Here is a 72,089-nt window from a genome sequence, read left to right as displayed (position 1 = left end):
CAATAAGTTATCATACTCAAAATACAATTGAAAGAGTATCAATGATTTGTTAACTAAGGATAATTTTGGGAAATGGCAATCCAAAAAATGGGAGTGGATTTAGTTCTGTAAGAAAAGCACAGCTAAGAGAGATAATGAGTACATTTGCCCCCAGGAAAAATATGAAGCAAAACACTATGACTGGCAACTATAATTTAACTTTATTTTCTAATACTTCAGAAAATTAAGACTTACCTAAGTTGAACCATGAAGGTGTAAAATTTAATGATGTCAACTGCAAGAATTTGGCATTTGAAATTCATTGAATATTCACTCTTTGAATAAAAAGTCTTACTTTGGTCACCCATGGACAGTGTTCCATGAGTTCTGAAGCTATTTGTTGTTCCTACTGCATGGCCCTTGGCTCAGCATTTTTCTTTTTCTTTCTTTTCTTTTCTTTTTTTTGCTTCCTGTGTGTAGTAATTTACAAATAGACACACACACACATAATGAGTGGATGAAACAGAAGTCAGAGTACAATAACTTTATACACACAAACATACATGCATGCATACATATACACATATATCCAGTATGGACAGTGATAATATCCTTGCTATTTTATTTTACTCTTTGGAAGGGACTCTTGGTTCCAGTGTTTGTCACATGGTTAAAAATGGCTGCTGAACACTGTTCAAATGTATTCTCCATAGTATCTGTCAATGCATGTAAGTATATCTGAGTGATATGATCTGTATATTCATACTCCTGATTGACTTGACTTGATCTCTTTCTATTTCTCAGTCAAGTTGTAAAGAATATCTTCCTCTTCTGTTTTTCAGAAATTGTTTTTTTATTTTTTATTGGATATGTTATTTACATTTCAGATGCCATCCCCTTTCCCCATTTCCCCTCCCTAGAAAACCTCTATCCCATACTCTCTTCTCCTTTTTGCTTTTATACAATTTTTTTTTTTTTTTAGTGTTAATCAATGGCTTTATTTGGTTTGCTCAATATTTGGCAATTTGCTCCATGTCTCCATGTCCCCTCTCTTTCTCTCTCATCACCTAGCCCCTCCTCTCCTTCTCCTCCTCTTCTTACTCCTCCTCTCCTTACTCCTCCCACCTTAGCTCCTCCTACATATCACCCTTCCTGTTAAAATAAAACTTTTCTCTCAAAATACAGTTAAAGCATAACTATACCAATTTATGTCAGTAAGGGGAGAGATAGACCCAGTCCATCATTTTGTTGACTAAGCAGAACCTCTGTCATCTCTCCTAAATAAAAGACTTAGTTCTGAACCTGGCTTTTTTTTTTTCTTAGCTTTAGAATGAATGTCAGCTGAAAACCATCCTCTCAAATCTTTTCTCTCAAAGTAAATAGCAAGGATTGGCTATGAGACTATAAGTTTTCAACCCCATCAGAAATCCAGAATGACTGAGTTAACTGAAATTATGGGGAGCACAAAGCATAGCTTCTAAAACATAGTCAATTTATAGAGACCGCTGAACACCTGGACAGTCCCTATACTACTGAATGCTGGAGCATCCAATCTTCAGCCTTCTGGCCCAGGATCATCTGACAGACCTAGTGACGTAAAATTATTAAGGGCTGATTACTCTGTCTTGGCAGATATAATCAGTCAACTATTCTGCATGTGTGTCCTTTTCTTTCAGAAATATTTTAAAGATTAATTTATTTTACTAAAAAATAAAAATAAATAATAAAAAGATTTACACTGTCACCCTGAGACAGCCATGACTGAAGCATGAAGCATTGATGTTGGTCCTGAACATCTAAAACTACAAAAACAAACAAACAAACAAACAAACAGTGGTTGGTATGTATCCATGCATAGATGCCAGTTATTGACCAACTTTATGTAAACCTATACATTTATGTTCTATTATCTTTCAGAAGACACAAGTTATGGTAAAGTGAGATGTCTAGTAAAATTCGGCAGCACTAGGGATGTCCTCTAGAAATCCCTGCAATATATTCATGTTCAGTAGAGTGTTTAAAGGAACCAAGGGTTATTTGAAGTAGACTTTTAAGACTCATTAGTTACTGTCTTGTCTAAATTGTGGAACCCTTAGTAACAACTATTATTTATATGAGTATTTGTCAAAATCTCAGTCCTTAAGGAAGTTAACACAATCATTATTATTCAAGTAAATTTATTGACTGTCAAATAACAACTGATTAAGTTAATATGATGCTTAAAAGAGCAGTCAGAAATATTTCTCTTGAATTCCTTCATAGCTGATATGCTATGTGTAAAACCAAAGTGCCTCATTAGTCATTAGAAAAAAAAATAGAGTTTCAAAGTTATAAAGCCCTTCAACTGGTCAAACTCATTTCTTATTGTCTGAAGTTTGTGCTCAAAGATACCAGCCTTCATAAGTCTCCCAGTCACAGTAATTACATTAATGAAACTCCTAAGAAGTTGAAGTGGTTTATCAAAGAGGAGACAATTAGCCAACATACTATGGCAAACTGAAAAAGAATGCATGAAGCAAAATACTATTTCTTTACTGTTCTTACCTTGAAGACATTTCTGAACTTCTCTACAGCATTTAAATAGTCAAATTGAATATACATCAAATCATTATTTTAAGTTAAATATGTGTATAAAAATTAGGCTGAGATTTGTTTCATACAGTTTTTGTCATAAATTAGCCAGATCAATAGCTTTTAATAGAATATAATTTTTGAGATGTTTTTAATCTATGATTATTTACCATATTCTTGAATATGCAATGGAATGTACAAATATGTGTCATGCACATATATATGTGTATGCTTGAAGAATGTACATAAGATATCACATATTTGGTCTTTGAAAGATGTCAACTTTATACCTTTAAGCAGAAAAAAATGTTTAAGAATATGACAGACTTGGGGGGCAGAGGTAGGTGGATTTCTGAGTTCGAGGCCAGCCTGGTCTACAGAGTGAGTTCCAGGACAGCCAGGGCTACACAGAGAAACCCTGTCTCGAAAAAAACTTTAAAAAAAAAAAAAAGAATATGAGGGGTATTTTGAGGGTTTTGTACTAAACCTTCTCTTCTTTCTTCAATGTTGCTTTCTCTTTCCACTCCTCACAAAAATATATTATTCTTTTGCATTTCAGTTTGAAAGTATTACTCCATAAAAGAACTTTGAGGCAGCATAGTAGTATAATAATTTATGATAATTTATTTTTCCATTCCTTTTATTTTAAAATAGTACCCAGAAAAATGAGTTTAAACATTTAAAGAAAAATGTTTTGCATAACTTTTGCCTTTTTAGCTACTTCTGCTTTCCCAAACATGAATTAACTAAAATAAATAATAATGATTCTTAGTTACTAAAATTAGAGTTACTAAAATTAGAGAAAGGGAAGTTATGATTTTGGAAAAATAAAGTAGCTTTGAAACATTACAAAAAAAATCCGTTTGACTGTATGGCTAGTGTGATTGGGAATAACTTTGCAGGATCTAGAGACCATGGCAGAGAAACCTCTGTGCATATCTGGAAAAGAGATTGTAGATTACGTTAAGTACAGTGGAACGGTCCATCCAAATTACAGACAGTAGCATTCTGTAGGTTGGTGTATCAGAGATGAACACAAGGAAGAAAGCAAGCCACATATCATTCATATCTCTTCATCCTTACTAGGGACAAAATGTGGTGATCTGCCTCCTGTTCCTGCTGCCATGCTTTCCCTACTAAGATGGTCTGATGCTGGGAAAAAAAAAAAAACATTCTGCATTGAGTTGTCATTATCAGGTATTGTGTCATAACTTCAGACAAGTAAGAAATAAAAAATTATACTTACTCAATGAAAGAATTAGAAAAGAGAATGACAAACAATTGTGGCATACATGTACACAGATATTAAAGTTTGGAAACCACAGTAGAATCATTCCATAAAGATATCAGAATAAAAATGATAGTAAATAAAAATAAACTTAAAAAATGATATGATGAACTTGTGATTAGAAGTCAATTATTATTATTCCAGAGGAAAGTGGAGATGTATTTCTGAATTTCTCTACTCTTTTAGATTTTAGAAGGTGGAGATGATACATATATATTTTCTGTCAGTGACTGCTTATATAGTTCTGTTTGTGGTCCAGTTAATATAACATGAAAATTAACAATTTGATACCAATTATAAATACATTTCAAGAGCATTTTTGAATTGTCATTGGTAGAAAGTCAATTTGTATATTATATATATACACATAATATATATAATATATAATATAATATATAATATATATTATATTAATATATATTGGGAATTAAAAAAATGATTAAAAAAGAGACCTAGAATCTGTGATTAAACAGTTGTCAATTTGATAGCCATATTTTAAGTCATATTAAAAATAGCAAGGTACAATATGCCAGGGCATCCACATTTTAAAATTTTAATCAGAGAGGGTCAACTGTTAAGATATTCTTTCTCTTGCATTGTTTGATAGTCATTAGGTAGCACTTCAACAAATATATATATTCTTGCAAACAGCCTGGGGTTGTTTGGGAAAGTCCAGTGGGATCCCTTGGCCAACAACTTAATTAAATATAAAGCAAATCTAGTACTGGAAGATTCATTTGGTTCTAAGAGATAGCAAGTTTGGACTCTGTGGAACCCAAACTTTAAGAACTCATGAGTGTAGTATGTTCATGATCAGAACTAATCTGGAGGATGTGTGTGTCTTTAGTGTCTAGAGAAATGCATGCAAAAACATTAAGGTATATTTTTAATTTTCTCTAAAAATGTAAACATGTATGTAATGTAAACTTATTTAAATGCTTATTAATATGGTTCATAATTTGGTTCTTTTTAAAATTGTTATAGGAGTAGTCAAACAAAACAGTAAGGTACAGTATTCAATTACCAATTACTTGGATAGGGTTCTGTAATATAATTTTTTAGAAAATTGTATAATATATGTATTATATTGTATACATACATACATATATGTTTATACATAGATTATAATATTATAATCTATTTTTTAAAGCCAACTTTAAATATGGAACTAGAACATGTAAATAATGCTTGTATATGCCATAAATAGGGCTAGGTTTCAGAGTAGCAATAAAGCATCATCGGGAAAATGCCTTCTGGTTCAGTTACTTATACTCTCTGGTGTTTACAGATACCTAACTTTCCAGCTGAGAAAGTCAATGGCCTTACTAAGAGAGCATCTCAGGGAGGTAAGGCCCCTTCAATGGACAAAGATGGTTTCACTTTAAACTGTGCTAAATGACTAGATTAATAAATAAACCTTCAATGAGATAGTGAGAGTAATATATCGTCCCAGAATTCTACATCCAGCATAGTCCCTACAAGTCAAGCCATCATGAGGGACTTAGAAAGGCATAACTATTCATTGTTCTTTTATTCTATTTGTATTTTGAATGTTGGTTAGAATCTAAAATATTACATAATACATTGGGTTTCTTTACTCTTCAGGAAAGCATACTTACCAATCTGGGAGCTACATGCTATCATGCATATGACCTCCATGGTGGCATAACTGAAAGGGCTTGGCTTTTCTTTTCTTCCCTTTACAATTTTCTGTCTCTGAGTGGCTTATGAGACAACTTATCCATGCAAGGCTTTTCCTTTTAAATTCTAGTAGAAGTATCCTTATGTTTTTATTTAAAGCCATTTTTTAATTCTTTTGTTAATTTAACTTATACTCCAGGTAGCAGACTACAATTCCTCTGGTATCATCTGGTAATTCATCTGGATACCTAAAATTTCCAGTAACAAAAACATATGAGATACTAGGAGATTGGTTTGCAAGAAGAAGGAAGATCTACTGGTGTCCTGAGAGGTTCTACATGTGAAGTAGGCTATATTAGAAAGTCATATGCTTATGTGCTTAAAGAAATGCCAACAATATGGTTATAGACAATTTGAACCCATAGTTCGCTTCAAAGGCCATAATGTACATTGGATCATGAAAAGCCTTTTATTTGAATCAGAAGTTCTTGCTAGTTATACATGATAAAGTACCAAATGATTTTTTTTTTCAATTAAATACCCTACCTTGCATTCTTGTCCAAAATATAGGAAACATAAGTAAAAATTAGTAAACCTGCCACAATTGGGAAAAATAGATGGGTACATATAAACAATAAACTAATATATCCTATGAAAAAAGTTAGAAAATGGCCCTTAGACATTGTAGTTTGTCCTCAAAATTACACAGAAATAGTTTGAGGTGGCATATAGCTAGAGGGCTTCTGGATTCACAGAACAGTCTAAACTGCCTTTAATTCAATAAGTACCTAGTTTTATGCATCTCTGTCCTTGTGGGTTTATTTCTGTTACAACACATTCTTCAGTACAGTGTCTATATTCATTCAGTCTTTTATTTGGACTGCTATTCTGAGAAAACAAACATGTGCACACTGTACAAATAGATAATGAGACTTGATGTGGCAACAGCACTGAAATTGTGAAAGTGGTCAGTCGGAGGAGAATATTCAGTGAGAAACATAACACTTAAATATCAGTATCAAGGTTATTAAAACCTTGAATGTCAAATCTTCATTTCAGAAAAAACTTACATATTAATTATAGAGGATGTCCCTTCAAAATTCACATTCCTTGCTTCCTTATCCACTATTGTATCTTTAGGCAGTATCTGTCAATTATCATTATGAAAAAAATCAATCATGGTTCTCTGTGTATTCTAAAGTATAAAAATTTCCATACTGGGAACCGCAATTCAAGGATATGAGTTCCTTAAACTCAAGTTAAAAAAAAAAAAAGACTTAAATTAAAAAAAAATAAAAAAAACTCAGAATTCCTGTTAACAACACACATCTGTATGGAAAAATTGACAATATTATTCTTAGAATTATCAACCTATTTATAAATGTTATTTTCTCACCAAACTCAGCCTATGATACCTCTAAAGAGTCTGATTATGTCTATGCAAGGTACTGTAATGTATCAAATTAGAGTGAGAAGAAGAAACAATTCTTTTCTTGAAAATAGAAATATATGTGGGCACACAGAAATTTATCACAAACTAAAAATTATGTACTACTCTCAAATATGGACACATCAAATGTTAACAGGCATAGGCTGAGTGTCATTCTTATCTATGTTGCTCATCTCTCAAGAAAATATTATTTTCTAATTAATCTATTTGCTCGTATCTACCTGTGATTTTTTTTTCATAATTTTGGGGAACACAGTAAATACCCAACTACCTACCCACTGGGTTTTAAGTGATGGGGAAACACACTTAAATACTTAGATATTTAGTTAAATAGAAATATTTTGTATATAATTAAGAAGGTTAAGTTCATGTTTAATATATACTACAAATAACTCTAGGAAGATAATTAGATATACATATTCATATTTCATTATTGCCACATATTCTATCATGACAAAGTAAGAGATGATAGAATAGGAAGGAAATGGAAGTGAAATGAGCAGTCAGAGAAAATAAAGGTAGAGACGAGAGACAACAGAGAGAGAGACACACAGAGAAAGAGAGAGAGAGAGAGAGAGAGAGAGAGAGAGAGAGAGAGAGAGAGGTTAATGATCACAACTCTGTTAAAAACAAGAAAACACTAGTAATATATAAATCATATATTATAGACATCTGAAAGAAGAAAGGTGGGTTAAATATTTTATAAAGTTTCATAGAGATTTATTTAAAATAATTTCTATGTACTATATTATTAGAAATTATTTTAAATAAGTCTTTTAAAAATTGTTTATGAATATTCAATATGAGATATTGTATGTGACATTAAGTACAAATAGGTGGATAATGGCTGATGACATATGTGAACTTCATTGGCCTCATTTAACATTTTTGTTGTTTTTCTCTCTAATTTTGCTCAAACTAGCTTGTCTTGGTACATCTGTATCCTAACATAATTTAAACAGCTATCCCCCCAATTCCTCTAATTACACTGTCATTTAAAGGAGTAGTAGCTGATTTTTTAGGTCTAGCTCTTAATTAATTTTTAATTCCTGTACCACAGATAGTTTAGACTAAGTTACAGTAATTCTATAAACCCAATAAAACAACTTTCATATATGCTAAGGCTTAGAGAATATAGACTTTACTAACTCTGATAACTATCTGTGAGTCATACACAGAACAAGAAATCTTAATATCATAAAAGAAAAGTTATATTTTTAAAAAGACTCTATGTATATTTGAAATACTTCATATCATTGGAAGGCCAAATTCACAAGATCACAAATTCACTGATTTACACCCACAATTACAAAGATTAACATTTATAAAAAATATAGAAACTGTTTTACATTTTTAAATTATACTGAAGATGTTCATGATTGAAGACTAAGCTCATATGTTCAAAGTATTTGAATAAGACTAAGATAAAAAAACATTAGTAATTTTGTAAAATATATCTTTTATCTTTTTATGAATGTGTCAATAAATTTTATTTCCATAAATTTAGCAGAGAAAGTGATACAATTGTATGACTAAAACCTATGGTTTTGTTTTTATTGTAACTTTAGTTCTGCTTCTCAGATAAGGAACACGTTCATTAAAAAAGTGGGGCTTGTCCATCATTTTTCCAGCCAGCCATATGATTACCTATCATCTGATTGAATGTGTTTCTATCTATATGCTTACATTCTACCATATCTTTGTCTTTTTATAAATATATTTAAAAACACATCATAAAAATTTATTAATATATAAATCTGACTTGACATATACTTACCTATAGTAATAATATTTTCAGTTTACAGAGACAATGTTTTATGAAAAAAAGTAGAGTTATTAAGATAAATTTGGCAATAAATAAGAAATATTCTTTGATTACAGTTTAAAAGAAGCAGTATTTAGCTTAAAACCATGACAGTTCCATGCTAGGTTATTACAGAGAGGTTTTTGCTTTTTTTTTTTTTTTTTTTTTTTTTTTGCAGCACATACACTGTACATAGTGTATTAGTCTCCAGTATTCTAAACAGAATATTCATTAACTTTCCTAATTGATATTGCATGTAGGACAAGGCTTTTCAACTCCCCATGAGTTTGTTTAACAATATAATTCACTCAGAGAGTCATCCATGTGACTGCCTTCACAGCAATGTAAAATTCTCCGGAGTGTATAGCAGGTAATTATTTTTCTAAAGTTGAGTTGGACAATAATCTGTGTGTAAACAAGTAATTCTTATGCAGTCTATTGATGATTGTTAATTAATTTTTTCCCATTGATGTAATGTACAAATTCATTTAGATGCTGTGAGTTGTATGAAATATTAATTACATTCAGGTTTCAAAGAACCAGAGAATGATTTTTAAAAAGTGGCCATTGATAAGCTTTTAATTGCCATCCTTTCAATTGAGCTATTATGTTTTCATGATACTTTATTTTTCATTAGTTATCTGCCAGTTTATAATATAGTTGTTAATTGAAGTAGAAATGGAAAGTGTGAACTTTGTTTTCCCAACTGTGTACTTTGTATGCTTGAGTTATCCAGAAAGATGAATATACACATAGCTGTAGACACATTTCATTTTCAAAGCTAACAAGACAGACAAGATGAAATAAAACCCAAGGCAACAGGATAAAGAATATAACCTAGTCTCAGGTAACTGCTTCTTTGTAACCTTCTATTAATGATAAGAAGTCAGCTCCACTACCAAGTGTGGAGAAAGGCCAAGTGAATACAATCACTTCGCAGTCATAAAGCATAAAGGCATTGAAATAAAAATGATTATCTGTTTTTATTCATAGATAAAATAACCCACACTGAAGAACAAATACTGTTCCATCTGCTTTCAAAGGTGTAACCTTGAGAAACTTCACTATTGAAATCACTTAATCATGTACAAAATGGTCATTCATTTAAGCATTGTAGAACTAATATTATGTTTTAAATCTAACTTCAAACTGGAGTTACAAGACGTCTATAGATTATTGATGGCATATTTCTATACAAGCTAATACATGACTATTATGTCATTGTGTTTAACATATATATGTTTAATTACTTTTTAAACCTAATAAAATGCTGTCTAGGACTGAAGTTATATACTACCCCTGTTTTCACTTAGGACCAACCTCTTATGCTTTTTGGAATAAGACTTTAAAATTATCTTCAAGTAAAATAAATGCAGTAGTTATCACATTCTTTGCAATGTTGATCCTAAAACCTCACTATTACTCTAAGATATGTTACTCTGCCAAGTCCACCATTGGGGAAACGTTAGTAAAACTATGACTGATTATTTGCAGTGAATGAAAATCCATTTCCAATTCAGGATATGAATATATTTCAACTTTAAAATTAAAGACTATTACACAGTAACACAATTATTATTTCATAAGTATGAATGTATCTTTCTAAATTACCTCAAAACCCTTTGTCCTCTAGTATAAAACCAGAAATTGTTTATCATGGTAAATTAAAGGAAGCTCCTGTTTTTTTTTAAATATTCACATAAAGACTGCACTGTATCACAAATATATTCTCACTTTTGTTCTTTGTCTCCTACATTCACTCATTCACATGCATTTTTCCCTTTATATCTCCATGTACACACATTTTGGATTTTCAGTCTATGTCTTGTCAAATTTATTGTCTCGGATGTATTTGTTCATGTTCTCTGAGATGAGCACTTTATTTATACATATGAAGAATATACAGTGTCTTATTTAAACAGATTATGATAAGAGGACATTCAGGGTATCTTTCAGTTCTTAAAGCTGGTCATTATGGCTAACAAGAATGTTCTTCACATGTGTCAATGTCCATATGTCACCTATATTCTTGATGAATGCTATCACACGTCTTCTACTGTTTTTCAAAGATGGTGTTCATCATTTACATCAATATATGCCTATTCTTGTCTGAGAAAACACATATTCGTAATGCTGCTGCTGTTGAAGAACAGAAATAGCCAATAGGAAAGAATTATGTTGCTGATGCTTGAAGAAACCTTACAGGTTTTAAGAAAAGAGATATTTTCTCTCAATCTGAGAGATAGTCTCAGGGACAAAACTTGTTGAAGAGATTTTAGCTGTTTTAACATGAATTTAAATCCGGAGTAACTGAGAGCTTTATCAATATCATTGTTAATGGTTTCTCCTTAGTTCTTGTATTTTCAAAAGAAAAAATTCAACTAACGGACTCAGATTGCTTGAGTAGATGTTTATTTAGCAAAGCAAAGGATAGTGAACCAGAGATAGATACTGAAACAGGCTAGTGCAAGCGAAGAATAGCAACTCAATTGGTTCTGCATTGTAGAATTTGAGATGTTTTATATTTATGAGGAGGAGAGCACATTCATGAGAGTCACATGGCCCCTTTTCCTTCCAAATTTGACTGTACCAAATCACCTTTTGGGAGTGTTTTCCCAAATCTTTTGAAAATCCCCCCTCAATCCCACTTGGGAGGGAGAAGAAAACAATCATAGGAGTAGGGAAGGAGAGAGGGAGCTGTGTGGGAAAGGGGACAGGGAGAGGACAAGGAAAACATGATCAGGTATTCAGTGGGGTAACAGGACTGAAGCCCTGAGGGCCAGCAGGAAGAATGGAAACAGGCAACCTCTTGAGGTAGGAGGTGGGGCTCCCTCTAAAATGTTCCAGAGACCTGGGAGGTGAGAGACTCTCAGGACTCAAAGGGAGGACCTTAGATGAAATGCTCTCCAGTGGCAAGAGGGAACTTAAAGAGCCCACTTCTAGTAGAAAGTCAGGGCATCAAGTGGAGAGATGGCATTGCTATCCCATAGTCAGAAACTCTGACCCAGAATTGTTCCTGTCTGAAAGAACTACAGGGAAAACATGAAGAAAAGGCTGAGGAAAAGGAGGTCCAGTGACAGGACCAAATTGGGATTCAGCTCAAGGGGAGGCCAAAGGCCTGACCCTATTACTGAGGCTGTGGAGTGCTCACAAAAAGGAACATGTGATTGCCCTCCCAAAGACCCAACAAACAGCTGAAAGAGTCAAATACAGATATTTACACCTAACCCATGTACAAAAGCTGCTGACCCCTGTGGTTAAATTAGGGGAAAGCTGGAAGAAGCTGAGGAGGAGGGCACCCATATAAGAAGTGCAACAATTTCAACTATTCTGGACCCCAAGGTCTCTCAGGCACCAACCAGGCAGTAAACAACAGCTGATATAAGGCCCCTCAAACATATATAATAGAGGACTGCCAGGTTTGGGTTCAGTCAGAGAAAATGCACCTAACCCTCAAGAGACTTGAGGTCCCAGGGAGTCTGGTGGGTGGGGGTAGGGAGTTGGAAACATACTCATGGATAAGGGTGGAGGGGAAAAATTATGGGATGTGGAAAGTCAGAGGGTAGACCAGAAGAGGGAAAAAGTCTGACTGTATAAAAAGATCAAACAAAAACAAATATAGAAAAAATGAAAAAAAAAAAAAAGCCTCCAAGAAAGTATCAAAAGCACAATTTAAATGATATTAGAAAGAGGCTGTGCTCTTAACGGACACAAGCTCTTCATTTGTATGTGCAGTGGCCCTTAAGTAAGTTCCTGAAAATGACTACATTAAATAAAATAAAAATTCTTAATTTTTCTCCTACAAAGCAAGTGACAAGGTTGCAACTCATTGTAAGAAAAGACGAGACTGAAATCCTATCATGTAATCAGAAGAACAGATCTGGTCATTTCTACTCTATTCTTGCCCCAAAACTGTGAGAATCAGCTACCAGAAAGAGAAAGCATGAAAGCCAGACATACTTAGGAAGAACTGACAATTGTGTGTGACAAGAAGGTGTCCCAGCACCAAGATTCCTGGTATAGCAGGAAGAACTTTAATGCAGTTTCAAACTCATTAACCATAAAAGGCTACATTCTGACCATAAAAGGCATACTTACAAAGATACAGTTGTAGTTTTCCTTGGTCACCCCATATTTAACTTCTTGCCCACCCCACCTTGTTAATATTTCTGTGAGGAGACAGGGTTCACTTATTATCAGTAGAGTTCAGAGACATTGGTATGTGTGACTGAGCTCAGAGATACTACTAAGATGAGGACAGTCATTCACAATAAATAAAACATGGCTCAGCACATTAAAATTTAAAAAGTATAAAAAGTTTGCTTATTACAATTTTTAATATTTTTTAAATTTTATTTTATACTTATTGTTTTACATTCTGCTCACTGCCCTCTTCCCAGGCACCCCTTCCACAAATCTTCCCCAGACCCCTCCCCTTCTCCTCTGAGTGGGTGGGGGGCCCTATTTGGAATCTCCTCATGCTGGCAGAGTCTGTATCACTAACCAAAAAACATATACAGGATGGACCCAGGCTTCACTGCACGTATTTAACAGATGTGCAGCTTTGGTCTTCATGTGGGTCCCAAACAGCTGGAGTGAGGAATATCCCAGAAGCTTATTACAATTTTCTGTACACATTTTCTCTAGAATTAATAGCCCTAGTTACATATCTAACAAAAGTAAAGTATATAAGCCAATTTTTTCCTCAAACTCAGGTCTATTCAGGTACTCTTGTGTAGCAAGGCCTGGCAATCTCTCAGGAAACACACTAAGGTTGACATTCATTATCCTTGTGTGTTGGAAAGCTATTATTTCCCAATAGCTCCAAGGTATATTATTATTGCGCCAATGAAAGAACAAATCTATTCCAGTTGGCTGCCTTTGCATATATTTCGAGTATATCTAATACCCAATAGAATTAACATGCTTCATAAAATATTGAATTTGGTAACTTACCATAAACCCCCTTCCTGATATACAATACTACCAATCTTTCAAACATAGCTTACAGAAAAAAAAAAAAATTAGGACCCAATGTGCAAAATATGTGTTTAATTTCTACCCACTGTGGGTCTACTACATAGAGAAACTCTTGTTTCTCAATATTTCCATTTCACCCTCTACATGAAAACAATGAAATTAGAATTATTGCCAGAAATACAATAATAAAATATATAGAAATTGGTAGTAGCTAGTGAATAGTCAACATGATAACCACCAAAGTGAAACACAAATACCTAAAAGATTTACATATATCTAGGCTCACAAGTACGAAAAACTAACCTACATCTGCCTTATACAATCTTGGTTTCTTGTAGGAAGAAAATCCTTTCCAATAGCTTCAAAACTTACCATCAACAAGGGAGCAAATACATGTACTGGAACAAGCCTGGAGTCAATTCTTATTTCTTTGCATGGAAGAGGATGTTATTAAATATATCTAGCCCAAATCCCTAAACACACTACATCTTAATGCTGATATTCCTCCATCTTTTCTATATATCTATCATCAGAGAATGGTTTGGTCAGTTCTTCCTAAGTATGTCTGGCTTTCTTGCTTTCTCTTTCTGGTAGCTAACTCTCACAGTTATGAGGCTAGAATAGAGTAGAAATTATCAGATCTGTTTTTCTGATTACATGAAAGAATTTCAGTTCCATCATTTCTTTTAATGAGATGCAACCTTGTCACTTGCTTTTTTGGAGGAAATTAAGAATCTCTGTTTTATTTAATTTGATCACTTTCAGGGAATTACTTAAGGGCCACTGCAGTTATACTTTTTGCTCAGCCCTTGTGATCGTAAGCTTTATGTAAATGAAATCATTGACAACTGGGTCACCAAATGACTCATTGTATAAAATCCCCTTGCCAATCAGAAAGAAACTTGTAACCTGAATAAAAAAAAAATTAAGCATCACTTTAACCCAATGGAACAGTGGAACTTTTGTTGAAGTTTGCTAAACAAAAGCATCCAGATAATTTGATCTTAACCATTCTGACTGGTGTGATGTGGAATCTCAGAGTTGTTTTGATTTGTATTTCCCTGATGACTAAGGATGTTGAACATTCCTTTAAGTGCTTCTCTACCATTCTAGTTTCCTCAGTTGAGAATTCTTTATTTAGCTCTGTATCCTATTTTTTAATAGGGTTATTTGGTTATCTAGAGTCTAATTTCTTGAGTTTCTTTTATATATTGGATATTAGCCCTCTATTGGATGTAGGATTGGTAACAATCTTTTCCCGATCTGTTGGTTGCCATTTTGTCCTATTGACAGTATCCTTTGCTTTACAGAAGCATTGCAATGTTATGAGGTCCCATTTGTCAATTCTTGATCTTAGAGCATAAGCCATTGGTGTTCTTTTCAGAAACTTTTCCCTGTGCCCAAATATTTGAGGTTCTTCCCAACCTTCTCTTCTGTTACATTCAGTGTATCTGGTTTTATGTGAAGGTCCTTTATTCACTTGGACTCGAACTTTGTACAAGGAGATCAAAATGGATCAATTTTACATTCTTCTACATGCTGACCTTCAGTTGAACCAGTACCATTTGTTGAAAATGCTGTCCTTTTTCTACTGGATGGTTTTAGCTCCTTTGTCAAAGATCAAGTGACAATAGGTGTGTGGGTTCATTTCTGGGTCTTTAATTCTATTCCATTGATCTTCCTGCCTGTCTCTGTACCAATACCATGCAGTTTTTATCACCATTGCTCTGTAGTACAGTTTGAGGTCAGGGATGGTGATTCCCCAAGAAGTTCTTTTATTGTTGAGAATAGTTCTCAATATCCTGGGTTTTTTGTTATTCCAAATGCATTTGAGAATTTCTCTTTCTAACTCTGTGAAAAATTGAGTTGGAATTTTAATGGGGATTACATTGAATCTGTAGATTGCTATCAGCAAGATGGCGATTTTTACTATATTAATCTTGTCAATCCATGAGCTTGGGAGATCCGTCTTCTGAGATCTCTGATTTCTTTCTTCAAAGTCTTGAAGTTCTTGTCATGCAGATCTTTCACTTGCTTGGTTAGATTCACACCAAGGTACTTTAAATTATTGGTGACTATTGTAAAGGGTGTCATTTCACTAATTTCTTTCTCAGCCTGTTTATCCTTTGAGTAGAGAAAGGCTACTAATTTTTTTGATTTGATTTTATATCCAGCAACTTTGCTGAAGTTATTTATCAGCTGTAGGAGTTCTTTGGTAGAAGTTTTAGGGTCACTTAAGTATACTATCATATCATTTGCAAAATAATGATATTTTGACTTCTTCCTTTCTTATTTGTATTCCTTTTACCTTCTTCTGTTGTCTAATTGCTCTGGCTAGGACTTCTAGTACTATATTAAATAGATAGGGAGAGTGGGCAGCCTTTTCTGTACCCTGATTTTAGTGGGATAGCTTCAAGTTTCTCTCTATTTAGTTTGATGTTGGCTACTAGCTTGCTTTTTATTGCTTTTACTATGTTTAGGCATGGGCCTTGAATTCCTGATATTTCCAAGACTTTTACCATGAAGTGGTGTTGAATTTTGTCAAATGCTTTCTCAGCATCTAGTGAGATGATCATGTGTTTTTTTTTTTCTTTGAGTTTGTTTATATAGTGGATTATGTTGATAGATTTCTGAATATTGAACCATCCCTGCATTCCTGGAATAAAGCCTACTTGGTCACGATGGATCATTGTTTTGATGTGTTGTTGGATTCGGTTTGCGAGATTTTTTTTATTTTTCTGTTGATATCCACAAGAAAGATTGGTGGGAAGTTCTCTTTCTTTGTTGTATCTTTGTGTGGTTTAGGTATTAGTATAACTGTGGCTTCATAGAACAAATTGGGTAGTGTTCCTTCTGTTTCTATTTTGTAGAATAGTTGAAAGAGAGTTGGTATTAGTTCTTCCTTGAAGGTCTGACAGAATTCTGCACTAAAACCATCTGGTCCTGGGCTTTTCTTGGTGGGAAGACTTTTAATGACTGCTCCTGTTTCTTTGGAGGTTATGGGACTGGTGAGATGGTTTATCTGACCCTGATTTAACTTTGGTACCTGCTATCTGTCTAGAAAATTGTCCATTTCATCCAGATTTTCCAGTTTTGTTGAATATAGGCTTTTGTAGTAGGATCTGATGATTCTTTGAATTTTCTCAGTTTTTGTTGTTAGGTCTCCCATTTTGGTTTTTATTTTATTAATTTGGGAACTGTCTCTGTGCCCTCTGGTTAGTCTGGCTAAGGGTTTATCTATCTTGTTTATTTTTTCAAAGAACAAGCTCCTGGTTTCATTGATACTTTGTATAGACTTTTTATTTGTTTGTTTGTTTGTTTGTTTCTACTTGGTTGATTTGAGCCCTGAGTTTCATCATTACTTGCCATCTACTATCTACTCCTCTTGGGTATATTTGTGTTTTTTTTCTTTCTTTCTTTCTTTTTTTTTTTTTTTTTTTTTCCTAAGGCTTTCAGGTGTGCTGTCTAGTTGTTAGTGTATGCTCACTCCAGTTTCTTTTTGAAGGCACTTAGAGCTATGAGTTTTCCTTTTAGCATTGCTTTCCTTGTGTCCCATAAGTTTTGGTATGAAGAGCCTTCATTTTCATTAAATTCTAAAAAAAAAATCTTTAATTTTTTTCTTTATTTCTTCCTTGACCAAGACATCACTGAGTAGAGCATTGTTCAGTTTCCACGTGTTATGTGGGTTTTCCATTATTTATGTTATTATTGAAGACCAGCCTTAGTCTATGGTGATCTGATCAGAAGCAAAGGATTATTTCAATCTTTTTGTATCTGCTGAGGCCTGTTTTGTGACCAATTGTATGGTCTATTTTGGAGAAGGTACTATGATGTGCTGATAAAAGGTATATTCTTTCATTTTAGGATGAAATGTTCTATAGATATCTGTTAAATCCATTTGGGTCATAACTTCTGTTCATTTCACTGTAGTTCTGTTTAGTTTCTGTTTTCATGATCTGTCCCTTCCTGAGAGTGGGGAGTTGAAGTCTCCCACTATTATTGTATGGAGTGCAATGTATGCTTTGAGCTTTAATAGAGTTTTGTTTATGAACGTGGGTGCCCTTGCATTTGGAGCATAGACGTTTAGAATAGAGAGTTCATCTTGGTAGATTTTTTTCTTTGATGAGTATGAAGTGTTCTTTCTGATCTTTTTGGATATCTTTTGGTTGAAAGTTGATTTTATTCAATATTAGAATGGCTACTCCAGCTTGTTTCTTGTGACCATTTGCTGGGAAAATTGTTTTCCATCCTTTTACTCTGAGGTAGTATCTGTCTTTGTCATTGAGGTGTGTTTCCTGTATGCAGCAAAATTCTGGGTCCTGTTTCCATATCCACTCTGTTAGTGTATGTCTTTTTATTGGGGAATTGAGTCCATTGATGTTAAGAGATGTTAAGGAAAAATGATTGTTGCTCCCTGTTATTTTTGTTATTAGAGGTGGAATTATATTTCTGTAGCTATCTTCTTTTGGGGTTGTTGGGAGATTACTTTCTTGCTTTTTCTATGTTGTAGTTTTTCTCCTTGTGTTGGAGTTTTCCATCTATTATCCTTTGTAAGGTTGGATTTGTGGGAAGATACTGTTTAAATTTGGTTTTGTCATGGAATATCTCGGTTTCTCCATCTATAGTGATTGAGAGTTTTGCTGGGTATAGTAGTCTGGGCTGGCATTTGTGTTCTCTTATGGTCTGTATGATATCAGTCCAGGATCTTCTGGCATTTATCTTTTCTGGTGAGAAGTTTGTTGTAATTTTTATAGGTCTGCCTTTATGTTACTTGACCTTTTTCCCTTACAGCTTTTAGTTTTTTACAGCTTTTTTGTTTTGTGCATTTTATGTTTTGATTATCATGTGACAGGAGGAATTTCTTTTCTGGTCTAGTCTATTTGGAGTTTTGTAGGCTTCTTGTACATTCATGGGCATCTCTTTCTTTGGGATAGGAAAGTTCTCCTCTATAATTTTGTCAAATATATTTTCTGGCCCTTTAAGTTGAGAATCTTTACTCTCATCTATACGTATTATCCTTAGGTTTGGTCTTCTCATTGTGTTCTGAATTTCCTGGATATTTTGGATTAGGAGCTTTCTGCATTTTCTTTGACAGTTGTGTCAATGTTTTCCATGGTATCTTCTGCACATGAGATTCTCTCTTCTGTCTTTTGCATCTGTGACTCCTGATTTTTTTTATTAGGTTTTCGATCTCCAGAGTAGTCTCCCTTTGAAATTTCTTTATTGTTTCTACTTCTGTTTTTAGATTCTGGATGGTTTTGTTTAATTCCTTCACCTGTTTGGTTGTGTTTTCTTGCAATTCTTTAAGGGTTTTTTGTGTTACCTCTCTAAGGACTTCTACCTGTTTACTTGTGTTCTTCTGTATTTCTTTAAGGGAGTTATTTATGTCTTTCTTAAAGTCCTTTATCATCATCATGATAAGTGATTTTAAATCTGAATTCTTCTTTTCCAGTGTGACAGGGTGTCCAGGACTTGCTATGGTGGGAGAACTGGGTTCCAATGAGTTATCCGTGGAAAACATACAACATCAGCTTTAGTTTTCCAAACACATACACAAATGTGCACCTGTATTCACATACATGTATCTAAAGAAATACAAATACACACAAAAAATAAAGATGTAAATAAGTAAACAAATTCTAAAATACACATCAGTATGCTTTTTCCCCTCAAAAGGTTTATTTTCAAATGTTAAATATAATTTCAGAACAATCACTATTACATTTTACTTCAGAGTTTACTTTTCTTAATATGTTTGTTTGCTAAAGAGAATTGCTGAATTTTAAACATTTCCCTGGAACTCATTCTCTATGTACTATTTTACTTTCTTTTTTAAATTCGAATTTAGTATTTTTCTCTCATATATTACATGCCAATCTTAGCTTTGTCTCTATTCCTCTTTTGAAGTGCTTTCTTTCTCTCTCCTTTAGATCCACTGCTCATGTTTTTTTTTTCAAAAAAGAACAGGCCTCTCAGTGATATCAACTGAGCACAGCGTAACAACATACAATAAGAGTAAACACAAACCCTCATATCAAAGATGGTTTAGGCAACCTAGTTAGAAGAAAAGCTCACAGAAGCAGACAAAAGAGAGAGATACACTCTCATTTCCATGTTTGGAGTCCAAAAGTTATCTCAAGCTAAGCAACCACTGCAAGCATATAGAAGGCCAAAAGTAGACCAATGCAGCCTCCATTGTTACCACTTCAGTCTATGTAAACCCGTATGAGCCCTGCTTAGTTGATTCTATGGGCTGTGTTCTCCTTTTATCCTCAACCCCTCTGACTTCTACAGTCCCTTTTCCCCTCTTCTGTGGGCTATTCCAAGAGTTCTGCCTAATGTTTTGGTGTGGGTCTCAATATCTGCTCTCATCAGCTGCTGGAGGAAACCTCTGTCTACTGGGCTAGGCATTTATCTCATGAGTATAGGAAATATCATTAGGAGTCATTTTATTGATGTTTTTGTCAGTTGTGTTTCATTCTACCCTATGTCCCAGAGCCATCTATTACCCAGATCCTGGCCATCTAAGCCAGGTTCTGCATTGTCTTCCTCTTGTATACTAGGCCTTAAGTTAGACAAGTCATTAGTTGGGTACTCCCACAAGCTCCAAGCCACGAATGCCACCAGAACATCTTGTAGGCAGGACAGATTGTAGGGTGTAGGTTTTATAACTGAATTGATCCCAGTCCAAACACTTGGTGTTTAGCCTGGTTACAGAACATGGCCAATTCAGGATCTATTACTAGGATTCATCACTAGGATCATTGTCTTTGTTAGGGTTTCCATTTCTGTGAAGAAACACCATGACCAAGGCAAGTCTTACAAAGAACATTTAATTGGGACCAGATTACAGCTTCTGAGGTTCAGTCTATTATCATAATGGCAGGAAGTATGGCAACATGTAGGTAGGCATGTTGTGGAGAAACTGCAAGTTCTACATCTTGTTCTGAAGGCAAACAGGAGAAGAATGGCTTCCAGGCAGCCAGACTTTAAACACTTCCTTAAACACACTTTCTCCAACAAGGTCACATGTAATCTCAGTAGGCCATACCTCCTAATAGTGGCATTCTCTGAACCAAGCATATTCAAACCACTACAATCACCCTCTTAGGTTCTATGAAGTTTCCACTGCACTGGGTTTCTATAACACCCTGTCAATGGCCATCTATTTCAGTCATCACTCTTGATATTCTCTTCCTCTGTCCCTCTCTAATTAACTGGATCTTCTTGTTACCCTCCTACACCTGTCCCCAGTCCACACACAAAATTATTCTATTTTCCCTACCTAATGCATCCCCCCAGTAGACTTCACTTCCTTATCTAATTTATCAGGTCGTGTGGATTGTAGCCTGTTTATTCTTTACTTAATGGCTAATATCTACTCATAAGTGAATACATATCATATTTGTCTATCTTGGTTTGTATTTCCTCACTCAAGATGATTATTTTTTTATTGTTCCATATATTTGCCTGCAATTTTCATGATGATATATTTTCCCAAACAGCTGAATAAGAATCTCTTGTATAAATATACCACATTTTCTTTAGCTATTCTTCAGTTGAGGGACATCTAGGTTGTTTCTAATTTCTGGCAATTATGAAAAACATTTTTATGAACAGAGTTAAGCAAGAATCCTTGTGATTGAATGAGGTATCTTTTGGGTATATGCCTAAGAGTGGTATAGGTGAATCTAGAGGTAGATCAACTCCTAATTTTCTGAGAAACAGTTGCCATACTGATTTCTGTAGTGGATGCATGAGTTTGCACTTTCACCAGCAATGCAGGAGTTTGTCTTTCCCTTTTTCTATATCTTTTCAAGCATGAGCTTGAGTTATTTGTGTTATTGATCTTAGCAACTTGACAAGTGTAAGATTGAATTTCAACATAATTTTGATTTGCATTTTCGTGATGGCTAAAAATGTTGAAGATTTCTTTGGTTGTTTTTCAGTCATTCGAGATTCTTCTAATGAGAATTACTGTTTAGGTCTGTATTACATTTTTAAATTTGGATTTTTTGGCTTGTTGATGTCTAGCTTCTTGAGTTCTTTTATGTGTTTTAGATTTTAGCCCTCTATTGGATATGGTGTTGGTTACAGTCTTTTCCCATTCTGTAGTCACTGATTGCAGTTAAAGTCATAGTTTCTGAAATGAATAGTGACATTTATGTTTCTTCAAATCAAGTATAAATAAGTATATAGTAAATAAATACATAATCTATCTAAACACTCAATCTTGCATGTAAGTTCAAACCCGCAGGGCTTCTGCCCTTGTCTCCTTTCACATCTAATATTTTCTCTTATTTACTCATCATTGGTGATTGTAATTGTCTTGGAAATTCCCCAGTAGAATAATCAATATTATGTCATTGATTTCTGTCAATCATCTGAATAATGGAGCTTATATTGGCAAATTCTTATAGTCTCAAGGCTTAATATACTTGAGGCAGGGGGAGGATAAGCTCAGGAATAAGCTTGGTTGTACAACAAAACCCCTCCCCCAAACCATAAGAATATATTCTCTCAATGTTCTTTTCCTAATATTAACTTAGAAGTTTAATATATAAATGTTTTCATAACTCATCTTTCTCATTATTCCATGAAGATTAATTTGCTGTTTCCTTTGGAGAATATTCTTTAATAATTTTGAAGACTGTCTTTGTGTACAAATTTTACTGAGATACATGGCCAAAGATGTCTTCATTACATTTTAACACTTAACTAGTAGAACATCTCACCATCATAATTTTTGATTGATTTATTAGGTGATTATGTTGTTTGTTTTTTTTTAAATTAGGGCCTCACTCTGTAATGCAAAATGGCTTTAAAATGATTGTTGCTGATTCATGTTAATCAGCCTGCCTCAGCTGCTTGAGAGTCTAGAGGTGATCAGTCAACAATCAGATAGTTTTACAGTGCTTTATAGCCAAATCATGTTCCATGATGAAATATGAGCATACTGTTTTAATGACTTCTTGCAATGGCATTAACTGCAAGTCACTTATTAAATGTTTATTTAATAAATAAAGTTTATTAAAACCAACATATTTTTATACAATTTAGCCTCTATCATTTTGTCTTTAACATTTTATTCATGGGGAAGAATGCCCTGTGCCTGGACCAGAAACACACATAGCAGACACACATCAAGAACCAACTTAGCAAGACCACTAAAGCCTACCTACACTCCTCCCTATAATAATTTACTATAGTGAAATTAACTTTCTGACATTTAAAACTACAGATTAATTTTTAGCATTGTTGTAATTTATAACATTGCAATATTTAGATGTCTAATATTGTGTATTCTAGTTGCCTTTTATCATTGTAGGAGAAATTGTCACTGTTCAGAAATCAATGTATGATCTCCAATATTATATTTAAAATCAGTGTAACTTAGTACTTTATTTAAAAATATTCCATGTACAAATCTCCATATACTTCCATCACTGCTTTATAATTGAAGTGGCTAATTCAACAGTTTTTTATCTTCTAGTTCAGTAACTATGTATAAAGCAAAAGTAATAAGAGTGTATGTTGTGTTGTTTCTCAAGTATAAAAGAATACATTTACATACAACCCTTAGAATGAACTGCCATATAGCTTTAGTGTCAAAATACTATCATGATCCAGAGTCTAAATTATACACCAAGGTTATGATTGTTATTTTAATTAAAAGTGAATTTTGAACCACATCAAAATGTCCATGCTGCTATTTTATTTATTTTTATATTTGTTGTTACTTAGGTAGTCCACCTTTTCTTTAAGTTAATGGTGAGTTAAACTCAGTTTTTTTCTTGATTGGTTATTTTTAATACTTGTATCCACTTTATACATTTTGTATTTGTATTTTTCTATACTTTATCTTGGATCTAAAGCAAGTCAGCAGTTTTCCCTTACTAATGCACTGCCTGCCTTTTGAAATCAACTGTTACAGAATAAACTGGGTGAACTTATCCTCAAAGGAAGAGTGTTCTATCCAGAAAGGAGTGTCCTCCTATGACATGTGAGGTCCATCTCAAAGTTCTTTACTTTGTCCTCATTCTAAGAGAAGATTTTAGCATTCTGTAAATATATTTCAGGCTTTCTCACAGCTCTTTGAAATATCTTATTTTACTTTATTTTTTCTCTACCTACAGACATCTATCTACATTTATTTTCCATAGAGTTTATTCTTTCTATTTTTCTCTTAATAATTCTCAATAGAACTTTCCTCATATATTAGATTTTCCATAGACCTGACAAACATTAGCATGCCAACTCACTCTGAGGCAATTTTAAGTGCTTATTTACAAACATTTGGACACTGCATTTGGTTTATTTTTTGTTGCTGTTTGGGAGATTTGGAATTCTCTTTAACTTTATTTTGTGTGCACATACATATGGTCACACATGTGCCATGGCATGCATGTGCAGGTCTGATGACAGCTTCCAGGAATATGGTGTTTTACCATAATGAGGTATGAGCATGTGGAGGTGAGTGTACTCTCCCAGATGCAGGATGTTGATCATTTGCCCTCCCCTGTAGGCTGACAGCAACTGATCTGCTGGGGTCACAGTCAAATCATCAGAACACAATCTTAACACATCCTCAATTAATCAAAAGGAAGACCTCTGACAAAATATTTCAAAGAAAAAATAATCTTTACTAGGCTGGTTAAATTCTATAGAAACATAGAATGGTCCCCCCAGATCCTGTAACTGAAAGTATCTACATACATGCTGCACCTCACTCACATCTTTAATTTTCATGTGACAATGTGAAAGCTAGTACTGGGCAATGCCACCTCAAAGTGAGACAGTACCTGACTCCTGGACTTTGTGAAATTATAGTAGGTCAAGGTTAGTGTGAAAAATCTAAATTGTAAGATACAGAATGTGATGAGACAGCAGACTGTCCTCAAAAGATGCTACTCATATTATGTCCCTGGGCTACAAAAGACTTCATTACATCAGCAATACCATTCAAATGAGAAAACCTTTGAATTCTTCACTTTGGAAGTCTCCACCTGGCAAGGTTATCTTCAGCATTTAATTTCTGAGAAATTTATTATTTGGGTAGGTGTCTGTGTGTGTGTGTGTGTAAATGCACATATATGCAGGTGTGTGTATATAGCTGACCTGTTCATAGAGAAACAAGTGGTCAATGTTGGATGTGTTTTTATATATTGTCTACTTAATTTTTATTTGTGTTTTGTTTGTTTCTGTTTTCTTGAGAAAAAGTATCTCATTTGCTGAAACTTTCCAAGAAAGTTTTGCTGGTTAACCAACAAGCCTTAGTTAGGCTCTACCTGTCACCACTTACCTAGTATTTAGATTATGAGAGGACAATACTGTGTCTAGATTTTTAAGTGTGGGTTCTTGTAATGAATTTCAAGTCCTCACAGATGTATGGCAAACACTGTACATTGATCTTTGTCTCTAGCTGACAATCAGGATTTGTTGCAGGCAAGTATCCCATGTATGTGTGAACTGCAATACTTCCTAGCTTCTGTTCTTATTCTTGATTGTGCTTGTAAAGACACTGATGTCCTAAATAAATAACAGAGATCTGTAATTTAACCTAGTTGTTCTTAGAGATAAGAATTAAGAATGCCCACTGCACCTGTGCTAACTCTGTGCTAATTTACATCTCAGCATGCCGTATCTTACAGTCCTGTATCTATGGAAACATTTATCATTTTTCCTTGCTTTTTTATACAATAGTTGGACATAATGGTCCTTTTTATTCAGTGACATTTCATGATATTAGATGGTGAAATGAACTCCAATTCTGGATAAAGTCTCAGACAAGTGTTGCCATTTCTGAAAGTACCTGAAACTGCTAATCATCATGATAAATGTCCCACTGCAGGTTGGCAAAGGAAAATGTGTTGTCACTAGCTGAGTTCTGAATCTCAATTGCTTTTTATCATAGGAACCATTTGCCTGACCAAATGTGAAAATGGAGAAAATGAGACTGAAGAATTTGTTGTTCTGAGATCTTACTTTAATCATGATTTGATATAGAATACCAGAAATGTGCCAAAATAAATTTTGAGTCCATCTAGCATTTGAATTCTTCTCTGTATTTTTAAAATAAGTTTCTTTTTCATGCAGTATATCATTGGATTATGGTTTTCCATTCCCAAAATGGTCCCGGATATTTCCAAGATCCCCAGTAAGCATCTTCAAGCTTTAGGTCAGTGTGCCATGAATATCAAGATTTCCTGAAAAAAAAAATATGAACAAGAGACATAATCTGCATGCATCTAGTTTTCTATTCTTAAATATCTTATTTAGAGCCTAATAACACTTTGGATTAAATGAAGTTTTGCCTGCTGTTTCTGATGGGGAGTACTACTTCCAGTTTATCAAGAAGGAAACCAAAGTTTAGAATATTAACTAAAAGGGAGTATTAACTAATGTATAACAAAGTGGCACAGTACACATCTCCTAATTGCTGTAAGATTGCAGTGCACCTTAATTTTTTTTCAATTGGCTTCTCGGTTTGAATATTTTATTTAGGTTTCCTCTCTGTTTTTAGAAACAAAAACTGGATAATGTGAGTGCTGTTCAGAGTCTGTATGTAACCTCCAAAACATAGTCACATCCTCCTGTATCTTTCTTATAATATCCAATTTCATTTTTTTGTACACGAGGAATTAAAGTTGCTTCATTCTATTTTCAACATTTGTGAGTCTGTGTGTCTGTCTGTCTGTTTCTCTCTCTCTCTCTCTCTCTCTCTCTCTCTCTCTCTCTCTCTCTGTGTGTGTGCATAAGTGCATGAGCCATGTTCATGATGGAGACTCTGAGGTCATAAGAGGGCATCAGATTGAATTATAGCTGGAATTACATACAGTTGTGAGCTGCCAGACCAGGGTACTCTTAGCCACTGAGCCATCTCCAGCCCTTCTGCCAAATATATTGTACAAATAGAAGCAAAAGAAAACAGATTAAAGGGCAAGGCCATTAAAAGCACCAAGTCACACAGATCTCATTTAGAGGAGGCTCCTTCAATACCACACTTTAAATTACTTTTAGTTGTTTTCAAAATTAAGTGAATGACAGAATTGCTTACTTGTATGCTGCCACGCAAATCCTGCCTGTGCCATGAGACTGGAAACAAAGCCTACTAGGAAAAAGCCCAGATACCCCATTAACAACTCTGAAAGCTATTCCTAGTTGTTTAAGGGATTAATAAAGTGTTCATTCTCCTGTGTGTGGGCAAATGGAAACTTTGACGTGTGCTGGGCACACAAAGAGCTTTAAGTAGCCGTAAGCTATTGATATTCTTTACACTTAAAAAACCTCATTGCCAGGAACAGAAAAGAAGGATCACTATTTTGTGCACATAGCTTGAATTTGACTTTTAGTAATATAAAAGTTACTACAACAATGTTTCATTAAAAAACAGAGTGCTCACCTTGACTAGAATACGATTTATTTTGAGCCAAATATGAGTGGCCATGACTTCTGAAAAAAGGTTTGAGTTGCCTCAGTAGAAGGCTTGAAAAAGCAAATGTTCATTATGAAAGGCATGATTAATGAGAACACATAATACCAACATCCACATTTAAAGCTCAATTAAAATTAAAATCAAAATTATTTCATTTAGAAAAATATACCAAGTCAACCCAAAATTGCTTTAGGCACTGAAAGATCTCCACAGGAAGGGGATGAAGGTATATGAGACAGAATGGGAGTAAATGGAAATGTCGTCAGACTGTTTTGCATGGTTACTTGGTGTGCTCAGTTATGGTTGTAGGTGAAGAAATATATCCTTCAACTTTTCTGAAGTTCACATATGTTTGTCATAAAAAAAATTTGCACAATGATAATTTAAGTAATAAATACAATCGCCCAGAGCTCAAGTCTTTTCCATACCAAATTTAAAAAGTCTATGATGTGTTGCCTTTTCCCATTGATGACAACACCTGGCCTTAACTTTCTTCTGCTCAGAATTCACTATGGCAAGAGTATCTTAACTAATTTAAATACTAATTTATCATTTGACTTAGTGTATGATGTTGACTTGTCATGTAGGTGGCTCAAGCAGTACTATTTTTAAGTTGCCTAGCAATTGTTTTGTATGATTACTGATATTTTCAAGAAAAGATCATAGATTAAGAATAATTAATGAGAGTTTTGTGCTAAGAATATCAAAGGCATTAGTAAGTTTTGACAATGAACTTTTAAAGACATAAATACATACCATTTTATGAAACTCTACCTGCTTTTGAATTCAGGCCTCTTTGTTTACACACACAGTATGTATATATTTTATGTATATGTTTACATTTTATGAAAACATACTTATATGACCTATTGTGTGGCATTACTGTTGCCTATGTGTATATGTCTTTAGGCCTTATCACTTGTAATTAAGAGTTTCTGGAGAAAGTGATTCTTTTCTCTCAGCAGCTATTGTACATAGCTCTTTCTTGAGGGTGGGGCCTTGTGGAATGTTTCATGGTCCATATTGGCATGTCAGCAGGTGTGGTCTTGTGCAGCTTTTGTGTAAGCAGTCATAGTGTTGAGAACTCAGGAGAGCAGTATCCCTGCCATATCTAACGGACTCTATCTTGCAACAGGTATTTTATTTCTTTTGCTTTTCTAATTTTTCACTTGTCTTCAACTATCTTTCCTGAGCAGTAGGTACAGGGGCTGTGTTATAGATGTTCCAAGAGAGACTGAGCCACAAGACTCACTTATTCTCTGGATTTTGACCAATAATCAATTTCTGTAGTACTCTTTATCTTACAAAATAGGTTTCTTTGATGTTCTATGAGAGATACATTTGTCTATATGTATAAAATTAATTATTTAGATTATAGTAGAAAGTTACATTGACTTAGAAAAATGGCAATAATAGGTTCACTTCTGGGTTCTATGACCTCTCTATTCATGGGTTCTTGGCTAGGCTTACAGCACCAAATATGAGATCTCTCACATTGAATGTACCATAAGTATAATTAGACAGCTATTGGTTACTACAAATATAAATATATAAGTACAATTTGTGTACAATTGATTTTATCTTGTTGATCTGGTAATTGTTGTAGTTCAAAGGCTTAACAGCTCGGTCAGATTATTGCTAATTCCCATACTCCTTCTTTCATAGATGCTTCTGATAATATAAATGCTAGTCCTTTGGGAGAAGGGCTTTCAGATCAGTTTTGCTTGACTTTTTCCAAGTCATGTGTCTACAATGTGTAGTGTCTTCAGAAATAGAATCTTTTCCTACATTCATAATGTTATTTATTCCAAGTTCTTCCCTATCCCTTTGTACTATTCTCCCTTTCCCATATTTAGTTATTCTTGCCCTGTCCCTATTTTAACCTATTCCCTTCATAGCTTCTATGCCCTGCTATTTTTCTCTACAGGACATTTTTTGTTGTTGTTGTTGTTGTTGTTGTTGTTGTGGATGTTCTGCCTAATATTATGTCTGTGCAACATTTGTGTGTCTGGTATCCATAGAAGGTAGAAGAAGGTATCAGATTCTCTGGGATGATAATTAAACATGCAAGCAGGATGTTGGTGCTGGAAATATAACTTTGATCCACTGGAATAACAGCCAATGCTCTTAATTCCTGAGCTATCGCTCCAGCTTATATGCCAAAAAAAAAAAAAAAAAAAAAAAAAAAAAATTATGACATACTTCAACCTCATTTTATATTTATCAGTTCTTTGTCTATTTTGGAAAAAATCAGCCATGTTATCATAGGAAAAAAATATACTTTACAACAAATCTACCCTTCCTAACTTTCTTACCCCAGATCACATTTTTATACTTATATAACTGTTTACCTACTTAAATATCTTCATTCTACTTTTTAGTTCTATTCTATACATATTTACTTTATATTTTCCAAAATTATCTGTCTTTATTATTCTTTATATTTCAATTAATACCCAGGAGTTTCTATATGAAGCACTGGCAAAATATATTAAGAATTCTGGGCCAATTTTTGTTTGTTCTTACAAATTAAAATGAATTATTTGTTAAAGACTTACATTTGCTTATAATAAGTGAGAATTACTTTTGCTAAATGCATCAACTTCTTATTTGACTTCATAAGGCAATCAAAATCAGCACAAAATCTTGACATCTACGCTTTCATTTTATACTTAAGCAGGTTAAGCAGACATCTTAATCACTATTCTATTGCTGTGAAGACATACCACTACCGACCAACTCAACACTTACAAGAGAAAGTATTTAAGTGGGAGCCTGATTACAGTTTTAGAGGTTTAGTCTATTGTCTTCGTGGCTATGATAAGCTTAATTCTGGAGATGTAGATGAGGGTTCTAAATCCTGATCCACAGGCAAAGATAGAGAGATTGAGCACAGTATGAGCTTTTGAATCCTCAAAGCCCAACCACAGTGATGCAGTTTCTCTAGCAAGGCCACATCTCCTAATCCCTCTAATACTATCCACACAATCTTTTCTAAGTAGTTTCATTCTCTGGCAACTAAGCATTCTAATATGAGTCTATAGGGGATATTCTTACTCAAACTACCACAACATGTAATTTCTTTATAAATATCTAGTTTATTGCATTCAAAATGAAACCACAGACAAGTCACTGTCCTAAACTTGTCATTGTCTTGACTATAGAAACAAAAAACTTCCAAAATAGGCCATGCTCCTAGAGGGCACTTATGTGTGATGGTGAAAATAAATGTGTCATAAATAATCATCTTCTGGTAGAGTCTATCCTCTGAGAAACAAGGATTTCTGCAGATAACTTAGGGAAACTAAACTGAGATAATGATCGCACGACTCATACCTTGTTCAGGATTGCTCGACTACATTTACCTCTTGCCTCTTAACTCCATTTCTTTTCTCTTTACACCCAAAGCTCATGTCAGTACTTCAGAGACATCCTTGAGGTTATTAGAATCCTCTGTCAGTTCTCTCAGTATGATCACATTGAACATATTTTTTTTTTCTTTTGTTGTTCTTCCTTGTCTTCAGATACAGTATTTACTTTTAATTGCTTCTGTTTGGTTGGTGTGAGAGAGTGGTCTTCTTATATTTTATTATAAACTTTCTTCTCACTATTCAAAAAAGATCATATGCAGAAATGAACATGATAGTTAGGAATCTATGTGGTAGTTTGAATATGCTTGTCCCAGGGAGTGTCATTATTAGGAGGTTTGGCTTTGTATAGTAGGTGTGGCCTTGTTGGAGGAAGTGTATCACTGTGGGGGTGGGTTTTAAGACTCTCCTCCTAACTCCTTGAGGAGATGCCTTCTGAACAAGATGTAGAACACTCAGCCCCTCCAGCACCATGCCAGCTTTGATGTTTCATGCTCCCGCTTTGATAATAATGAACTGAACCTCTGTACTTGTAAGTCAGCCCCAATTAAATGTTTCCTTACAAGAGTTGCCTTGGTTATGGTGTCTTTACAGCAATGAAAATTCTAAATAAGACAGAAGTTGGTACTTGAAACTGGGCTATTGCTGTGATAGGCCTGACCATGCTTTTGTTTGAAGGAATGTTAATTTCAAAACTTTGGATTTGTAAAACAGTAGAATGCTTTAAGTTGGGCTTAATGGGCTATCCTAGTAGGAATATGGAAGGAAGACTTTATTGCTGAGTATTATTTGAATTGTGGAAGCCTGACTGTAGAGGTATGAAAGGAAAAGAATTATGATATGTGGGTGACAGGTTAGTCTTGTGATATGTTGGTGAAGAATGTGGCTGCTTTTTGCCATTGTCTAAAGACTCTGCCTGAGGCTAAGGTGAAGATATTTAGAATAATTGCTTTGACAAAGGAAATCACAAAACAGCCTGGTATAAATTCTGTTGTGTGGTTTCTAAGGGTCATTATTATGAAGAGCTTTTTGATAAAAAGGATCAAGCTTTGAAAGGAAAAGCATAAAATATATGGTTCAAAGAGTAAAGGGCATAAAGAAATAGAATGGAGCTGCATCCTATGTTCAAGGAGATAAACAACTTAACAGAGTGGTGACACTGGGGCAAGACTCCACCCAGTTAAGCTTATTGTTTATGTATTTGCCATTGAACAAGGAATAGTTATATCTAAGCATTATTATTATCTGGTTATTGCTTTCATTTTGGACATTTAATCTGGAATGAACTACAATGCAGAAATGGAGGACAAAGGCTTTTCATTTAGATCCTGAGGAATAATAGCCATGGAAGGCTAGGTGCAGACATGATAGTACAAGCCTTTAATCCCAGGAGATAGAGAAAAGATCTCTGAGTTGAAGGCCAGCCTGATACAGAGCATTTCCAAGTAGAAGAAAGCTTAGGTCTGGCATGGTGCATGGTCTTTAACCTCAGCATTCAGAAAACAGAGCCATGCAGATTATTGAGTTCAAAGCCAACCTACAGAGCAAGTTTTACGACAGCTAAGGTAGTGAGGAAGTTGGAAAACAGAAAGCATACAATAGAATAAGGAAGGGGCATGTTCCAGCCCCAGTAAGCAGCAAAAAAACGGCAACTTAGGTCATGTGGCTCTTGGTTTTAGAGTCCAGAATAAAAGGGACTACTGGGAAAATAGATGCTGGTTAGCTGGAGCTAAGAAATTATTGCTGATTAAGAACAGACTAGCATCACTGAGGTGATTTTCTGGAAAGTACTTTCTGAGCATAAAGAAGCTGTATTCCAGTGATAGCCAAGTTAGTATTTCATGCTGCAGCAAGAGTTGGCAATATATAAGAATCACTCAGATGGTACTGGTTTTGTAGGTATAAAAGAGTCATGGATAACAGCTGAGGTTTTGATGCTGTGAGGGGATGGAAAAGGCCATTGGTGAAGGTACAGCCTCAGTTACAGTTGACCGAAGGGGTCATGCAAAGACGTAGAGGCTTGGCACCATGAAGGGAGCTTATGAAAGGCTATTGGTGAAACTAATTGCAGCAGAAGACTCCAGCAAATCAGAGATGACCGTACCACAGTACCAAGAATAGAAGCAGCAGTGGAGTTCAGTTGACCAGAGCCTGGAGTAAAGAATAGAGCTAGATGTGACCCAAGCCCTTTGGAAAAGCCCAGAAGATCATGTGGATCCCAGATATTGGAACAAGAAACTATAGTGTTGAAGCTGCCTTGGAGACCCCAAGATGTTTGAGATGCCAGAGCCATGGGATACCTGCTGAGGAAAGCTGCTATCAGAGACTAGAAAGACAAAAAAGAAAGAATTATGTTGCAGTCAAAGCAGAAAAAAAATTGAAAATCTGTAGAGAATTTTGGCATCAGACATAGAGATACAGAGTTTTGAGTTTGCTCAGCTGGTGTTTGGATTGTCTTTGATTCACTATTTTCTTACTACAATGTTTTGGAATGCTAATGTATGGCCTGTGATGTTGGCGGTAGGTGATCTGTTTTTTAATGTTAATTTTGTAGGGTGATTACAGTTATGCATTATGCTATTGCTAAGTATGGTCCCCATAGACTCATGTGTTTGGACAAACATATGGGAGCCAGGGAGTGGAATGTGGTAGTTTGAATATGCTTGGCCTAGGGAGTGGCACTATTAGGAGATATAGCCTTGTTGGAAAAGGTGTAGCCTTGTTGGAGGAAGTATGTCCCTGTGGGAGTCGGCTTTGAAACTCTCCTCCCAGCTGCCTCAGTGACATGCCTACCCGAGGTGCTGCCATACTTCTGTCTTGATGATAGTGGACTGAACCTCTGAATCTGTAAGCCAGTCCCAATTAAATGTTGGCCTTTATAAGAGTTGCATTGGTCCATTTCACAACAATGAAACACTATTTAATCCTAATTGTACTTTGTCAACCTTGTAGATTATTAACTGTAAGATTGTTTTTTGTTCCCATCTCTAATACTTTTGTTCACAAAGGTATTTTGTTCACAAACGATGGTTATACCTACCAGATTTTCCACCCAGTAATTCTGAGAGAGACACACATACCTTACACATTAATATACATATAATCCCATAAATTAAAAAATTAAGGATAGTTTAGTGCTTAGATAGTAATTTTATTAATAACATAGTTCATGCCACAGTTGAAAGACACAGACTGACAGATGGAATAAAAGCTTCAGGTACATATCACCAAAATGCTTAAAGGCAGAAATTTCTTAACTCCTCAAAAGACACTGAATGGATGATAACATTTAGCCGTGTATGCTTAGTCAGTAAACAACAAAATGGAAGTGGTGGCACTCACCTTTATTCCCAGTACTCAGGAGGCAGAAGCAGGCAGATCTCTGTTAGTTTGAGGCCAGCCTGGTTTATGTAGTAAGTTCCAAGACAGACAGGGATATTTAAAAAGACCTGTTTCCAACAACAACAAGAACAACAACATGAACAACAACAACAACCAAAAAAAAAAAAAAAAAGAAAAGAAAAGAAAGAAAGAAAATAAAGTCATTAAACTATCATGTAAGAACATATTCATATCTAGAATATTTGTTAAATGTGATTTAATCTTTATCAACAGATATTAGAAAACTTATCTATAATGTTTTATTTAGTTGTTTTAAACACATTTTATAAAACTGAGGAACTTGGGTTGATATGAATTGAAGAGAATAAGAGAATTTGAACTCAATGGTGGCACTATAGGAGGAAAAAAATGCCTCTGTGTCCATGGGGTTGTCAGTTTCTTTACTCCAGGTCTTAGTACAGTCACACCAATATCAGGCATTTATCACTTTAAAATCTCCAAGCAACACCTTTTTTGTTATTGTCCTTATTTCCTCCTTTATCCTTAATTAGATTCTTGTATGTGTTTAATTATGGCTGTGAATAGCTAACCTCAGTTTTCACAAGTACAAGTCCCAATGAAATTGTCACTGAGAACATCAGAATAGATCAAGTCTGATGTCTACAACTCACCTGTGTTTTAGCACTGTGTACCTGTGAATAAATGCTGTGGGCAGCAGATGTTTCAACTCCTACATCTTGGCAGTTGTGAGTCATATTTTTAAGACACAAACTTGACTTTAATGAGACACTGAATACAATTTTTTGAAGGTAAAATTTTAGATAAGAAAAAAGGACCATATTTTAAGTTACATGAAAATGTAAATATATTCTGTGTGAGACTATTATATAAGTTAAGCTATCAATTCTTTCATTGGATGATCAGAGAAATCTTAATTTGTTCTGTGGTAACAATTCTCAAAATGTTCAGTTGTGTATTTGACCCAAGTATGCTGTGCATGAGAATCAGAATGATAAAGTGTCCAAAGTAAGGATTGTGCAGTCATCTTCAGAGTTGATTCAATAGATTTCTCAGGAAAAGGAATTCAGGATTTTGGCTTTTTTTTTTTTTTTTTTTTTTCATTCTGATGGTTAAGACTAACTGATTGAAAGGTTCTCTCAGAACCTCAGTGCTGCCCAATAGCTAGAAGACTCCCAACTCACGCCTCAGTATGAAAACAGTTCAGTGTCTGGATTTTTCTCATAAAATCATGTTATTTTATGAAACAATCTTTATTCCTGAAGAACAGATAGGAACTCCTTTCTTATAATTTATGAGTCTGTAATTCAACTTTTTATATTAAAACAGCAAGAGAAAACAAACAAACAAACAAACAAAACTGGGTATATCCTTACCATCATTTCCTAAGCAAAATGGTAAGGGTATACCCGTGACTGGAGAGGTCATAGGCTCTAGGGGAAAACCTACTACATTTATTTTCCTAAACCAATGTATTTTTCTTTGTATACTCATTCATGTTTCCAAGATAAGTGTCAACTTATCCCTCTGGAAGAGGATTAATTTTTGCATTAAATAAAGAAACTATAACTATATAACTCAATACTTGGTCAAAATGCAGAGAATGACTGGCCATGGGGTGTCCAACACCAATTAGTATAGTTATGATGCAAAAAACTCAGGAAACATTATAGAAGAGGGGCAGAAATGATTGTGAGTACCAGAGAGCCATGCTATTTGCTGCCAAAAAATAAAGTATCGCAAATACACATGCATGTTACCTAAATAAGACCTGTATAATGACAACAAAGTCAATACCCACTGTAGATAGCACTAATTTTACTAGGTCTCACCCTAGATGAACAGCAGAGAATAATTAAGTTTTGTTGCAAAAGGATGAATCCATTTTCTACAGGCAAAGTCCTCTTAACTGGAGACATAGTTACAAGAAATCAGCCCTGAACACCTATATGGACATAAGAACAACACTGGGTGGGCTCAGTAGTTTTGTGTGTGTGTTTGTGTGTGTGTGTGTGTGTTATGTCTAACACTAATAATTTTAGAAGTAGGCATAGAAAAGGTCAGAGGTGAGAAAGAGGATGTAAACACTGTAAATCTAGAACTGATATATGGACATCTCATGCGATTTAAACCACAGGCATATTGGAGATGGAAACTGTGTACCTTTTGTTTCATCTAGGTAGTAAAAATGAAAAATAATTACCCCAAACAAATTAATTAAAAAATATATAAAATGGAAGGAGTTTCTAAAACTCCCCAAATAGCTAGTCTCTCAACGAAAGTAAAGCAAAGAAAATGGATCTTTAAGCTTCTTCTACACATTGATTGCTGTCTTTACAGTTTCTTCTCTCCTGTGAAATTCTGAACATATGCTCTGTTATGGTGCATGTCTCCCAGATGAACAAGGAGGATGGCTTGTAGCAAGTGAAAAAGAAGATTAATTTTTCAGTTTTTACATGTGTGAAAATTATTACTACATGTGAGCCTGTGGGTTGTTTGGCTTCTATTTTCAGAGAATTAATAACAAACATCATGACTTGCATACAACCAAGTGGCATCTTTATTTTAACAATCAAGACATGACTCTTAAAACTTAGGGCACTGATACTCTAACACATTTATATCATTACACTTTTTATGTTGGAAAGAGCAAAGGAATAATATTCACACATTTACTGGGTCCAATTACAAGGAAACTCTGGTTTTGTGACAGTGCAGGCAAACCTGAAGGACTTATACCTAGTAAAATAAACTTGATTCAGAAATAACAGCACTGAATCCTGGTTACCAGTATGTTGAAAATGAGGAAATGGGGAGTTTTGGTGATAGGGTATATATAACCAGTCCCATAGAATGAGGAAATTCCAGTGTTCTAATTCTCAGAGGGTGATAGAGTCTGCAATGATTGCTGTGTACTTAAAATGTGCTGAAAGCGGTGCTCGTTGTATGCACTACACAAACTCACAAAAAGATAAGCATGTATGAATAATGGGTGTGCTCATTAGTTTGATAGTAGAAACTACAGCACAGTGCATAGGGTATTTATTGCATCACATAATTTTTGTTTGCCCAGTTTATCTCAGTAGAGTTGGGGTAACTGTCTTAGATATTTTTTATGGCTATAGGTTTTATAATGTAGTGATATTATATTATATTGGAATTTTGGGTCAATATTTATCTTGATATATAACAAAAGAAAGTAAGATGTATGCTATCACCTTTTACTAAAAGAGGCATGTTTTAAAAGCTCGATAAAATCAGACTTGGAAAAGTAAATTTCTCTAAATGTTTACTAACGTGCTTTATTTTGTATCCTTACGTATCTTATATTCTTTAAGAAAAAGCAAAGAGATGAATGCATCCTATTCACATTTTCTTTAACTTTATATTACATACAAAATGACAAACCATCATTTATAGATACAATTATAAATATCTTAAGCTAAATCAACTAGACAAAAAACAAATACTTTATTCTTTTGAAGTAGTTTATATTATAAAAATTCCTACATAGTATTAGAACACTTGATAGTTACTTAACAGTATATTTTTTAAAAAAATAGGCATAGTAAGTATTGCATAAATGCATATTAGGGAGTCCGTATTGGGCTATTTCATATGCATTAGTGAATATCATGCACATATATATGACTTAATGTAGGAATATGTGCTTTAATCTCAACTTCCACAATTTTATTGTTTTCTATTCTTTCAAAAAAAATTTTTTTTTCTTTTGTACCTTTCTGTCTTCTAGTAGGGTGGGCATGGGCATGAGCTTGGTATCAAACAGTATGGGTCCTAATTCCAGCAGCATGAATCATTCAAGTTTTGAATGTCTTAGACAAATTATTCTGACTGATTTAGCTTTGATGACTTTCTCAGACTTTGTGTGTGTGTGTGTGTGTGTGTGTGCTTAATCCTAATTTTAAAAACACACAAGAGATTTTCAAAACTGAGATTTTTTTTTCACCCTCTTCTTAACTAAGTTTAATGCATTCTAATGATTAAAATCAACAGATCCTGTCTTTACACACAGAGTACCGAAGCACTGTGAAGCTCTTTTGAAAATCTGTGCTCCTGTGTGCTCCCAGGAGTGTTCCAGGGCCCAGGGTGAGCCAGATGGCCAGCAGACTGTGCTTTGCACTCTCAGTGCTGAATTTTTGTTGCTTTAAGTCTCTCCTTTTACTTTCTAGTCCCTGTGCTCTCATCAAAAGGACGAGCACTGGAAGCTGGAAACACATGGGTGACATTGACATTGCATCCACGCAGCACCTGCATTCAGAAAAACCAACGGAATAGCTCCTCAGCCACATTAGTCATTAAGGGTGAGCTTGGGAGCTTAATGAGGTCATTGTGATCTGGGGCACAGTGGGCTATGAAGAAGATCAGAAAGTGAGGGTTTTTTTTCTTTTTATCTAAATGGATAAAACTCAGAGAGATAATTTTGTGAATCACAAGATGTTTTATTTTCTTTGACCTCTTCCTTTCTTCCCCACTCTACCTTTGGTCATCACTAAATTAGCTGAACCTGATGTTCCTTCAGGATGTGAAACTACTTATGAAAACATTCTTACTCTATTAAAACAAAGTTTCAAACCATACACACATGCACAGACATCATACACATTTATACCAATTTTAAATATGGGGCTCATAGAAAATGCGATTATGTGTTGAATTTATTTATAATTCCTTCAAATCATAAAATAACAGAGAAATGTATCCTTTCCCAATGTAGACAATTAGTTGAAAACCTAGTAGGTAATAAGTGTAATAATACATAACTGAGTTATATAATTCAAGGTGTTTATGGCACAAAACAACTCATGCTGTCAGCATTAACTTGAATTAACTAGTTAAAACTTCTGAAATTTTATTTTTATCTGACATATATACACAGCTTCCCAGTGATTTTTGGAAAAGAAGACTGCATTGTTCTACACATGTCCTTCCCTGATGCTCAGAAACACATGGTAACATTTACTCCCCCCCCCCCATTTAAAAGTAAGGTTTGTTTTAAATTGAAATATAATTGCATCATTTCCCCCTCCTTCCAATGCTTCCATGAGCCTCCATCCCAATAACATTCAAGGTCTGTTCATTCCTATGGGCTTTTTAGCTGAGTAGCATTGATTTTACTTTTCTCCCATGGCAGAGTGTGTAACACCTTCTACACTGAGATTCATTCTTCAGGAAGGAGCTTTCCAGGTCAGTGTTAACTTGATTCTCTCAAGTTCCATTTCTCACCTACATGGCATCTTCAGAAATATAATAAGGACAAGGAACATTTAGACCACCTTCTTTCACCTTCCTGCCTGCCATCCACAGGGAGCCTAACAGTGTCAACTAACCTGGACCCTTGGGGCTCTCAGAGACTGAACGACCAGCCAAAGAGCATACACAGGCTGAACCTAACCAATGACACCCTCCTGCACATATGTAGCAGATGTGCAGCTTGGTCTTCATATGGGTCCCAAACAACTGGAGCAGGGGCTATCCCAAAGCTGCAGCTTGTCCATGGGATATAATTTTGTAGCTGGGCTGCTTTGTCTGGCTTCAGTTGGAGAGTGTGGGGAAAAAAGGCTTGGGGATCCCAGGGTAGTCGGCTGGGAATGCTCTGGGTTCCTCCAGCTGGAAGTTGGGCCCGGCTGTTCATTAACTAAAAGCCTCTCTCTGGCTTCTCACGGTTCCTCATAGCAGCGCAGCCCCAACACACGAGGAAGCCCTTGGGTTTCCAAAACTGGTTTATTCACATGGCGGATCATGATGGATCTGGATGCATACCCCCTCAAACCCAGGATCGACCTGAGTTAAAAGGGGAGGGGAGAAGGGGGAGGGGCTGGGGAGGAATGTTTAATCGGCTCCACCTCTGGCCTTCAGGTACCTCATTAGTATGTAAATCTCTCTAGGGCCTGTTCCCGCCCTCCACCTGTGTACATGACTGAAGGGTGGAGGTGGAATGGAGATTAGGACCTTGTGTTAGGCCCAACAGGAGAGGATGGAGAGGAAGTGTGCAGTGAGTGGAATGTAAAGTGAATAAATAAAAACAATAATTCTTTACTATTGTTGCCAGTTTAAACTTGACCAAAATAATGACAGTTTAATTTTACCATAAAGCTGCTGAGTACCCAGTATTATTTTAAAAAAATAATAAAATGCCTCCTTTTAACAGAGTTGTTCTGCAAGTTTGAAAAACAGGGAGATTATCAGAGATTTTATAAAATGCAAATTAAGAAATCTTTTAATAGTCAACACATTCATTCTATGATCAAATAGCTATTTTTCATATTCAATTAAATAAAATACATTAGATTCTACCTGCCATTATACTTTTAGTTGTGACAAATGAATGTGTTAAATTATCTTTTTGTTCTCATTGGTACTCATATTGGGGAATGCTATTCTAAATGAAGGGAACTTTCCAAGGGAAGAGAAGGCTGATGTACAGTGATATTGAAGTGAAGTATCAACTATGACTGCCAATGTCAATCATTGATCCTAGAGCTGGGTAAATACTGCTGAATGAAACAAACCAACTGCCTTAGTTAGGGTTTTATGGCTGTGAAGAGATACTATGACCCAAGCAATTATAAATGCAAACATTTTATTAGAGTTGGCTTAAAGTTTCAGAGGGTTAGTCCGTTATCATCAAAGAGCGAGCATGGCAGTGACCAGGCAGGCATGGCTTGGGAGGAATTGAGAATTCTATGTCTTGATCTAAAGGCATCCAGAAAAAGACTTATATTCAGGCACCAAGGAGGAGGGTCGTGGAGGCCACCCACTCCAGTGCACACTTTCTCCAATAAGGCAACACCTCCAAATAGTGCCCCTCTGTGGGCCAAACATATTCAAACTACCACAACAGCCTTCTACACTGATATGTAAAAAATGCCCTACAGGAGACAGAATCTAAACAAGTGATGATGTAATTTATGTATAATAATGTATTACTATGTATAAGCATGCTACTAGAAAAAAAATAAAAACAAAGGTTACTGGCCTACGGTATGAAGCATGGAGAGGTTATGGCAGAAAAGTGACATTTATTGAGATCTGAAGTGTGACTTAGCTTGAGTTGGTGCTACGGGCTTAATATCTGTGTCCTCTCAAAATGTATATATTGAAATTCTGACTCCAAATATAATGGCTTATTAGAGATAGAGCCTTTTGAACTGATCTTATTCACACAAGTGAAATTAATGCTCAAATAAAAGTGATTGCAGAAAGATACATTGGCTCATTTATGATGGGGTGGGGTGCCCAAAGAAAAGGCTTATCTGTGATTGTGAGTCAGGTAGAGTCTTGCTTTACTTTCAGATTCCACAACTGGAACACTTGCATTTAAGTTTGGATAAGTCATTCTATATGTATTTCTTTTGTTATAGAATCCCAAAAGACTAAAATAGTCAAAGAAAATATTGTGGACCAGCAATAGAGGCAAAGGGAAGGAATTCTATGTGTCAAGATCCCGGAGCAAGACAAAGGTGACAGGCTAAAGTGAAAAGTGAAGATATTTGTGAGCCAGGTTACCATAGAAAAGGATTTAGAGATGAAAGAATAATGACTTGCTGTATAGTTTTCAAATGTTTCTTTGGTGTGAAGATCATCTAAACTGACTGCAATAACCAGGTGTTTACAGAGGGACCATGGTTCTATTGCCTAAAACACACTACCAGCTCTTCTCACCTTAGGTCATTATCACTTCTCCTTGGAGAGTTATTGGTTACTACTGTATTTTTTTTTTTTTTTTTTTTTTTTACCTATATCTTTTCTATTAGATTCAGGAAATGCTACCTTCATTTTTTTTCTGGTGCTCTTTTTTATGACAAAGCATTTTTTAAAAAATATTTTTATACACATAAAAGACACATTCTAGTTTCCCTCATTTCTCACCTTTTCTGGTTCTCTTTCTCCTCCTTACAGCTATCATGCCACACTCATGTAGTTTGGTTTTATTTTGTGACCCATTGAGTTTAAGCATGTGAATCTGTGTAACCATGGGTTTAGAACTATCCATTTGAGTTTGGTGGGATCACCATTGAGTATACAATGAGGGATGATTTCCCTTCCCTTTGGCTTTTCAGTGATTCTACATGGAGAGTCATGGCTCATGAGCCCCTCTCTCATCCAAGACAACAGATAAGGCCAGGGTTGTGCAGGCTCAGCTCAAGTCACTGCTATGAGCCCACATGAAGTCTTGATGTCATGTCCAGAAAATGGCATTTTGGAGTCCTGTCTTCAGCCTTTTATATTCTTTCTGTCTTGGTTCCAAGTACCTTCCCTGCCTTGTTTTTCCTTTTGGAAAAGTGAATGGGGAAAAGGAAAGGTAGCACTCCCCTGAAAGGAGGCATTTCCCCTTGTACTTGATATGTGTGGATGTTAATAGTGCTACAGATTTAGTCTATCAGAAACTCTTTCTCTAACATCTGGTACTGTCCCAGGGCAGTCTATTTTGCTATTGTAAACATTTGCAAATATTTATCTTTTTATTTACTATAATCAGCATAAAAGTTAATAGATTTGTTTATGGCCTTTTTTAATACATACTTATTTATGGTTTCATTTGCCTGTATCAGTTTTCTCCTTATTCATTATATTTCTGGCTCCTACTCTTGTTGTGCCTTTTCAGATAGTGTTCTGCTGCCGTATCACATAAGTTCTTCCAACCTTCCCCTGCCCTTCCCTTAAAGCCTCTTTTAACTTTTCTACTGAGTTCCTTTCTAGTTTTACAGCCTTCAGCTACATGTATTGAAATACAAGTACAGATATATAACAATTAGAAACTATGATCCAAAAATACAAAATAACATGTGTCATTGTATTTCTGATCTTACCTGATGTATACCTCATATAACTATAATATTATATTTTCCAATTCCATCAATCAAATGGTGGGCATATAGGTTATTACTGTTCTAACTGTTGTAATGAATGGAAACTATACTGCTCCATCCTGCTGGCTCCTTGCCAAGCCCAGCAGTCTTGAGGTCTCCCTTGTCCCCTTTAAGCTTTATTTTTCCAGTTCCACATTCTAACCCCAAACCCAGACACTGGCAGCCATCAGCAACCACCAGGTGAGACTCCCTACCCCCAATTTCCTGTCAGCCATTCTTGCTGGGCAGACCCTACATCTACCAACTCTGTTTTATACCCTCTGCACTCCATTTCCAGGGCCTTAACCTCTGAAGGCCTCTTCCTGCCCAGGACAAAGAGAGGCCTACAACATCAGGGATCACCAGCTCTATCTGCATCCTTGGAGTTCTGCCTGACCCAGGAAAACTAGTAACCTGCTACCACCAGGGACAACGAGTTCTATCTGCAGTCCTGGAGGCTGGCTGACATCAGGGACAACCAGCTCTACCTAGAACTCCAGAAGTTTACTCCTATCAGGCACTACCAAGCCTGCCAACACTAGGGACAACCTGATGGTTAAAGTCCAGGAGAGGAACACAATCAGGGCAATATGACTAGAACCCAGCTCTTCTACTACCCAAGCCTTGGATATCATAACACATGAGAATTGCAAGGAAATGATATTAAGTATAATGTTATGAATGATAGAGGTCATTAAAGGGGAAATAAATAAATCCCTTAAAGAAATACAGAAAAATACAATCAAACAGGTGAAAGAAATGAATAAAACTGTTCAAGACCTGAAAATGGAAATAGAAACCATAAAGAAAACATATCCTCAGGCTAGCCTGCTGATAGAAAGCTTAAGAAGGAGATCAAGAACTACAGACACATGTATCACCAACAGAATTTAAAAAAAAGATGGAAGAAAAAATAGCAGGCATAGAATAATACTATTCAGCTATTAAAAACAAGGACATAATAAATTTTGAAGGCAAATAGATTGAACTAGAAAGATGATCCTGAGTGAGATAATCCAGACCCAAAAGGACATGCATGGTATGTTCTCACTTATAAGTGGATATTAGCCATAAATCACAGGATCATGCTACAATCCACAGACCCAAAGAATGAAAAAAGAGAGAAGGTCCCAAGGGATTCTGGTTGATTCTTTCTTATGAGAGGAAATAAAATATATATCGGAGGTGGATGGAGGAAGGGAACTTGGCAGGGGGAGGGCATGGGGAGGAGAGCCAAGCAGTGGGGTTGAGGGGTGGTGGTCAGGTGTAGGGAGAACAGGGAAGACAAAAATGAAATCTGTGGTTGGAAGCAGGGGCAGCATCTTTAGGACATGCCAGAGCCCAGGTGTGGAGGAGGCCCCCGGTGTGACTATGGTGGTGACTCTAGCTGAAACTTCTATCAGTTGGGGATATGGAAGTTGGAGTGGCCATTTACTATAGCCAGGCAGAACCTCCAGTGGAAAGATAAGGATAGAAATTCATTCACAAAACTTTCAACCTAAAATGTATTCTGCCTACAAGATGGGTAGGAACAAAACAGAGATGGGAGGAACTGGAATGGTAGGGTTTAGAGAGGAGACCACAGTGCTTATATTGGGATGTAAAGTGAATAAATAAATAAATAGATAAATAAATAAATAAATAAACTATGCTAATTAGTAGTATAACTGGATATATATATTCCACAAAGTGGAGTATATACCACAAAGTGGCTCCACCAGTTTATACTCTCACAAGCAGTAGATATAAAATTCTTTTTTTCCTCTCAGATTCTCAGTAGCATCTTTTTTATCATTTATTTTTTGATTATAACTATTCTGTTTGAAATAAAACTGAATTACAAAGTAATTTCAATTTCCATTTACCTGATGCCCAAATATATTGAACACTTTAAAACTTTTTACTGACCATTTGTATTCCTTCTTTTGTGAACTATTCATTGTCATATGATCACTGAATTTCAGACATTTAAAAATCCACACCAAAGTCACAAACTAATTTGAAATGTATTTATTATATTTATATCACTAAAATTACAAAAATGCCTTCAGAAAATAATTCTTTATCTACTCACTTACTGTCCATCTCCTGAAGAGGTTAATATATCTATTTTTATCTTGTATAATCTTCCAGAAATATTCATACATGGTTTTAAAGGAGATAGCATGTCACCCTTTATTTTATTCACACATAAGGTCATACTATGCAAATGATTTTTTACTGTGCTGTTGAAATTTCTTTAAATTTTATTAAACATAATAACCATATAGCACAACAGATTGCATAGACACAATTACTGAGCTTTCAAACTTGTATTTGTATGATTCACAGACCTTACCATAACCTTCCCGTATGACTTCAAATCTAATAAATTTCCACCAACTATTCTAGCATCTGGTTTGAGCCCTTATCTCTCCTTGGTAAGATGTCCTCTCATCCCTTTTCCACTTTCTTACTATTTCCCAAGATAACAGCAGAATACTGATTTGCAACATGAACCAGATTATCTCAAATCTTTTCAGGAGAGATTTTAAAATTGAGAACATATAACTGGCTGGAGATACAGCTCACAGTTAAAAGCACTAGGTTCAATTCCCAGCACCCACATGACTGTCTCTACTATTAATAATGTGAATTCCAGGGCCCTCTCCTGGCTCCTGATGGTGTGGTATGCCTATTTTACCTAGATATACATGCAGGAAGAAATTAAAACTTAAAACTCATGAACTTAAAATATTTTAAAAATTAAGTGCATATAGACCAGTGAAAATTCTGACCCTCCATCTTCTGTGTGCATGACTTGCTACCTAAGTATGGAATCAGTGAGAAATGAAGGTGCCCTTGGAATGTAGTTTTAAATGGTTTGACTGCCACTATGCCTTAGCTACAGACACACTGGAATATGAAGTTAACACAATTTCATTAAAAAAAGATTTAATACATTTAAGAAGATGACCTCAGAGGAATTAATTAATTAATTACTCTGAGAGTTGGGCCCTTCCAGGTGTGAAGCTGGATAGAATTTGCTTTGCTTTCTTGATAGAACCCAGTGGTTATTTCCACCCCTTCCATACACTTTTACAATACCCTAGTAAGTTTGAAGCTCTTAAAATTGCCATATGCACCATCCTTTGACCCTTTCGAATTTGCACTATAGCTGGCCTTCAGTTACACACTTGACTCACTCACCTTTATTTTTATTTTGGGGCAATATTGTGGCTTGAACCCAGATTTTTCCTTGTTTTATAGATGTATTCTGGAAGCAAGCTATACTTGTTCTGCCTTCTTTCCACCAGTTCATGATGCACTGTAACAGCACCCCCTCAGAAGTTATGTGAGTGGCTAAATTACAGTCATCACTGAACACAGAATTTCACTCATCCTATGTTAAATGTTTCGCTTTCCATAAACCCATATAACGTTTCACTCTGCTATGCAAATTACTGATTATCCAGCTCCCTTCAAGGACAAGTTCCAGGAAAATAAGGACAAGTTTCCTAAGAATTTGCAGCACTCAGTTACATGTGGTAGATAATCCGAAATTTTCAATTAAGTACATGAAGGAATTTTATTTGGAAATGAAATGAATAAAATAATATTACTCATCTAAGAAACACAGCTATTTAAAGATATCTCTCTCTCTCTCTCTCTCTCTCTCTCTCTCTCTCTCTCTCTCTCTCTCTCCCTCTCTCTTTGTGTGTGTATATGTGTGTGTGTACTTTGCTATGTGACAGAGAGATAAGAGAAGACTGGAATGAGAGTTATAACATATTTTTAGAAAGGGAAATGTTATTAATCAACAACAGGTGTTATCCAAGTATTTCTCTTACCAAACCAAGTGTCAGTAGTCAGTTTTATGCAGTATGCACTTTCCCAAGGGCACATAAGTATGTAGCAGAATGAGGTCTTAAGCCTAGCTGAATTTGGTTGCAAAGTTGGATCTACAACTTCTCAGGAGGTTAGTTCGATAGAATTACTCAACACTTCACAATAAATTTATGCATACTCTACATCAGGGAAATATTTGATTAGAGGATTTTCCACAACATCAAGTGTGTATTGTTTATTTCTACTCTGCCATATTATTTCCTTTTGCATTATAGTACAGAGATGACAGATAAATATTAAGATTTGTCAGTATCTAAGTTACTAACAAACCATACTATTGCTGCATTTTCAGAATAGCACATGAGTCATATAATCTTACTGATCTATAGTGTCAATATAAAAATATCAAAAGCTGTGAGTCCTAAAAGAGCATAATGGTATGCTCAGTCTGTAAACCAATGCCTGAACGTTTCTACTCTGTCTCCTTTTATCTAATTCCCTTCCTCGTCCTCTTTCTCCACTGATTAGTCTTTCTCCTTTAAAAAATATTTCTCATCTCTTTCCACCTCTCTTTCTTTCACCACACCTAAGATTATAACTACTCCTGGTAGACTTCTGAGACAGAATTTATAAGTGGCAACTGATAAACTTAATAAATACAATTATTATTAAATATTAAGTTTCAAATAATTTGTTTTTTTAGCAAACTTCCTCATAGGATGAAATTAATAATTAATATATAGTATATGTCTAATAGTAACAATACTTAGTGGATTTTATAGCTTAGCAAACTCTAAATGCTAATGAATATTTATGTTGAACAGCATTTTTCCCTTTTTTTGGTGTGTGTGTGTGTTTATGTGTGTGGGTGTGTGCATAAATGAATATATATATATATATATGAATGAGAGTATTCATATGGAGACAAGAGATCAAGGAGAGATATCTTCCTCTCTTGTGCTCTACCTTATTTATAAAGACAGGGTCTCTCCCTTAACCTTCAGCCCCCAAAATAGGCATGTACCTCTATGCCAAACATTTTGATATGGGTATTAGGATTTGAATACAGATTGCCATGCTTCTGAAACAAGCACTTTACTGATTCAGACATTTTCCCAACTAAGGAAAGTATTTTCAGAAACAAAACTCCAAACTTATTTCTCATAAGTTCTAATTGGACAGTTTCAAAAATGTTGAAAATTGTAGGACAGTCTTATAATGAACAAATGACAAATGGAGTTGGTGGATTTATGTACTATTATGCTCCTACCCACACTTGAATATGCACATACAAATATTCTAATGTGGACTCATCAGAAAGGCAATGCATACTGACTATAGCTTTATGTTATAGTTATATGCCAAGTACATTCTAAAGAATTTAATTTCTTTATTTTTAAAGTTTCATATAAACCTTGACCTGAGTAATTATTACTAAATTCCACGAGTTAACTTTACAAAAAAAGATTTTTAAAAACAATGCTATTCTAATTACCTCTAACACTGGCTTATTTTTCTTTAGTGCCTTTCTGTCTCCTTTTTTTGTTTGTTTGTTTGTTTTTAAATTTGGTTTCAATACTGCAGAATCTTTTTTGAATAAGAGTCAATTTTCATCTCCTCTGTACATCTTCTCAATGATTCTCACCTCACTCAAAGGAAAAGTCTAGGTCTTTGCAGTGTGCAATTACCCTTCTTCTCTACATTCTAATTTCTCCTGATGCCTTAAGTGATTCATCCTACACTCACTTCCTTGCTTTCACTCTTCTGGAATATGCAGAACTATTATCCTTGCCCCCCAGATACTTTTTTCAATGTATGTGTTTACTCTTCAGATGTATAAAATTGTATTTTAAGTGTGTTTCTAATATTCTCTCTTTTCTTCTTAATTTTTAGTTGGTATACAAAGTAATAAATTCTATCATGACACTGATAAATACTTTTTTGTTCTCTATCACTACTCCTTTCTCCCATTCCCCTGTTCTCACCCAACTTGTAGCAAACTGTACCTGAGTCGTCTTATTTCCATCTTCACGTCAGACATATTCAACCCTTCCTGCCATTTCTTAAAAGTCTCTTCTCATGGTTCCTTTTTAAAAATTTCATAACACTTATCATAGAAATATGTATAAACACAAAAGTAAAAATTAAAATCTTGAACCATCATGGAAGTTAATTTTTCAGCATGTTAGGGTAGTTTAACAAATAAAGTATCTCGATTTTCATGGAAATGTCACTATTTTAAAATTATTATTATTATTATTAATACTATTATTATTTATTAAATATTTTTCTAATGTCCAGTCATTATCTACCTCACGATCCACCCTCCAACAATTTCTCATTATATTCCTCCTTCTCCATCTCCAAAAAAATAACCCCCTCTACTCCAACTCCACCAGACCTCCCTACTCTCTGGGGCCTCAAGTCTCTTAAGGGTTAGGTGCATCTTCTCTCACTGAGGCCAGACTAGGCAGTCTTTAGATATGTATGTGTCAGGGGCTTCATATCAGCTAGTATATGCTGTCTGGGTGGTGGCTGTGTGTCTGAAAGATCTAGGGGCTACAGATTAGTTGAGATTGCTGGTCTTTCTATGGGGTCTCCCTCTTCCTCAGCTTCTTTCTGATTTTCCCTAATTCAACCCCAGTGGTTCCCAGCTTCTGTCTATTGGTTGGGTGTAATTATCTCTATCTGACTCTTTCAGCTGCTTGTTGGGACTCTCAGAGGGCAGCCATGCTAAACTCCTGTTTATAAGCACACCATAGCATAAGTAAGTGTCAAGCCTTACAACCTCCCCTTGAGCTGGATTACAATTCTGGCCAGTCACTAAACCTCCTTTCCCCAAATCTCTTCTCCATTGTTGTGCCTGCACTTCTTTTAGAAAGGAACAATTCTGGGTCAGAGTGTTTGATTATGGGATGGCAACCCCATCACTCCACTTGATGCCCTGTCTTTTTATTGGAGATGGACTCTACAAGTTCCCTCTCCCCACTGTTGAGCATTTCATCTATGGTCCCTCATCACCTCACAGGTCTCTGGTACATTCTAGAGGGTCCCCCTACCTCCTACCTCTCAAGGTTGCCTGTTTCTATTTTTTCTACCTTCAGGGCTTCACTCATAATTTTCTCCCAACAATACCAGATCATGTTTCCCTTTTCCCTTCCCTGTCCCCTCTCCCACCCAGGTCCCTCCCTCTGTCTGCCCTAGCGGTTGATTTATTCCCCATTTCAAGTAGAATTAAGGCATCCTCACTTGAGCACTTCAGCTTGTTAGCCTTCTTTAGTTCTGTGGACTGTGTCCTGGGTATTCTGTACTTTTTTTTTTGGCTAATATCCACTGATTAGTGAATACATACCAGGCATGTTCTTTTGTGTCTGAGTTACCTCACTCAAGATAATATTTTCTAGTTCCATCTATTTGTCTGCAAAACTCAGGATGTCTTCATTTTTAATAGCTGAGTAGAATTTGATTGTGTAAATTAACCACATTTTCTGTGTACATTGCTTCTTTGTGGGGAATCTGAGTTGTTTCCAGGTTTTGTATCACAAATAAGGCTGCTATGTGCATAGTGGAACAAGTGACCCTGTGGCATTTGGGGGCATCTTTTGGGTATATGCCCAAGAGTGGAATAGCTAGGTCTTCAGGTAGATCTATTTCCTATTTTCTGAGGAACCTCCAGATTGATTTCCAGAGTGGTTGTACCAGTTTGCAATCCCACCAGTAATGGAGGAGTGTTCCTCTTTCTCCACATCCTGGGCAGCATGTGCTGTCACCTGAGTTTTTGATCTTAGACATTCTTATTGGTGTAAGGTGGAATTTCAGAGTTGTTTTGATTTGCATTTCCCTAATGACTAAGGACTTTGAACATTTCTTTAGTTGCTTCTAGGCCATTTGAGATCCCTCTATTGTAGATTCTTTGTTTAGTTCTATACCCTTTTCTAATTGGGTGGTTAGGTTTTTTGGAGGTTAGGTTCTTGAGTTCTTTATATAGCTTGGATATTAGCCCTCTATCATACGTGGGATTAGTGAATATTTTTTTCCTGATCTGTGAGTTGCTGATTTGTCCTATTGACTATGTCCTTTACCTTATAGAAGCTTTCCAGTTTCATAAAGTCCCATTTATCAATTCTTCATCTTACAGCCTGAGTCATTGGAGTTCTGTTTAGAAAATTGCCCCCTATGCCAATGAGTTTGAGGATCTTTCCTACTTTCTCTTCTATTAGATTCAGTGTATCTGGTTTTATGTTGAGGTCTTTAATACACTTGGACTTGAGCTTTTTGCAAGGTGACAAATATGGATATATTTTCATTTCTTTCTACATATTGACTGTCAGACCAGCATCATTTATTGTAAATGCTATCTTTTTTTTATTGTATATTTTTGGCTTCTTTGCCAAAGATCAAGTGTCCATAAGTGTATGGTTGTATTTTTGTGTTTTCAATTCTATTCCACTGGTCAACGTATCAGCCTCTGTACCAATACCATGCAGTTTTTATCACTATTGCTCTGTAGTATAGATTTGAGGTTAGGCATGGTAATTCCATTAGAAGTTCTTTTATTGCTAAGAATTGTTTTCACTATCTTGAGGTTTTATTTTCTCATAGGAAATTGAGAATTGCTTTTTTTTTTTACCTCTATAAAGGATAGAGTTGGAATTTTATGAGGGTTGCATTGAATCTGTAGATTGCTTTTGGTACAATGGCCATTTTTACTATGTTAACTCTACTGATGCATGAGCATGGGAGATCTTTCCATTTTCTGAGGTCTTCTTTGATTTCTTTCTTCAGAGATATGAAGTTTTTGTCACACAGATCTTACACTGCTTGCTTAGAGTTACACTAAGATATTTTATATTATTTGTAACTATTGTAAAGGGTGTCGTTTCCTTAATTTCTTTCTCAGCCCCTTTATCTGTTGTGTAGAAAAAAGATACTGATTTGTTTGAGTTAATTTTATATTTAACCACTTGCTGAAGTTGTTTATCAGATATAGGAGTTCTCTGGTAGAATTTTTTTGGTTGTTATGTATACTATCATATCATCTGAGAATAGTGATACCTTGAGTTCTTCCTTGCAGATTTGGATCCCCTTTTGTTGTCTTATTGCTCTGCTAGAACTTCAAATACTTTATTTAATAGATACTGAGAGAGTAGACATTCTTGTCCCCTATTTTAGTGGGATTTCTTCCAGTATAGTAATAGTGAAAATTAATTGTTAATTTAATGAAACCTTGAAGAATCTGAACATGTCTGTAGAGGATTATCTTCATTACATTGATTGTGCATGAACACCCACTTTAGTTGAAAATATTACCTATGAAGAAATCTTGATCTATTTTGCAAGGAGAAAATGAACTGAGCACAAACCCATCACTCTCTGCTTATAGAACATGAATATGATTTGACAAGTTATTGTTGCCAGAACTCCCCAACTACCATGGACTATGACTATATTTAGCAACTGTGAGCCACAGTCAATGTTTTTCACCTAAGTTGCTTCTGTCAGAGTATTATATTTCAGCATGTGGGGAAAATCCTCCTATCTATTATTTCACCACCCCCTAAACATGCAAGGTACTTTTACTTTCCTGGTTATTGTCATTCTTCCAAGGTATATATTTATATATGAAGGAAACTTCTCATTGCAACAGACAGAGAGCTTTACAGAAAACCCCAGCCAATCATAATGAAGAGTTGTGGAGCCCAGCCCCAGTGAGTATATATACAAAACATCTCTGGTACTTAAGATAGAGATTTTTGTGGAAGAGATTCAGAAGGTTTATAAAAGCCAGAAGGACAGGGAGTTTGCTGTGAAAATGTGTCTGCTAGTAATATCAGGAGATACACCAATAAAATACCTCCAACATGAATACCTCACATGAGCTGAACTAAGATGACAACATCAGCATACATGCCAAAATAAATGGGAAAAAGCATCAGAGGCCTCAGTTATACACAAAGAACTATAAGCTACTAAGGAATGTTCAGGGCAAAAAGAGTACACCAATTGGCTATCTGATACCAAATAGCCTTGAAAGCATATATAAAGGTAAGAATATACAGACAGAACAGGCTATATTTAGGAATATAAAAACACCATGAGAGAGAGTGAGAGAGAGAGAGAGAGAGAGAGAGAGAGAGAGAGAGAGAGAGAGAGAGAGAGAGAGAGAGGAGAGAGAAGGAGAGAAAATTATTATATGGAGAAATGGAGAGAAATGAAATTATTATTTCATTTCCAAAATTTGCTTGTCATTTTTAATAATGTAATGTTCTTGCTAAAACTTCCTTTATGGTTTTCAATTTCTTTTCCAATATTTTTAAGTTTTTATATACTTTCATAGATTTGTTTTGTCTATGTTAGATGTTTATGTGCTTTTTGGAGTTCTTCATAAAATCAGTAATACTTCTTTAACAAGATTTACTTTTATTTATATTTGTACATAGATATAATATATATATATATAATTTGTACCATGTCCCTATGTGTTTCTGGGTATATGTCACTTGTATATAGGTGCTGAAGGAGGCCAGAAGAAAGCATGGGATCTGCTGAAGCTAGAATCGCAAGTGAGTGACACTGGCCTGGTGTGAGTACTAGGAGCAGAAGTCGGTTCTTCTGGATATTCCCAATAGGTCTTCACTGCTGAACCATCTCCCAGCACCACTGATACTTGTTTAAAAGTAGGGCTCTGACAATTTATTGATCTTGGTTTCCCTTATTGAGGATTTGTGTACTCTTTCTCTATGGGAGGCATAAGTTGCACCTTATTTTGTAATTATGTGCAAGACATAACAAGGGAGTTATTAGTTCTTCCTTGTTATTTGTTGCACATAATTACAAAAATATTGTCACTCTTTTAGCACATATTTTCATTTCTTATGTAAATCCAGTGAGTAAGTTGTCTTTACTCACAATTCTATTTCCTGCTGCTACTTAGGAATGCGAAGGCTGATCATCCTAGGTTGAGTTCTAGTTGCTGACATGTATGCACTTCATTTTGTCACAGACAAGGTACAGAGATGGCAGGACACATGTTCTGGTTCTGTAAAATGTAGTTTATATGCCTTGTAGGACTATGAATATCAATATTTTTGTGAAACAAAAAGGAATTGGAGAGGAGTAAAGTAAAATATGAATAGGAGTTATATGGGTGGCAAGAGGAACTCTTGAAATATATATGTGGAAAAAAAAAATATAATTATAGAAGAGAAAGGGCAGTCATGAAATTTTTCCTCATGATGTAAAAATTAAGATTGCTGTATCAATGTACAACATTAAACCAATAATAATGATAATAATATTAATAATAATGAAAAGTTTACTAAAATAGGGCATGGCATTTAGAACATATTAGGCCCTGATCAGAATTTGTCTCTGTGAGATGATGTTCTCCTTTCCTTTGGATTGTATTTGAATAATTTTAACAGTTGAAATAATTCTAGTCTCAGTAATTCAATTAGGTCTATTCAGAGTATCCTTAAAGATAAGAAGAATTCCTGTAGTCAAAGTCATTCCAGAATTTCATATACATGTATAATCTTGTCTTTGGTGAATTTGGAAGAATAGGACTTGCATGTCAGTGCTTTCTTCTATGTAGACTCTGAGAAGGTATGGCAAACCTCCTACCTATTCACCATCTTGTTCCTTCAGGACAGTGCTCTGACATCTTGTAAGCTTATCTCTAGTAATGGCAGAGTAGGTACAATCTTTATCTGTGGCTAGTGAATTTCAGTTTCCTGTTATCTGACCACAGTTCTATTCGCCCAACCTTTACTCTGCTACTGCTCACTGTCTATGGACATCTCCTGATAGCCCAAGTTGTCTCTAAATCTCTCTCTTTTCTCACAGTGCTGCTTGTATAAGCATATTAGTAAAAATTTCCCAACAAAAGCACATTTAGATTTAAGCAATATAAAATTCTTACAGATGTTGAAGGGCATTCAGAATCATCAGAATTAATCCATAATGAAATATTATTTCTGTCAACCACACTGTTGTTTGGAGAGATCACTCATTTTGATGGCTTTAGCTGTTGTTCCTACAGAGAAAAATCTCTAAATGATGCAGCTATCCTTGAACTGTTCATTCCTTGGTTTCATTTCTCTTTTTCTGGACAGCACTATACAGATATCAAACATAAACTACAGAATTCTAAGTCATAATGTTTATCGATTTCTTCAGAATTTCTTTTTTTTTTTTTTTTTTGACAGTCTGAAGTTTTTATTCAGTGGGTCTCTGTGTCTAGAAGAAGGTATTGGGCCTCTTGGTGGTGAAGCGTGGCTTGTGCTGGCGCCGTAACACGCGGTGGGGCAATGGGAATTTGATTTTTTTTTTTTTTTGAGACAATTTTTGGTCTGAGCAAAGACTAGGGTCAGATTCTATAAACTTATAAAACTTATAATAAATATACAATAGGAAGTCTTCATGAAACAAGTGGATATTAGCTGCCTGTGCATCAATACACTCTTTTCAAACATTGGGGAAGCCAATTAGGTGCTAAGTCACAGGCCCACCTCCCGCTTGCAATGATGCATATGCTTTGTACTCACTTGGTTGAACACGAGAGTCTCTAATTAGATTCCATAAATGAAAATATCAAAATGAGCAAATGATTCACCGAAAGATTAGATTGGCAAAAACATTGAAAGGCAGTGTTTTGTTAAAAAAACGCATCTTTTTCTTTTCTTCTTCTTCTTTTTTCTTTAAACATTTTCACTCTATCAGGTTTGGAGAGCCTAGGGTGGGAGATATAAAGGGTGACTGAATTTTTCTCCATCTTTCAATGAGGTTCTCTACAATTGAATGAGATTTATTTGCACTCTGTGAATACAGAGCATGAACAGGCCATCTTCTGTAAGCAGGCAAGGTTTCCAGTGGTGGCACTGGGACACCAACCCAGCCACAAAACTTTGATCTACAATTTGCTCAACCTTAAAGATATGTTGGAGCAAGGGTGGCACAAAACTTGTGGGAATGTCCAACCAATGTCTGGTCTAACTTGAGATCCACACTTACAGCTGCTGGGATAACCAGGGACTGCCAGGCTAACCAGCTGTATGGATAACCAGGGCTAATCTTAGGGGCTCACAGAACTGAACAGACAATTACAGTCTACAGGTGTTTACCCTAGGTCCTCTGAATATATGTTGTAGTTGTGTAGCTTGGTCTTTTTTGTGGGATTCCTAACAATGAGAATGGTGTTGTCTCTTATTCTTACTTTCTCTTGGAAACCCTTTTCTCCTACTAGGTTACCTCATCCAGCCTGTATATGAAGATTTATGCCTATACATGTAACTGTTATGCCAGGTTCAGTTGACATCCTTGGGAGAGCTTCTCTTTCCTAAAGAGAAATGGAGGAATATATCTAGAGGTGAAGAGAGAGGAACGTAGGGAGGTGATATAATGTATGAGAGAAGAAAAAAATAGATAATGTTTAAAAATAAAACAAGAAAAGACTTCAAGAAAGAAGTGAAATTTTAATCTCAGCTAGTAGACGTTTCTCAGTTTTGTCATTTCTTGGAGGTTAGAAAAACAGATACAAACTGGTTAAACAAGAATATAGACACAGCAACCAAGTTAAGTTACCTGATTTCTAAATTCTCTCATAGCCTTGGGATCTCAGGATCTCAACAGGAGTCACCAAAATGTCCATTTAAATTATTGCCTTTCTCTTTAGATTACCACATTAAACTTCTTTGGGAGGGCAATCTTTTCACTGAAGTAGTATTAGCCCAAAAGCTGGCAATACCCAAGATACGACTCACAAACCACATGAAGCTCATGAAATAGGAAGACCAAAGTATAGGTGCTTCTGTCAATGATCTACAGTCCTCTAAACCCAACTAAAACTGAGTGGCTGACTACTTCTACCAAAGGGTTAGACATATCTGTCTAAGTATTTTTTTTTTTTTTTTTTTTAGGTTTTTTTGAGACAAGGTTTCTCTGTGTAGCCCTGGCTGTCCTGGAACTCACTCTATAGACCAGGCTGGCCTCGAACTCAGAAATCCACCTGCCTCTGCCTTCCAAGTGCTGGGATTAAAGGTATGCACCACCACTACCCAGCCTGTCCAAGTATTTTTATTTGTAAAACTGAATAACATATCACATTTTTCTTAAGAAATTGTTGTACCCTTAACATAATATTTAAGTAATAGAATATATAAATCTACCAAAGTCAAATAAAATACTTATTTGACTAATAAAATATTAGTCAAATAAATATATAAAATATATAAGAATATCTATTTAATACGAATATTATATAATATGAATAAACATAAATATATAATAAAATATGTTTATTTTACATTTAAAAACAAAATATATTTATATAAATAAAATATAAAATATTGGCACAGAGTTCTTATATGAAGAGGAAAAAATTATGGACCTACTGGCTTCTCTTAGCCTCTTCAAGTATCTGTACCAGAATCAAACAATTCCCTGTTTAATTTTATAGAGTTTGGAGGAGAATGTATACATATCTGTTCCAGACTGGATTCAGAAGTCTGCCCAATGGGAAATCTGTGATGCTGGAGATAAATGTTCCTCCTACTATTTAAAGGCATTGCTTTATTTTCTGAGATCCATTTAATCATACACATTTCCCATATAGTAGGAAGTAAAGTATCTTTCTAGATGGCCCCATGGGTAGCACAGAGAAGATGAACCTGGTATCCTGGTATGTGGTTAAGAACCTAAGACCCCAGTCCCAAAGCACAGTAGTTAGGACAATAGCCATAGAATGTAGGGTTACTGATATTCAAAGTAGACAGACATATGATTTGACCTGAGTACCTAAAGTGACAAGTTTTTAGCTATTTAGAGAAATAAACCTCCCCATCTCAGAGATGGGATCTGATTAAGACTCGGGCTTTAAAGATGCAAGACTTGTATTTTAGCACAGTAAGTCTCTGATTTCTTTGGTCTGGAGCCATAAATTCCTAGGTCTTAGGACCTGAGCAGTATTTCTCAGGGTTTGTGAGTCCAGTCCTCAAGATACTCAAGACTTAAGAGTGCAGTGCTGATTATACTAATGACTTATAGTGAGTGAATGACTCCCTATGTGTACTAATGTCATTTGAATAGAACATGAACCCTCAGTCATCCACTTGTAACCAAACTGTCTACTTACACCAGTACTTGTTTTTCAATAACCCTTATCTTACTTTATAGTGACCTCAAGTTTAGTAATGATGAGTCCGAAGGTGTATTAGAGACTATAACGTGGAAAAAACTTAAAAGAAACTATCAAAACTTGTAATTTTTCTGTAATTGTCAACAATGCAATGTATATACAAAACCTCCAGAACGTTTCAGGCTCAATGTCAGTGATTTCAGGATATACAGCGATCTTGGAACCTTTTATAGATAAAATTTTTTTTTCATATTCCAGTCTAGAATAGAAAACTGTACACAGAGTGACATTTTCAGAGACATGTAATCCTGAGTTAATTCTAACTCATAATGTACTGCTAGGGTGTCCTCCAGAGTAACTGGTTTCTAATATTTGAAACACAAAAAGGTTGGGTAAACACATTTTGTATACCAAAATATTTAATATTTCAATCACAGTGTTTATTTTATAGTATATTAAATAATAATTATTTTGTTAATAAAATTATTCATAGAATGTATAACATTATAATAATAACAAAATATTAAGTAGTAAAGGAATTTATTTTCTAGGTAATTTAACAGCATAAATACTAGACTCCAGCATTTTTAGCGTCCTGACTTTTATGGTTATAGAACCATTCAAAACTATGTTTTCATGATAATAAATTATGACCAAAAGGTTTTACTTAAGTAATTATCTTCATAAATTCTATAATTGAAAATTGATATAATTATATTATAATTTAAAAACATGATTTACAGAATGACAACCTTCTATTAGTGAATGTAGTGAAATAATTTAATTTTGGAATTCTATTTTAATAATTTTCTTCCATTTTAAACTGCTAGATAATGGAAACTGAATTTATCTTTGTAGACTAAAAATGTTAAAAGACAAAGTCTTTCCAAATTTTCTGTAGAGACTTCTGCACCCTGCCACTCTGGGCTGCCTATGTGTTCTTACTACACTGTGGACTAATTATTCAGTGATCAAAAATTAGAGTCAAACTGAGAGGTCAAAGGCTTGGCTTTGGACAGTTGTGCTGAAATGAGAAGAGTAGTGATAAGCTGTGGGAAACAGCAAATGATCAGTCAGGAGTGTTCTGCTGCCATTCCAAGACTTATTTTGACTTTAAACACTGATACTAAGAATTTCTGGGGGCCTGGAGAGATGGCCCAGAAATTAAGAGCATTGACTATTCTTCCAGAGGTCCTGAGTTCAATTCTTAGAAACCATGTGGTGGCTCATAACCATCTGTAATGGAAACCGATGCTCTCTTTAGTATGTCTAAATAAAATTAATTGTTAAAAAAAATCATTGGATTAAGTGGTTTTAGGTAGTATTTTTAAAACTTGAACAAATGTCAATGTGAGTTTTATTCTTAAAAAAATTACTATTCTGAAAAATACAAACAAAAATTTAAAAGGAAAAGAAATTAATAACTCTGATGTAGAGCTTCTAAATTCACAGTGACTGGGCTAGTGGTTTCAGTATCTTCTGGGAAGTAGAAAATGGTTGGGTCCCACCATAGAGGAGAGAGGCCAACAATCTATACCTAGATAGACTGTTGAGAGCCACTGCCTATGTAAAGGTGTATGTAGGACCAAACAAAGAGAATGGTCTCTTATGAAAAGGCACTGTGATGGGCAGCAGACTTCAGACTCTGCCAATCATCTGACAATCCTACCTGAGAAAATGACATAGGTCTATGCATTAGGATCATCTACTAACTGGGAAATTTTCTCTTAAATCATATATTTAAAATGTCCTGGCTGCCATAGCAATGGGTGAGACATACTGATGCTAGGACAAAGAATGATGCTGACCTGTGAGCTTGCTGAGTGCCCTGATAATGGTGACCTGGAAGCTGTATTGGACATATGTTCCCGACCCACTGTTGCTTACCTATACCCCTAAGGGGACAAGTTGCCTTGTCTCAAGTTTGTAGACATTATGAGACAAAGAATCAAAAAAAAACAACAACAACAACAACAAAAAAGAAGTTATAATGATTCTTGTATTTTTCTTAAATTTGACCACTTATTCACACTCAATCATGGACTGGTTTAGAAATCAATCCAATATTGGAGATAATAGTCTTCATTTGGAAGTCTGGTTCTGGACATTTTCAGAGACATATTTGGAAGTTAGCGGCAGTTCTCTGTGATGTTATGTTAGCAAGTTGGGGCAGGATCTGGATTTCAAACAGATGTTAGCACATGTGTTAAGGCTCTTTTAATTGTTAAGCTAAAATTACTTTTGTTTCTTCTATGGTATTTAATGTAAGTTGTATGGATTGTACACCTTCTAATTGTGTTAGTGTTCTGAAATCTCCCATGTTAGTTATGGAGGTCTATTAACCAGCTTTTGTTTTAGTGTCCTGAGTATCACAGAACCTTGGTGTTCTAAAAATAGCTTGCAAGTACTGGAAGAAATGAGTCGGGCTTTAAGCAGAAGCAAGAGAATAGTGGGCTTGATTATTGCTGTTATATTAGTTTTAATTACATTAATAACTAGCACCATTGCTTCTGCAATTGCTTTGACACAAGAAGTTAAGACAGCTACTTTTGTTAATCATTTAGCAAAAAATGTTACTAATGTGTTGAGTGTACAAGAAGATTTAGATAGGTGTTTGGAAAAATGGATTGATGCTCTTTATCCTATTGAAATTATTTGAATGAGGTTTATAATTTAAGAGTAAGGAGCCATCTCAAGTGTCATGCCAAGTAGCATTGCATTCATGTTAGTTCTAAAATTTACAGTGGTAATCATTATAATTAGTAAAAAAGTTTAAAGACACTTGCAGTGTATGTATTTTGTATAATTCTAACATCTCTCTGGATGATTTAACTTTGCAGAGGGAGCTTATGAATTTAATGAATGCTGCTCTTCTGAACACTGATATGTTAGATACTGCTGATAAAATTACCCATGGCCTGAGGTTAGTATTTCTGTTTTGGTTAAGCTTCAAGAATGGCATATATAGCTTGATCACGCTAGCCCTTTTTGTCCTGGGAATACTTTTATTCCTGTCCATCATCTTAATGCTTGTCTTTAACAACATCAACATGTTGGCAGACAAATTACATGGCTTGAACCTAAAAATGTACCTCCAGACAGAGCTATTAAATTAATAAGCTGGCAAGCCAAGGATGGGTAAGACTCTGCATAGAGCCTTACCAACCTAAGACAGAAGTGCATTGCTTTTGATAATGCATATTCCACAACAGGTAAGGAAGGCATTTTTGTCAGAATGACCTAATACAAGCTCAGTATTGTTGATGAAATAAAAAAGGGGGAGAGCTGGAGATCTTTGGGGGCTGCTTGGCAGGAATATGACATTGGCCAAGGACAAGGAAGTAGGCTTCAGGCAAGAATCTGACATTTGGCTAGAACAAAGAAGTAATTTCAGGCAGGAATCTAAATTTTAGACTAGAACAAGGAAGTAGGCTTCAGACATAAAAATGACTTTGGGGAAGGACAGGGAGTTGGCTCAGATATTTTGGTCATCCTGAAAAGCCCTTAAAAACAGTGATCATGGGAGTGTTCACAAAATTTTGTTTGTTGCCTTGCTTGTTCTTTGATTATTTGTGTTTATTTTCTTGCTTGTTCCTGACTATTTGCATCTATTGTACTGCTAGTTCCTCAATCTAGAACTGACCTTAATACTTGCATGTAATTAAAATGGTATAAAACCAAAAAGGAGGGGGGAGGATGGGATAGAGGTTCTAGGGAGGGGAAATGGGGCAGGGGGATGACATCTGAAATGTAAATAAATAAATTATCCACTAAAAATACCATATTAAAAATACAGCCATAAGAGACAATTTTTGAAAGCACTTTTATGATGAGGAATTTAAAATGTAGACAACAGTGAGCCTACTGGTACTCTCAGATCCCCATATCTGTGAGTGGCTCTAAAGAATAAATTGTCTTGTTATGCTTGTAGTGTTACTATATTATTTTGAAGCAAATACTAGAGATCATTATTCTATCTATAAATATTTGCAAGAGCACCACTATAAGAATGCTTTGTAGAAATGTAATTAAGTACTGACATGGCAATAAAAGCCAGCAGAAAAGGACACCCTCACATTAAACTGAGAGCACACATAGTTCTTGTTGATTCATAAATGTATATATTTGTTCCAGAATGAATTTCCAAACAATACCTATGTGTGTTAATTCTGTTTGGTGCAATGTTTGGAATTATCTCTATATGTCTCTTAGACATATAGACATATATTATCTCTATATGTCTCTTAGTCTGTAGACTTTATCATTTCCCTTGTTGCAATTTGTCCCATAGGTTCTTGTTGTGTTGACACTTGTCTTTGTATATTTGGGGTTTCTATAAAAGAGAAATACTTGGCAAATTAAAAAGAATGGACATTAGTTTGTACACCTCTGGAAGTTGAAGAATCTATGACTAATGCATAGGCAAGTAAGTCTCTAATTCTGAGATATGTGCTGAATCTTGCAGAGAGGATGAACCTTGCATAAGAGCCCAAGGGAGACAGCCTAAACCCCAATTTCTTTTACACAATTTCAGTCATCTATTCATGAGGTGGTACCCATATAATGGGGTCATGGCAACATGATACAACATTTCCCATTAGACCCCACCTCCCAAAACTGTGACGTAGGGCCCAGATTTCAAATATGTAAATTTGGGACTATATCTGATTAAAATTCTGTATATTTTAAACAATTCCATTTGTGTCTTTCCCCCTTTCTGTTTCTAAAATCTCCATTATAGTTATAGCTTCATCTAAAATTTTATCAATTTGAATTCAAATTTTGTATAGCACTATTTCATAGATGGTAGTATGCTTCATTCTTTAAGAGAGTTTAATGCCTATTTGACTCTTCATGATGTTGGCAGACTCTGATGCTCAATGGCTAGATATGTATTAATTAAGAAGATGAATGTTGGTAATATTCTTTTTTCTTTTATTATTTAAAGTACTTCCCTCATTATTTTATTTGGTTTCCCATCATTACAATTTGTTTAGGAAAGGCACAATAATGTTGAATTGTGTCATTCTGTTCTCAAATAATTAGTTGCTTAGCGTCCTCCAATAAACAATAAAATTTAAAAATAAATAAATAAATAAAAAGTCCCTGTGTCCTTACATTTGTTTCATAAATGTCAGAGCTAGTTACAATGTCTCTGGAGTTAAAATAAAAACAAACAATACTTAGAAGAAAATTGTGGGACTGTTAGCTTGCACGTAGATGTAGAGTTGGGGTTCCTGCATATCTGCCATGGCTCAGTCAGCTGGAACCATGGCTCAGAATGGCAAAAGCATGGGAAATTGACTGAGTTCCTACCACATGGTGCCCTGTGAGATTGCGAGGTCCGGCCCGGGTATGGAAAGATCTCAGCCTGATGTCCCACAGGGGCCAGGGGCCTGAGCTGAATCTCTGGGCTGCTGTTGCTGACCTGGGGACCGGTGGGTGGTCTAGGTCTTTGGGCTCCCAGATGCTGCCGAGTCATGGAAGAATGAGACTGTGGGCGTGTGGTCGAAATGGGCCTGCAGCCAAGGGAGACTAGAGGGAGAAGCCTCAACAGTGCCCCAGGAGTCAGAGACTCTTTGTTATGGCACTTGCGAGGCTGGTTCAAGGCTGGCTTGTTTGAATTGGCAGGGTTCTGTGGTAGGAACCCAGAGAGGTCTTTGGTGAGAGATTCGGTGGCAGTGGCAGAAGCGGCAGCTCGGCTCATTAGTTAAAGGCTTTCTCCATCATTCCCCATGGCAGGGCCCCAAAGACACGAGAAGTCCATGGTTTTACAAACTTTATTGTCATGGAGGATGGTAGATGAATCTGGCTGCACTCCTAAAACTCAGGGCAGACCTAAGTTAAATAGAGAGGGAGGAGGGAGGAGGATCTAAGAAAAAATGCATAATTGGCTACACCCTCTAGCCTTTAGGTATCTCATTAATATGGAAATCTCTTGAGGCTGAAGCCTGTAGTCATGCCCTCTACCTGTGCTAGGTGACACAAACCTCTCTTTGGGAGGAACTGTCCTACATGACTAAAAGGTGTGGACCAATGGAGGTCTTATGGGGAGGTGGGCCTCGTTTCAGGAGCCTGGAGTCTGGGGGTGTGGCCAAACACCTATCATCATCCTATTAGCGTCTGGGGTTCGAGGCCTGTGCTCAACCAGGAAGCAAGCTATTCTTTCACAGACCTCTGCCCCACAGAAAAATCATATTTTTAAGAACTAGACAAAGATAAATATTAACTATGTGCGTGTAAGAGTCCAAATTTCAATTTCCATGTAAAATAATAGCTTGCAATTGAATGAGGAACCCTGGATCTCTGACACTCAGACTGGAGGATTGAATGGATTGAGAGCACACACTTAAAGTCTCAGGGCAGTGGATGCTTCCAAAATTTATTTCCTCTTTCTCAGATGTAAGGTCTAACAAAAATCTGAGAAATTAAAAAGGTTCTCACCCTGAGTTGCCACTCCCGGAACACTATGAGAAAAGACAGAAATTTCCATTATGATTCATAAGAGTAGCAAAATTGCAGTTACAAATTGGTAATGAAAAGAATTTTATGATTGAAGATCAGAACATGAGGAACTGTATTGAAGAGTCACAGCATTAGGAAAGTTGAAAGCCACTGCATGGCAGGATCAAAATAGATTAACTAATGAGCCATAATACAGTGATATCCCGTGAAACAGGCAAGGAAAGGATATTGAGGAATTTTAGGTTTGCCTACTCCTTTGAGAAGAACATTATTGGTTTTTATCTTAGAATTCAATCCTTAATAGGAGGATAAGTCATCAGGAAGGATTTTCAACTAGTATTTATATTATTTCATAGAAATTCATAACTACATATTTGCAATGTAACAATAAGTTATAACATTTTATATATATATATATATATAATATATATAATATATATATATATATATATATATATATATATATATAAACAATTTGAATAATTAAAACAATTCACACAATGGTCGTGTTTTTTATCTCTCAATTTTTGTAGTGGAACATTTGAAATATACTCTCTTACTTACTTTAAAACATAAAAAGGTTATTATTGAATATAGTCACCATTTTGGTCCAAATATTTCAGAACTTGGTCCTATTTTCAGCCAAATCTTTCTGAGCCTTTGATAAAAACTCTCAATTCTCTCTCTCTCTCTCTCTCTCTCTCTCTCTCTCTCTCTCTCTCTCTGTTTCACATTCAGCCTCTGGAAATAATTATTGTGACTTCACTTCTATGAGTTCAACATGTTAAATTCTATCAAAATGAAATCATGTAGTTTCAGGCTTTTGGTGTCTGGAACTGATTTCAGTGCCTTTCAACATATATTCAGGAATAAAATTACTCCTGAACTATAGTCTCTCTCTCTCTCTCTCTCTCTCTCTCTCTCTCTCTCTCTCTCTCTCCCTCTCCCTCTCTCTCTCTCTCTCTCTCGCTTTCTTTCATTTGTTTCCTCTTTTTTATTTTAACCACTGCTTGGTCTTTAGCTATTTCATTGGAAGTTAAATATGGTCTCTTGGAAGAAGTGAGAAGGCATAGAAGGATTTCTGAGCCAATTCTACAAGATCCAGGAAGCAAACAAATCTCACAATGCTCAGAAAGCTACTGAAAATTAAAAAACAAAAAACAAAAACAAACAAACAAACAAACAAAAAAACAAAACAAAACAAAAAACCCACCACCACCACCAATGACAACAAAAAACTTCACCACAAAGGAGCTCACCAATGCTGTGCAGGCAGTCATAAATGGCTGGGTTCAGGAGATTTTTCATTAGTTCAAGCTGCGTTTCAGTTGAATGACAACCACCAGGGATTCAAACGTTTCTGGTCATCATTCATTCTGGAGTGGTAACCTTGACGATACTCATACAAGTAACATGCTACTTAAACTTCTGTAAGTAACCACACTACAGTCACCGATTCTGCAAGTTTGCCTGGAATCATTTCTTTGGTTTATCATTGGTGTCTGATCTGTAATAAACACTAGTTTTTATATTTCCTCATGAAAAGTCATACAATATGGATGGTACCGAAACGGAAACTGAGAGAATCAAAGACAGGTTGTTGATGAGTAGTTGCATAACCTTCGTAATTTGTGCTGATATATAGAACTGGAATTTTGATCTACAAGAGGGTGTGACATACGTTGGGACAATTGGAATTTGGGTATCTTTTTTTGTGGTGTATGGGTGAATATGCCTCCATGTTACAAGGGTGGTTGTATCCTCTATGCAACAGTTAAGAGACATGTGACTAAGGCTGATGTATCTCAAATGAAAGTCCCATTCTTGGCATACGGTGTCATGTTTTCTTTTTGAATCAGCTCCATTACCTCAATATTGGGATGCCACCCAATCACTGTTGGAGACTATGTCATATGTCACAATTTCTAAAAGTGTGATATATGCAACAGGATCATACATAGAATGTGGTATCAGTTGTATGGCCATTGTTATGGATAATATGGAATGAAACTGAGCATCAATTGTATTGCTTAAATGAATTTAACCAGGAAAGGGTGAAATCACAGTAATAAAATAAATGATGCAACTATTATCTATTGCATTGGTTCTAAGATAGCATTCACTTGGAACGAGAGGATGAAATGATTATGTTAGTTTTCACATTTATTTATTTACTTTACATCTTGGTCATTGCCCATATCTCTGCTATTCCCACAGACTCCCATCTCTACTCCTCTTCTACCTTGAGAGGATGGCAGACCCCTGGATATCCTCTACCCCTGCACATCAAATCCCCATAGGGCTAGAAGCCCCACCAAGGCCAGTTAAGGCAGTCCAGCTGAGGGAACTGATTCCAGAGGCAGAGACAGGCAAAAGCTTCAGAGAAAGTCCCTGTTCTAGCTGCCAGGAAACCTACATAAAGACTGAGCTGCACATCTGCTATCCATGTAGTTAGGAGAGTTGAGGGGAGGTGCAGGTCCAGCCAATGTATATCCCAGGCTGGGGGTTCAGTCTCTAAGAATCCCCAAGGGTACAGGTTAGTTGACTCTTTTGGTCCTCCTGTGGAGTCCCTATTTGTTTCAAGGCTCGCAATCTTTTCCTCAACTCTTCCATAAGAGTTTCTATTTCTTAGAGCTGCCAAGATAAAAGGGAAGGAAGTAGAAATTAGTTATGTGCTTCAATCCTTACAGTCCCCAAGCTTGAAGCAAGCATGATGCAAAATCAGACATTTAAAATGAAGTGCACAAGAGAGAAGTGATAAAATATAACCCTTTTGTTCTGAACTTCAGCACGGAGGAAGAAAAAATTTATAATTTAGAATGCAAATGAGGTCTTAGTAATGACTCACTATTAAGAAACATTAGAAAAAGAAAGAAAGAAAGGAAAGAAGAAAGAAAGAAAGGAAGTAAAATGAGGGAGGGAAGGAGAAAGGGAGGAAAGGAAGGAGGGAGGGAGAGAGAAAGAAAAGAACTGTTGTTACATGCAGGGACTACATTCTGAATTGCTTGACTTGAGAGCCCATTTTAAACATGCAACAGAAGAGCCTCTCACACCCTGCCTGGTGAGCTTGCCAGATGAGCAGATGGATGGGATCACTACGAGAGCTATGGAAGTAGAGAAGCTGAGTAATAAAATGGTTGTTGTATCTATTTCTCAGTCAAAAATGAAGATGGGGAATCCTGCTTGGATTAGCTTGATGACAAGCAGTTCAAACTTGAATTAATTTCTTCTTTCCATGTCTTGTCTCTGTCTATTGGTTGGGGTGACTGGCATGTCTGTAGTTTGTTGCCTGTGTTGGTTCTGCCTTGAATGATGTGCTTTGCACTATACTGATTAAACAGCACAAAAAACATAGTTTGGGAGAGAAACAAAAATATTTACTTATGGTTGCTTTTCAGATGTTAGCTAATTTCATCAAATGATTACCTCAACAAAGACATGCACACAGATAAGCATACATATAAGCATGTACACACACACACACACACAGAGAGAGAGAGAGAGAGAGAGAGAGAGAGAGAGAGAGAGAGAGAGAGAGAGAGAGAGAGAGAATGTTGTGGGTAAGAGACTAGTAAAGAGTACCTAACTTATGAAAGAAGCTACACATTTAATTCAGGTTGCAAAACCTGATTACATAGGAAATGCAGCTCATAGTAATATTGGTTACATTGTTCTCTTCAAGACAAGCTAAACAGACAGTGTAAGCAGCATGGCAGCTGAGTGAATACCATGCAATAAATGATCTCAAAACTTATCATCCTCGTTGTAAGACATTGTAAGTTTAGTCTCTGAAGGAAAGTTTTTTTTCAGAAAAACATAATAGCACAACAGATTTGTCTTTAAGACAAGGAATGCATATAGGTGATATTTAGAACGTTAGTCCTTTGATTCATTATACAGAATACTAAATATTTATCAACTGGAATTCATGTGAATATTTGGGACAGCAAGGCAATAGAAATTCTCAACCTTCCTAATACCGTGATTCTTGAATACAGTTTCTCATACTGACATGAGTCCCAAACATAAACTCATCTTCACTTCTACTTCATAACTAATTATGCTACTGTTATGAATTGTAATATAAGTATATAATATACTGATATACAGAATATCTCATATATGATTCTTGTGAAAGGGACATTTGGACTAGAAAGGGTAGCGACCCACTTTGTCATTTAATCCCAAAATGTCATGACTCACTTTATTAGACACACAGGCATTTCAGAGATAATAAAGCATAAGGGATGTAGTATCAGCTGTATAGTTCACTGCAATGCATAGTACTGTGTTCACTGTAGAGTTCAGAAACTGGTTGTTTCAGAGGGATGTTGGGCTAGAGTAGTGGTTCCTGAGGCACATTGGCTCTGTTGGGTGCTTTTGTGGCTGTGCCTTGTCTCAAGGTGTTGCTTGATCTTAACAATATCAGAGAGGTTTTGGCAGATCTGAGCATTTGTAAACTGTGATGTCAATCAGGTCAGTAAGATGTTTAAGCACTTAGGAGAAGATAAGAAACAGAGAAAGCAGATCACTGGGTCCAGTCTATGCTATTCAAAAGCGTACGTGGTGATGTAAGTATTATGCTGGACTTTTAGAAGAAACAAAGACGAATATTCAAAAGCTGTGTTTGTGAGACTGAGCAGATGGGTTACAGAGGGTATTGGGGCTAAGATTTCTTTAATGTACCTTAATTCCTAGTAAATTCCAAAGCATCAGGGTATAATATGGAATTAAACTGTACAGATAAGGAGGACTAAGATAGCTGTAAAGGCGCACAGTAATTCTTCCATCCCTATGCAAAAACATGGATGTTTCTGCTACAAGAATACTTTCAGTGTATGAGTTCTTGCTGGGTTATCCTGTGTCCCTATGTGGATGACATCTCTCTCATGCAAGGTGGGTGAGTTGAGAGCTTATATTTCCCTACACCTAGAAGCATAGGACCATGAACGGCAGCCTGGTTTCTGGCTGAGCTAAGGTTGGAAACCCTGTGATCCTGAGGGACAGTAGGTGTTTTGCCTGGTTCCCGGATGTAGGAAAAAATATGACTGGGGATCCCAGGCTTCCTCCCCCCATGTTGTGGGTAGTTGGCTGGGAACGCTCTGGGTTCCTCCAGCTGGAAGTTGGGCCCAGCCGCTCATTAACTAAAAGCCTCTCCACGGTTCCTCATGGCTCCTCACGGCATGGCCCCAACACACAAGGAAGTCCTTGGGTTTCCAAAACCAGTTTATTGACATGGCGGATGGTGGATGGATCTGGATGCATACCTCCTAAAACTCAGGGTGGACCTGATTTAAATAGAGAGGGGAGAAGCGGGGAGGGGCTGGGGAGGAATGTTTAATCAGCTCCACCTCTGGCCTCCAGGTACCTCATTAGTATGTAAATCTCTTTGGGGCCTGTTCACACCCTCCACCTGTGGAGTGAAGGGTGAAGGTGGAATGGAGATTAGACCTCTTGTTAGGCCTGACACCTGGACACTAGGTTTCTGACATCAGGCCGAAGCCCTCCATAGATTTGTGGCCATTATTTACATAAGGGCAATGCCCCAAACCCCTCTACAGGTAGAGGACATGACCACAAATCACATACCCTCAAGACAGATCACCATTTTAATGAGGTGCCTTAAGGCCTGAAGGGCTCAGCCAATTAAGGATTTTTTTTTCCAGACACTTCTCCATGCAAAAGGTATTTAACCTCAGGCCCACCCTGAGAAAAGCGGGTATGGTTTTACTCATTGCCACTCTCTGCCATGACAATAAATGCCTTAAAACCATGGACTGTCTTTTTTGATTGGGATCCACAGTGGCGAGCCTTAGAGAAGGCCTTTGCCTACATTAGTCTCCTGTACTAGGCCTCTCTGTGCTCCCAACCATGACCACAAAGTCAAGCCAAGCCAGTGGCCCACTGACCAAGCCAAGGACTCATCCCTGTGGGATGCAACCAGAGTTCCCCTCTCCTCTTCTGTTCTCAGCTCTTCTGCGACTGTGCCTGGGTGCCTAATAGCCTGAGAACCAGATGACCCTGGCCTCTTTGCAAGCCTGGAGACTTCCGAGCCAGCTCCTGCTGTCCTTGGGACTACAGACTGTGCTTCCCTACCCTTGGAACGGTGTCCCATGGTTTTCCATAGCCTGACACCTGCCTGGCAAGCACAGTCAAACCTCCACATGGTCTGCCTCCCCCCTGTGGCAGACCGGATGCAGGACCCCATGTAACCAAAAAAGAAGCATTGTGAGTATCAAACAGTATACACTGCTTTATTATCAAAGGAAGATTTCTCTGTGTTTGAAAGTAGAGCTTGTAGGTCCATGAGAAATAGCAAGATAGCTCTTTTCTCTCATTTTTGTTAATAGTTACTTTATATATTATAGATGTTATAGTATAATGTGGTATATAACAAGTTCCATATTTTTAATTTAAATCTTACTAAAATTACCTACAATGTGGATATATTATTTCTAAGTGTGACTTTGATATGTTATTTTGTTTGCCCAAAATCTCATACATAGATATATAGTCATAGTTTTATGGTTTTAAATTTATACATTCATTTGGTTCGTCTTCATAACAAATAATATGATACAATGTTCGTTTAGGATGTTTACCAACCTCTATGTATTTGATTTCTGTAATATAATTCTTATCTGATAGCCATTTTTCTTTATATCTGAAATACAGCTGTGTTAATTTTATTTTACTAAGTGATACTATCTTATTAATAGACTTGATTCAACTCTCATTTTTTATCACATTTTATTAAGATTTTAGATAAGAAAATTCTAAAAATGTACTTTTAAACCCTCTTTCCTCTAAGAAAATTCTATTTTACTTTCTTCTACACACCAGCAGAACACATTTAAAGAGGTAATGGCATTCTGTATTTCTATGTTATTGTCCCTGATAAGGTGGCCTGAAGCTGGGTGTATAGCTCAGAGAGTAAAGACCTGGCCTAGCAAGCATGTACGTAGAACATACATTTTGTCCTGTCTAAAAGTGCTGGATAGGATGCCACACATCTGAAGTACTAGAAAGGAAGAGACAGGAGAATCCCTTGGCTTTAAAGAACATCCAATGCAGGATATTGAGAATAGGAATTGAGAAGCTCTGGGACGGTTGAAGAGACCTTGTCTCACAGGATATGGGTTGTATTCCTGAAAGTGATACCTGAAGCTGTCCCCTACACCCCTCCCCCAGGCACACATGCGTGCATGTATGCAGGCATGCATGTACACACAACCACACACACAAATATACATACATGCACATTTTTAAAAGGAAGTCTTTGTTTCACATGGAAACAACAATAGTAAAAAGCAGCAAATCAAGTGCAGTACTCTGGAAGACATCCCAGCAATGACTTACAATGCCTGAGAGCATAAATCCCCAAATTGGGGTCAAAGGCATCAATGAAATTTTACCACAGTAACAAAAATTTCATTTTCTAATGTCCTTCTTTAGCTCTGAAAGTCATTGAAAAGACACATTACTTGTCAATTGGTGGAGAGAAGATACTTTATACTTTAGGATAAAATTTCATTACTAGTTATTTCATTGAAGGTTAAAGAAAATAAAGAGCATTAAAAAATACCTAAAAATTTTATTCAATAGTATTTGTTTTAATCTGTATAAGAAATAGCCATGAGCTATTTATTATGTTTAAAATTATCATAAAATTAACTTTTACAATACTTCATTTATATTAATGTATTGTATAAGATTATATAACTGTACCAACTATCTGTAAGAATATCTGTTTGCTTTATAAGGGCAATCTATTGTTAGAATATGAGGTTAAATGCATAATTTCTAAAATTTGGACCATAATATCAGCTGGACATTTTATGAATTAATTCCTTTGCATATATAAATTTAAATTCAACACTAGTAGTGATAAGATTCATAAAACTATCTAAAGC

Source organism: Arvicanthis niloticus, chromosome 20, assembly GCF_011762505.2.
Source record: "Arvicanthis niloticus isolate mArvNil1 chromosome 20, mArvNil1.pat.X, whole genome shotgun sequence".
Lineage (NCBI taxonomy): Eukaryota > Metazoa > Chordata > Mammalia > Rodentia > Muridae > Arvicanthis > Arvicanthis niloticus.
This window is presented reverse-complemented; position numbering follows the sequence as displayed.